General features: G+C 33.5%; 1 protein-coding gene across 1 annotated transcript; it reads right to left on the bottom strand.

Moving 5' to 3' along the window:
• Positions 1-25,940: 25,940 nt before the first annotated feature.
• LOC127720667 (transient receptor potential cation channel subfamily M member 2-like) lies at positions 25,941-68,367 on the bottom strand. Its single transcript, XM_052227379.1, has 28 exons — positions 68,282-68,367; positions 67,008-67,060; positions 65,897-65,941; positions 64,007-64,103; positions 61,899-61,951; positions 59,597-59,732; positions 56,281-56,387; positions 55,986-56,085; positions 55,034-55,125; positions 54,177-54,369; positions 53,380-53,414; positions 51,593-51,724; positions 50,662-50,740; positions 48,470-48,591; positions 45,446-45,549; positions 43,862-44,132; positions 43,093-43,184; positions 41,778-41,826; positions 40,901-41,032; positions 39,337-39,582; positions 38,318-38,492; positions 36,083-36,251; positions 34,916-35,148; positions 33,594-33,672; positions 32,455-32,479; positions 27,532-27,600; positions 26,553-26,615; positions 25,941-26,324 (listed from the first exon to the last, which is right to left on the bottom strand). The coding sequence occupies exons 1-28, from the start codon at positions 68,286-68,288 to the stop codon at positions 26,253-26,255; spliced, it is 3,030 nt and encodes a 1,009-aa protein (XP_052083339.1). The 5' UTR covers positions 68,289-68,367; the 3' UTR covers positions 25,941-26,252.
• Between the last annotated feature and the right edge of the window lie 3,722 nt (positions 68,368-72,089).

Here is a 72,089-nt window from a genome sequence, read left to right as displayed (position 1 = left end):
TGTGTATTGCCTCATGTTATCTGTCTACCTGTTTTTGTATAGTAGAAAAGTCGATTGCAGGATTAATATAAAATAAAACAAATAAAGAGATAACAGGGATATAGTTTACTAGTTTAAAAACTACGATACAATACAACAAACCATCAACTACTAACAACTACGATACAATACAACAAACCATCAGCTACTAACAACTTCGAAAAATCTGGGATACACACATAGGTAATCCCCAAGGGTGACTGTGGTCGCCCTTGGTCTTCTTCTGAACGGGGGTAAAATCTTGCCAAAGCTGGGACATTCGTTTGACTGTAAAAGATGTACAAGTACGCATCATAATTTCCCCGACATTCATTCCGGAAGGCCTCTATTACAGGGCCTACCTATTGTACTTATTATTTATTTGTTCTCGTCCTGAACATGAATATTTGTTACTGGACGTTGAGTAACCGACAATCGATCAATCAAACACACACAGATAACCAAGAAAGAACAGCACATATACAAGATAACCTGACTTGGTCACAAGATGTGGTAGGATATACCAATTTAACGTACAACACATAGTCCAGATAGCCTGACTTGGTGACAAGATGTGGTAGGTTTATACAAATTTAACGTAAAACACATGGTCCAGATAGCATGACGTGGTCACATGATGTGGTAGGTTTATACCATTTAAGGTACAACAAATGGTCCAGATAGTCTGACTTGGTCAAAAGATGTGGTAGGTTTGTACCAATTTAACGTACAACACATAGTCCAGATAACCTGACTTGGTCAATAGATGTTGTAGGTTTATACTAATTTAACGTACAACACATGATCCATATAGCTTGACTTGGTTACAAGATGTGGTAGGGTTATACCAATTTAACGTACAACACATAGTCCAGAAAGCCTGACTTGATTCAAGACATGGTGAGTTTATACCAATTTAACGTACAACACATAGTCCAGATAGCCTGACTTGGTGACAAAATGTGGTAGGTTTATACCAATTTAACGTACAACACATAGACCAGATAGCCTGACTTAGTCACAAGATGTGGTAGGTTTATACCAATTTAACGTACAACACATGGTCCAGATAGTCTGACTTGGTGACAAGATGTGGTAGGTTTATACCAATTTAACGTACACCACATAGTCCAGATAGCCTGACGCGGTCACAAGATTTGGTAGGTGTATACCATTTAAGGTACAACACATGGTCCAAATAGTCTGACTTGGTCCAAAGATGTGGTAGGTTTATACCAATTTAACGTACACCACATAGTCTAGATAGCCTGACGTGGTCACAACATTTGGTAGGTGTATACCATTTAAGGTACAACACATAGTCCAGATAGTCTGACTTGGTCAAAAGATGTGGTTGGTTTATACCAATTTAACATACAACAAATAGTCCAGATACCCCCAAGGGTGACTGGGGTATAGAAGTATGGTCACCATTGGTCTTCCTCCGACCGGCGGTAAAACCCTCGCTAAAGTGGGGCGTCCGTTTGGCTGTGCGGGATGTACAAATTTGCAGCCACGTCCGGTCAGAATGGGGACGTTAAATCCGATGCCTCGTGTAAAGAGAGTGCCACGCTCTTTGCACGTTAAGAACCCTTGCAACAACTCTTTGAGGGGTCCGTAGGTGACCTGTTGCAGGGCTAAATTTCTGTCCCTATCCAATATACCCTCATTTCCCGTGGCAGTCTAAATTTCTCCGACCTCAATCCCAGACGCCTCTATTACAGAACCTACCTATTGTATTATTTGTTAATTTGTTCTCGTCCTGAATATGCATGAAATATTTGCCACTGGACGTTAAGCAACCAACAATCAATCAATCATAGTCCAGATAGCCTGACTTGGTTCAAGACATGTTGGGTTCATACCCGTTTAACGTACAACACATGGTCCAGATAGCCTGACGTGGTCACAAGATTTGGTAGGTGTATACCATTTAAGGTACAACACATGGTCCAGATAGTCTGACTTTGTCAAAAGATGTAGTAGATTTTTACCAATTTAAAGTACAACACATAGTCCAGTTAGCCTGACTTGGTCATAAGATGTTGTAGGTTTATACCAATTTAACGTACAACACCTAGTCCTGATAGCTTGAATTGGTTCAAGACATAGTAGGTTTATACCAATTTGTCGTACACCACATAGTCCAGATAGCCTGACGCGGTCACAAGATTTGGTAGGTGTATACCATTTAAGGTATAACACATGGTCCAGATAGTCTGACTTGGTCCAAAGATGTGGTAGGTTTATACCAATTTAACGTACACCACATAGTCCAGATAGCCTGACGTGGTCACAACATTTGGTAGGTGTATACCATTTAAGGTACAACACATAGTCTAGATAGTCTGACTTGGTCAAAAGATGTGGTTGGTTTATACCAATTTAACGTACAACACATAGTCCAGATAGCGTGACTTGGTTCAAGACATGTTGGGTTCATACCCATTTAACGTACAACACATGGTCCAGATAGCCTGACGTGGTCACAAGATTTGGTAGGTGTATACCATTTAAGGTACAACACATGGTCCAGATAGTCTGACTTTGTCAAAAGATGTAGTAGATTTATACCAATTTAACGTACAACAAATAGTCCAGTTAGCTTGACTTGGTCATAAGATGTTGTAGGTTTATACCAATTTTAATGTACAACACATGGACCAGATAACCTGACCTGGTGACAACATGTGGTAGGTTTATACCAATTTAACGTACAACACCTAGTCCTGCTAGCTTGACTTGGTTCAAGACATAGTAGGTTTATACCAATTTAACGTACACCACATAGTCCAGATAGCCTGAAGCGGTCACAAGATTTGGTAGGTGTATACCATTTAAGGTACAACACATGGTCCAGATAGTCTGATTTTGTCAAAAGATGTAGTAGGTTTATACCATTTTAACGTACACCACATAGTCCAGATAGCCTGACGTGGTCACAACATTTGGTAGGTTCATACCATTTAAGGTACAACACATAGTCCAGATAGTCTGACTTGGTCAAAAGATGTGGTTGGTTTATACCAATTTAACGTACAACACATAGTCCAGATAGCGTGACTTGGTTCAAGACATGTTGGGTTCATATCCATTTAACGTACAACACATGGTCCAAATAGCCTGACGTGGTCACAAGATTTGGTAGATGTATATCATTTAAGGTACAACACATGGTCCAGATAGTCTGACTTTGTCAAAAGATGTAGTAGATTTATACCAATTTAACGTACAACAAATAGTCCAGTTAGCCTGACTTGGTCATAAGATGTTGTAGGTTTATACCAATTTTAATGTACAACACATGGATCAGATAACCTGACTTGGTGACAACATGTGGTAGGTTTATACCAATTTAACGTACAACACCTAGTCCTGATAGCTTGACTTGGTTCAAGACATAGTAGGTTTATACCAATTTAACGTACACCACATAGTCCAGATAGCCTGAAGCGGTCACAAGATTTGGTAGGTGTATACCATTTAAGGTACAACACATGGTCCAGATAGTCTGACTTTGTCAAAAGATGTAGTAGGTTTATACCAATTTAACGTACACCACATAGTCCAGATAGCCTGACGTGGTCACAACATTTGGTAGGTGTATACCATTTAAGGTACAACACATAGTCCAGATAGTCTGACTTGGTCAAAAGATGTGGTTGGTTTATACCAATTTAACGTACAACACATAGTCCAGATAGCGTGACTTGGTTCAAGACATGTTGCTTTCATACCCATTTAACGTACAACACATGGTCTAGATAGCCTGACGTGGTCACAAGATTTGGTAGGTGTATACCATTTAAGGTACAACACATGGTCCAGATAGTCTGACTTTGTCAAAAGATGTAGTAGATTTATACCATTTAAGGTACAACACATAGTCCAGATAGTCTGACTTGGTCAAAAGATGTTGTAGGTTTATACCAATTTTAATGTACAACACATGGACCAGATAACCTGACTTGGTGACAACATGTGGTAGGTTTATACCAATTTAACGTACAACACCTAGTCCTGATAGCTTGACTTGGTTCAAGACATAGTAGGTTAATACCAATTTAACGTACACCACATAGTCCAGATAGCCTGACGCGGTCACACGATTTGGTAGGTGTATACCATTTAAGGTACAACACATGGTCCAAATACTCTGACTTGGTCCAAAGATGTGGTAGGTTTATACCAATTTAACGTACACCACATAGACCAGATAGCCTAACGTGGTCTCAACATTTGGTAGGTGTATACCATTTAAGGTACAACACATAGTCCAGATAGTCTGACTTGGTCAAAAGATGTGGTTGGTTTATACCAATTTAACGTACAACACATAGTCCAGATAGCCTGACTTGGTTTAAGACATGTTGGGTTCATACCCATTTAACGTACAACACATGGTCCAGATAGCCTGACGTGGTCACAAGATTTGGTAGGTGTATACCATTTAAGGTACAACACATGGTCCAGATAGTCTGACTTTGTCAAAAGATGTAGTAGATTTATACCAATTTAACGTACAACACATAGTCCAGTTAGCCTGACTTGGTCATAAGATGTTGTAGGTTTATACCAATTTTAATGTACAACACATGGACCAGATAACCTGACCTGGTGACAACATGTGGTAGGTTTATACCAATTTAACGTACAACACCTAGTCCTGATAGCTTGACTTGGTTCAAGACATAGTAGGTTTATACCAATTTAACGTACACCACATAGTCCAGATAGCCTGAAGCGGTCACAAGATTTGGTAGGTGTATACCATTTAAGGTACAACACATGGTCCAGATAGTCTGATTTTGTCAAAAGATGTAGTAGGTTTATACCAATTTAACGTACACCACATAGTCCAGATAGCCTGACGTGGTCACAACATTTGGTAGGTTTATACCATTTAAGGTACAACACATAGTCCAGATAGTCTGACTTGGTCAAAAGATGTGGTTGGTTTATACCAATTTAACGTACAACACATAGTCCAGATAGCGTGACTTGGTTCAAGACATGTTGGGTTCATACCCATTTAACGTACACCACATGGTCCAGATAGCCTGACGTGGTCACAAGATTTGGTAGATGTATACCATTTAAGGTACAACACATGGTCCAGATAGTCTGACTTTGTCAAAAGATGTAGTAGATTTATACCAATTTAACGTACAACAAATAGTCCAGTTAGCCTGACTTGGTCATAAGATGTTGTAGGTTTATACCAATTTAACTTACAACACCTAGTCCTGATAGCTTGACTTGGTTCAAGACATAGTAGGTTTATACCATTTAACGTACACCACATAGTCCAGATAGCCTGAAGCGGTCACAAGATTTGGTAGGTGTATACCATTTAAGGTACAGCACATGGTCCAGATAGTCTGACTTTGTCAAAAGATATAGTAGGTTTATACCAATTTAACGTACACCACATAGTCCAGATAGCCTGACGTGGTCACAACATTTGGTAGATGTATACCATTTAAGGTACAACACATAGTCCAGAAAGTCTGACTTGGTCAAAAGATGTGGTTGGTTTATACCAATTTAACGTACAACACATAGTCCAGATAGCGTGACTTGGTTCAAGACATGTTGGGTTCATACCCATTTAACGTACAACACATGGTCCAGATAGCCTGACGTGGTCACAAGATTTGGTAGGTGTATACCATTTAAGGTACAACACATGGTCCAGATAGTCTGACTTTGTCAAAAGATGTAGTAGATTTATACCAATTTAACGTACAACAAATAGTCCAGTTAGCCTGACTTGGTCATAAGATGTGGTAGGTTTATACCAATTTTAATGTACAACACATGGACCAGATAACCTGACTTGGTGACAACATGTGGTAGGTTTATACCAATTTAACGTACAACACCTAGTCCTGATAGCTTGACTTGGTTCAAGACATAGTAGGTTTATACCAATTTAACGTACACCACATAGTCCAGATAGCCTGACGCGGTCACAAGATTTGGTAGGTGTATACCATTTAAGGTACAACACATGGTCCAAATAGTCTGACTTGGTCCAAAGATGTGGTAGGTTTATACCAATTTAACGTACACCACATAGTCCAGATAGCCTAACGTGGTCACAACATTTGGTAGGTGTATACCATTTAAGGTACAACACATAGTCCAGATAGTCTGACTTGGTCAAAAGATGTGGTTGGTTTATACCAATTTAACGTACAACACATAGTCCAGATAGCCTGACTTGGTTTAAGTCATGTTGGGTTCATACCCATTTAACGTACAACACATGGTCCAGATAGCCTGACGTGGTCACAAGATTTGGTAGGTGTATACCATTTAAGGTACAACACATGGTCCAGATAGTCTGACTTTGTCAAAAGATGTGGTAGATTTATACCAATTTAACGTACAACACATAGTCCAGTTAGCCTGACTTGGTCATAAGATGTTGTAGGTTTATACCAATTTTAATGTACAACACATGGACTAGATAACCTGACTTGGTGACAACATGTGGTAGGTTTAAACCAATTTTACGTACAACACCTAGTCGTGATAGCTTAACTTGGTTCAAGACATAGTGGGTGTATACCAATTTAACGTACAACACATTGTCCAGATAGCCTGACTTGGGCACAAGATGTGGTAGGTTTATACAAGTTTAACGTACAACACATAGTCCAGATAACCTGACTTAGTCAAAAGATGTAGTAGGTTTATACCAATTCAACGTACAACACATGGTCCATATAGCCTGATTAGTCACAAGATGTGGTAGGTTTATACCAATTTAACGTACAATACATAGTCCAGATAGCCTGACTTGGTCACAAGATGTTGTAGGTATATACCAATTTTAATGTACAACACATGGACCAGATAACCTGACTTTGTGGTGACAAGATGTGGTAGGGTTATACAAATTTAATGTACAGCACATGGTCCAGAAAGCCTGACTTGGTGACAAGATGTGGTAGGTGTAAACCAATTTAGCGTACACCACATGGTCCAGATAGCCTGACTTGGTGACAAGATGTGGTAGGTTTTTACCAATTTAGCGTACAACACATAGTCCAGATAGCCTGACTTGGTGACAAGATGTGGTAGGTTTTTACCAATTTAGCGTACAACACATAGTCCAGATAGCCTGACGTGGTCACAAGATGTGGTAGGTTTATAACAATTTGAATTCAAAGAAATCTTTGCTTATCTATACGATATGTCGTAAAACACGCAGCTTTTAGGATGATTACTTAATTGAATATAGGATAAACAAGAAAAGAAAAATGTGTATGAGGACACGAATGCCCCCAGCACAAGCTTGCTTGTTTTGGTTCTGAGAAATGTGTATGAGTTTCATAAAATATGCGAAAGGCAGACTTAGGAAACGAAAAAAATAGGAATTTTCCAAGTTAAAACGGGGATAACTCTAGAACGGTAAGTGACTTAGTGCCCAAATTCGAACTCTCTCTCTGCGAGTTTTGGTTCTTAGCATTGTGTATGAGTTTCATTAACTTTAAATGGAGCAAACTTAAGTAAAAGTGAGGAAACGAAACAATTTTCAATTTTCCAAGTTATAGAGAGGCATAACCCTAGAACAGTTAGTGACTCACTGCCCACATTCGAGCTCTGTATGCTAGTTTTAATTCCTAGCATTGTGTATGAGTTTCATAAAATATACATGAGGCAAATGTAATCGATTACATTATATAACTTTTATCTAAAATAACCATAATTACCTGGGATTACATAAGATGACATTGTATACTGAGATATTGACAAAATGTTCTGAAATATTTATCCTCACATAAAAAACCTTTTTTGAGTGGATACATGTGTTTTTCCTTTTTTTTTTGTATACTCAATATGAAATAAAACAAGAACAGTGTGCCATTGCACTGTTTGATAGCATTCCCTGTAAAAGCAATACCATTGTCTAATTGACAATAACATTATCTAATTAATCCTAAGCCTAGTGCATATTTTCAATTTCCAAACAAAAACTGAACATTACATCCACTTCATTTGAACTTTGCTGGATAGTAGTTCCATTGGCAATCATACCACATCTCCTTATGTTTATATATAATGACTAATTAATGACCCTGTAGCTTTTTATCTGTTTGAGTGAATACATGTGTTTTTCATTTTTTTTTAATATAAACATGTTATTAGGAAATAAAACAAGAACAGTGTGCCATTGCACTGTTTGATAGCATTCCCTGTAAAAGCAATACCATTGTCTAATTAACACTATCATTATCTAATTAATCCTAAGCCTAGTGCATATTTTCAATTTACAAACAAAAACTGAACATTACATCCACCTCATTTGCACTTTGGTTGTTTCATTGGCAATCATACTACATCTCTTTATGTTTATATATAGTGACTAATTAATGACCCTGTAGCTTTTTATCTGTTTACGTTTACTTTTATTTACATTTTATATATGTGTAAATTATCACTTACAATTTTATGAAAAACAATAGGTGACCATGGGAAATAAAAACAGATTATATTAATTGATCGAATCAATAAAGTTATTAGTTTATTTTCATACTTTACATCGATGAATTAAATATTTCAATATTGGTTATTTAAAAAACACATTAAAATTTGTATGGAAAGCAACATATATACAAATTATGAACACAAGAATTTAGTTTTAAATTCCAATATTGATTAGGTTTGCTAATTCATGTTAATAATGAAATTCAAAATTGGAACAGAACCCTCACATACATGTTATATGCTGTTGAATGTCCCTGTAATTATATTGTGTAAACCCCGAAATGAAAATATGGAAAGGTTATTCATTAAGTGAACTGTTTTTAAAATAAATGGCATGTTTACACTTAACATGGTTAAATTAAATCTAACATTGTTATATTATGAAAAGAATCAATCACATTGACCCATGGTCAATCACAGTGATCATAATTTTGATGATTTTCTTTATTCATGCTTGTACAAAATATGTTTAAAAAACCAGTTTCATATACAAATACAAATACGGCTATTGTTTGATTGAAATTTGCTGGTATTCTCCTCGGATTGTATAGTATTTTGCCTCGGACTTGGTACAACATATTAACTTGGACTTTGTAAAGAATCCTTCCCTGGCCTTGATGCAGTTTTATCCCTCGAACTTGGTACAGTATTCCCCCTTGGACGTGATATAGCAGTATCCCTCGAACATGGTACTATAGTTTTCCTCGGACTGGTTACAGCAATCTACCCTGGACTTGGTACAGCATATCAACTAGGACTTGGTACAGAATCCTACCCCTATTTCGATGCAGTATTATACGTCGAACTTGGTGCAATATTCTCCCTCGGTCTTGGTACTATAGTCTCCCTTGGACTTGGTACTATAGTCTCCCTCGGACTTTGTACAGTATTCTCCGTCGGACTTGATACAGTATTATCCCTCAAACTTGGTACTATAGACTCCCTCGAACTTGGTAGAGTAGTATCCCTCGAACTTGGTAGAGTATTCTACCTCAAACTTGGTAAACTATTCTCCTTCGAACGTGTTACAGTATTCATCCTTTGAACTAGGTATTGTAGTCTCCCTCGTACTCGTTACTGTATTCTGCCTTGGACTTGGTACAACATCTTAACTATGACTTGGTACAGAATCTTACCCCGGTTTTAATGCAGTACTATCCCTCGGACTTGGTACTGTATTCTTCCTCGGACTTGATACAGTATTATCCCTCGAACATGGTACCCTAGTCTCCATCGGACTTGATAAAACATCTTAACTCAGACTTGGTATAAAATTCTACCCCGGCCTTCATGCAGTATATCCCTTTACCATGGTACAATGTACTCCCTCGGACTTATAACAGTAGTATCCCTCAAACATGATAATTAAGTCGCCCTCAGAATTAGTACAGTATTCTGCATCGAACTTTGCACAGCATCATAACTCGGACTTGTAGTCAGCACTTCGGTGTTGACATGTATATCAATTATATGGTCGTTTTTATAAATTTCCTGTTACAAAACTTTGAATTTTTCGGAAAACTAAGGATTTTCTTATCCCAGGAATAGATTACCTTAGCCGTCTTTGGCACAACTTTTTGGAATTTTGGGTCCTCAATGCTCTTCAACTTTGTACTTGTTTGACTTTAGAACTATTTTGATCTGAGCGTCACTGATGAGTCTTATGTAGACGAAACGCGCGTCTGGCGTATTACATTTTAATCCTGGTACCTTTGATAACTATTGGCACAGAATCCTACTCCGGCCTTGATGCAGTTTTATATCTCGAACTTGGTACAGTATACTCCCTCCAACTTGTTACAGTATTCTCCATCGAACTTGGTAAAGTATTTTCCATCGGACTTGGTACTGTATTCCGCCCTCAGTATTGATACAGCATTATTTCGCGAACATGGTACTATAGTGTCCCTCTGACATGTTACAGTATAACCCTCGATCTGGGTACAATATACTCCCTCGCACTTGTTATAGTACTATCCTTTGAACTTGGTATTTAAGCCTCTCTCGGACTTTGGTACATTTATCTGCCTTGGACTTGGTACATCATCTTAACTCGGTACAGAATACTACTCCGGGCTTGATGCAGTATTATCCCTCGAACTTGGTACAGCATTATCCCTTTAACTTGGTACAATATTCTCCCTTGGACTTGATTCAGAAGTATTCCTGTAACTTGGTACTTTAGTCTACCTTGGACTTGGAACAGTATTCTTCCTCGGACTTGGTACAGCATCTCAACTCGGCATTGGTACATAATCCTACCCCGGTCTTGATGCAGTTTTATCCCTCGAACTTAATGAAGTATTTTCTCTTTGACTTTGTACAGTGCTATTTCTCGAACTTGGGACAGTATTTCCCCTCGAATTCGGTACAATATTCTCCCTTGGAATTGATACAGTAGTATCCCTCAACTTTGGTACTGTAGTCTCCTTCAGACTTGGACCAGTATACTCCAACCGCCTTGTTGCAGTATTATCTCTCGAATTTGGTACAGTTTTATCCCTCCATCGCGGTACAGTATTCTGCCTTGGACTTGGTACAGTTAAATCCATCGAACGTGGTACAGTGTTCTCCCTCGTACTTGGTACATCATCGTTACTCGGACTTGGTACAGAATCCTACCCATACCTTGATACAGAATTATCACATGAACTTGGTACATTGTTCTACCTCGGACGTATGACAATTATCTACCTCGTTTCAAAATATCAACAACGGATTTAGTACAGTGTCATATCTTTGACTTTGTACAGTCTCATGAGGGATAATATGTTGTCATTTGCGCGCCTTTGTAAGTAAATAAATCTGTGTAAATTGTTTATTCTGCTCAGCAAAGTAAGGATTAAATAAACTAGAAAATACATTGGTACGCATAGGACAAATGAAAGATAACTGGTTGATTTAAGATGACAAAATGAAGACATGTTCATGACCTTTTGTATATGCATTTATGTTTTATACAGGACGTGAACATGATTAATTACGTCAACTTGAATTAAGTTGGTTTTATATATAGCAAATGACGGCTTGTAATATTTGAAAGTGCACAAAACATCGAAATGAGATTACCACATTGTCATTTCACATTTCTTGTTATAGTTTTTGCATGTGGAGTTTTTAGGCCAAGTCTCTGTAACCATTTTCGGGGTAAATCAGGTATGTCTAAATAATTTCAATTCTAGAAGTCTGTGTAATTCTTTTATTTACTCTGGAAAAAATTATGTTATTCATTGAAAGAAAAGCAGATAAAAACACAATTAACAAGCAAAAAGATTATTTATCTTTAACTAAAGAATTACTAAAAAAGGCAGGATATACTAAGGAGACATCCAAAAGTCAAACGGAAACTAATAACACAATGATAAAAAACAAAAGATGACAAACAGACAAATAAGTACACAAACACAAAATAGAAAAAGTAAAGACTGAATAACATGAGTCAAATGAAAAACAGGGGGTAATCGCATATGGTTCTGACGGGGAAGCAGATCCGGTTTCAATAGGGGCACCCGTCACGTCATTACATAGTAAATCTTATAGGAGAATAGAATCGTGTGCGCCGGAAGGGTTGACAATTCCTTTCTCTTAATGTGGGGTTGTTGATTCTTTGTATCATTTAAATGTTTTACTTATAAGAACATCAATATAATCACTATTCCTATATTCAGGAACTGTTGAGGACTCAATTACCACGTAACAGAACGATGTTGTTTCACGTGCCTATGATATATCGTCACGGCTCGGTAAACTAAACGATGGTATAAACGTTGCTACATGCGTATGATATTGTCACGTCTCGATAAATAAAACGATGGTATAAACGTTGCTACATGCGTATGATATACCGTCACGGCTTGGTAAATAAAACGATGGTCTTAATGTTGCTACATGCGTATGATCGCAATGATAAGTTTTGGCATTTTGGTATCAGATATATATATCTGTATGCAGAGTTTCATAAAATGATGAATCATCCATTTTTGTGATTTTTTCACTTTAACTTATAATTATAATAGATTCACGGACATTTTTTTCTGAATTTTCAGTAATAACGGTTCAGTCGAAAGAAGAATAATGTTTGTAAACAAACATGGCATATTGTTACGATGTTTTGGGTTCAAGCATGTGATAATCTTTTACGGTTAAGTCAATTAAACAAAGTCGTTGGTACATAGAAATAAGAAGATGTGGTATGAGTGCCAATGAGACAACTCTCCATCCAAGTCACAATGTGTAAAAAGTTAACAATTATAGGTCAAAGTACGGCCTTCAACACGGAGCCTTGGCTCACACCGAACAGCAAGCTATAAAGGGCCCCAAATTGACTAGTGTTAAACAATTCAAACAGGAAAACCAACAGTCTAATCTATATAAAAAAACGAGAAACGAAAAACACTTAAGAACCACATCAACAAACGACAACCACAGAAACAGGTTCCTGACTAAGAACATGTGCAAACAAATGCAGCGGGTTTGAAAATTTTAAAATAATAAAATTCAAATGAAACTTGTTAACACAAATATCCTCTTTAATTGTTGGTAAAAGACTGGCGAAAAATATCAAAGGGACATTCAATCTCACAAGTCGAAATCAAACTGACAACGCCATGTCAAAAACAGAAGGACCACGAGATAACAATTAACATATTGATTTATTAGCTATTTGTGTCTGCTCTCTTATTAGTTTTGGAAAGAAACAATATGTAGACACCACCATTTCTATTTTGATGAAAAGACATTTATTACGACTTTTATAAAACAAAAAATCAGAGTATTATAATTAAACGATTAAAATAGTTCAATTTACTATTTGTGATTCATTTTCCAAATCTAAGATGTTGTAATTTAGTAACGAATCAATTTGTCTTCGTTTGAAAATTTCAAATATATTCTGCCAAAATCCGGTGACATGTGAACAAAAGAAAAAAAAACACGATTTGTTATTTTTCATTACAATAAAAGCTTTTTTCGCTGAACTAATATATCGTAATAGCATCCATCGAAATGTTCATAATTCATTTTAAGTTAGCTATTTAAATATGAATTGCTAAAATGATTCTTAGTTGGATTTGTTTTTGTTTTTATAGAATTCAAAGCCATATTTTATCCTTATTGCTAGCTTTGCTTCAACATACATACCAGTGAAACATACAACATTTTATTTGATAAATATGAAGTCTCAATATACGGGCCGTTTTTTCCCTAAAAATCTTTTTCAAAACATTTGTAAGACAAAATGAAATACGGAGTAAAACGGCATTAATCACCCGAATTTCCAAAGGTTGTGCCATATACAGCTTATTTGGTTAAGGCAAATAAATCTGCAATCATCTTTTTGAAAGGACGATTTAATCAATATGAAAACTTCATTTTGGTAAGATTGCTTGGCAGTATAGTGTTAAGTTTCGAAAAGTCATATCTGTTAAACTAATTAAAAGGACCAATAGCACGTAATTTTCCGACTTTCCTTTCTTTACCAACTTAAACCATTTGGAATTTAAACAATATAGTCCTCTTGCATTTCATTTAACCTTTCGACTGTTAGTTGAGTCTTAATGATGAGTCTTATGTAAACGAAACGCGCGTCCTGCGTACAGAATAAAAACAAAGTCTTGTAATCCCAACCCCTGTATATCTATTGACATTCCTCCTTGTGATGTTCTAAGAAACACTAAAGCTTTAGAAAGAATAAATAGAAGCTAGCATTATCATTAAACTTCACGTTCCGCTATATAGATGATGTCCTCTCACTAAATAATTCAAAGTTTGGTGGCTCTGTTGAACGCATCTATCCCATCGAACTTGCTGTTGTTTCGCCCATGCTATATGTTGTTTCAGCCTTAGTAGCCGTTGTTTCGACATTGTTATATATTGTTTTGGCCTTGTTAGCTGTTGTTTTGACCTTGCTATCTATTGTTTTGGCCTTACGATCTGTTGTTCGGCCTTGCTAACTGTTGCTTCGCCCTTGCTATCCGTTGTTTCGGCCGTGTTAGCTGTTGTTCGCCATTGTGAGCTGTTGTTTCACCCTTGCTATCTGCTGTTTCGGCCTTGTTAGCTGTTGTTTCGACCTTGCTATCTGTTGTTTCGGCCTTGCTATCTGTTGTTTCGATCTTGCCACCTGGTGTTTTGACCTTGCTTGCTGTTATTTCGCCCTTTCTTTATGTGGTTCGGCCTTGCTATCTGTTTTTTTGGCCTTGCTATCTATTGTTTCGGCCTTGCTCTCTGTTGTTCGCCCTTGCTAGCCATTGTATCGGCCTTGCTAGCTGCTTGCTAGCCGTTGTTTCGGCCTTGATAGCCGATGTTTTGGCCTTGATAGCTGTTGTTTCGTCTTGCTAGCTGCTGTTTGAGCCTTGCTAGGTCTTTCGCCCATGTTTGATGTTTTTTTGGCCTTGCTAGCTGCTGGTTGGGCCTTGCGAGGTGTTGTTCGCCCTTGTTAGATGTTGTTCTGGCCTTGCTAGCTGTTGTTTGGGCCGTGGTAGGTGTTGTTTGCTCTTGCTAGATGTTGTTTCGGCCTTGCTAGATGTTGTTTCGGCCTTGCTACTTGTTGACCAATGCTTACAATATGTATCGTAATCCGGGTGATTATTTATTTCTCTTTCAATAATTTTATAATATATAACGTTTCGACCATACGAATTCTGGAAGGGGAGGAGATTTGTTGATTTTTTTGCAAATTGAATTGTATTTTCATCTGTTGGTAGGCATGCTTGTTTTTTTACCGCGTAAACATTTATTTTTAATTTGTTTACAATTGTTTCCTGCGTTTTTTGTTGCAGCATATTTATTTTCATCCTATATTGTGTAAAACTATATGTTCAGCTCTTACCAGACCATGATATTTATTTTTAAGGTACCCCTGTTCCCCTCCCTTTTCATGAAAAAATCAAATGGTCGTTTCTTAACCAAAGTCCTTGAATTTAGAATTTTTTAATTATGTGTAATTTGTTGTGCTTGAAAACAAGGAACACCGTTTATTCTTCGTGTAAATACGGAACAGTGTGTTTGGTTGGACTTGAAGCTGAGGAATTTAACACTATCTGGTAGTTTAAATTAAAAATAATGCATGTTATCAGATAGGCGATAGATACCAAAAGGACATTCAAACTCATAAGTCGAAAAAAAACTGACAACGTCATGGCTAAAAAAGAAAAAAACAAACATACAAAAAAGAGTACACAAAACACAACATAGAAAACTAAAGACAGGTAATGGAATGTATATATCAGATGTGTACACTTAAAAAAGAAAAAAAAACCTAACTGTTATAAAAATATATACTATGGAAAACTGGTCAATACCTGACCATGTTTCAGCCGTGCAGGTAAATGGCTATACTTTACAAGCCTTATACTATTGACATGTTTAAATTATTAATTTTCAGGTATCCCAGTGAAAATTTGATATTAAGATAAAATATGTCTAATTGTGAATTTTGTAATGTGACAGTGGATATAGCGATACTGTTAACATGGACAGGTAAACCCATAATCTTTGTAAGTACCAAGTCAGGAATATGACAGTTGTTTTCCATTTAGAATTCGTTAGATGTGTTTGAGCTGTTAATTTTGCAATTTTATAAAGGACTTTCCGTTTTGAATTTCCCTTGCAGTTCGGTATTTTTGTTATATTTATTTTAGTAATATCACCGTTAAAGAGCCATTGTATATGGGAAGTCAATATATGTAACACTTTTATACGGCATATTATGTAACATAATATTTAAAAAAAAATCACTCTATAGGGGGGTTGTTTACTTTATTCATTTTTGCGATTGCGCTCAAAAACATTTACATCATATGAATACTTTGTTCCAAATATGTAGATACATTATTTTCCTTAAATATTATCAGATGTTTTATTACAATATTTTTGTTTTCAGATTGCTTCGAAGTCGGGTGTCTTGATTTAATATTTTCTATATTTTCCTCTTGGACCTCCTTGTATACATATTGTACATACCTAGGCATTGGTTCATTATAACGACTATGACCTGGTTTTAATATAGTGTAATTTTGAAGTGTAAATAGGTTACAATTGTTTTGTTGAGTGTATCGGTTACCGGTCACGTCATGATTTCCCTTGTATTAATAACGACAACCAGCCCCCACAGTAGTTATGTAAATACGCCACATTTGAAGGATTTTATGTAATCCCTTATGGAGTTACTTTGGCACCAATTCACTTTTTTTTACATTTATTAGCCATTGCGGTCGATGTGGTTTGAAAGAACCATGAATGTCTTTATCTTCTAAAAAATCAAATCCTTGGGTTAGTTTGTTCAACTTGTTTACAATAATAATTGTTTGGTTCATTTTATGCTTGGTCAGATTGCGTGTAATTTAGGCTTTTATCAATTTCTGAGACAACTTCGGGGATAGTAGCAATTTATTCATTGTTGACATCTTGACTGACCGTAGCTCTAATGTTTAATGTATATGTTTGAAATATTGACTAGTTCCAATGCTTAATGTATATGTTTGACATATTGACTGACGAGATCCAATGTTTTATGTATATGTTTGACATCTTGACTGACCGTAGCTCCAATGTTTAATGTATATGTTTGAAATATTGACTGACCGTAGCTCCAATGTTTGATGTATATTTTTGACATCTTGACTGACCGTAGCTTCAATCAATGTTTAACGTATATGTTTGGCATCTTGACTGACCGTAGCTTCAATGTTTAATGTATATATTTGACATCTTGACTGACCGTAGCTTCAATGTGTAATATGTTTGACATCTTGACTGACCGTAGCTCTAATGTTTAATGTATATGTTTGACATCTTGACTGACCGTAGCTCTAATGTTTAAGGTATATGTTTGACATCTTGACTGAACGTAGCTTCAATATTTAATGTATATGTTTTTGTTACCTTATACACCTTCTTAAAGGTGCTGAAGGCGTGTCGATGTCATTTTTTTACGACACTCTCCAATTCTTAATACAGTGTTGGTTATAACATCTAATTTAAAAGTGTATTACTTTTTTTTTACATCTAGGCATATCAGTGAACGTTACTCTCTTTATCAGACATGATACATTGTTATGGTAAAGATATAGTTTAGTTACAATGGTTATAATGACCTAAGTTTACCTTTGGTTATATAACCTCTCTACGTGTGCACCCATATGTGACTTCGATTTGAAAATATGGTCACTGCTGATCTTCCTTCGACCAAGCCCCCAAGGGTGACTGGGGAATAGAAGTATGGTCACCATTGGTCTTCCTCCGACCGGCAGTAAAACCCGTGCTAAAGTGGGGCGTCCGTTTGGCTGTGCGGGATGTACAAATTTGCAGCCACGTCCGGTCAGAATGGGGACGTTAAATCCGATGCCTCGTGTAAAGAGGGTGCCACGCTCTTTGCACGTTAAGAACCCTTGCAACAACTCTTTGAGGGGTCCGTAGGTGACCAGTTGCAAGGCAAAATTTCGGTCCCTATCCAATATACCCTCATTTCCCGTGGCAGTCTAAATTTCTCCGACCTTAATTCCTTAATCTATTACAGAACCTACCTATTGTATTTATTGTAAACTTGTTCTCGTCCTGAATATGCATGAAATATTTGCCACTGGACGTTAAGCAACTAACAATCAATCAATCCTTCGACCAACAGTGAAGCCCTTGCCAAAGTTGGACATCCGTGCGGTTGTGCGGAATGCAAACATACGTAGTCACGTACGGTCAAAATGTTGACATTAAATCCGATGCCTCGTGTAGAGAGAGTGCCACGTTCAGAAACCCTTGCAACAATCATTTCGAGGGGTCCGTAGGTGGTCTGATGAAAGACAAAATTTCTGTCCTTTTCCAATGTACCCTATCTGCTCATTGCATTTCAGGTTTCGCGTCCTTCGCTCATGTCAGCCCCCGTTGTTGGATCTAGCTATTGTGTTTGTTGTCAGAGGTTTTCGTCCTGAACATGAATAAAGTATTTGCCATTGGACATTACGCAAACATTAATCAATCAATCTCTACGGATGTTGCGCTCTACTGATGCAATCGTAAAATTAAAAAAAAAGAAACAACATGTCTTTGGTACTTGGTTTCGTTTGATTGCTGTTACATTGATCTATATTCCAGAGTCACATTAAATTATAACATCTGATGTATCTTTTCAGATAAAAAATGTATATATTTGTCAATTCAAAACTCAGGCTTAAAAAGGTGTAGGACAGATGCCCATTTGATCAACACGAGAAATAAACTTACTGTTTTTTAATTGGCGTGCGCAATCATTTGTTTATTGTTTATTGTTATGCTGAACTTTATAGCATGCATTCTAGATTAATCTTTTTCAATCTCGTCTTTCTGTTTGAATTTTTGGTATTTATTTCAGGATGCGGTTGCCCATCAGTAACCGTAAATGGAACTGTATCTGAAATTATAACAGCTTGCTGTGCTTATTGCCAGAAACATTGTTGTTGTAGCTGTATCATCACGACATGCGGAATTGAAGATTGCTGTGCTAATCCAGCATGCTGTACTGGACAGTCCAATCAAAATAATTTTGGAAAGCTGTACCAAAGTGTTCTAGGAAAATACTTTAAAGGTGTTTTTAGAATGTTCGATGAAGATGTTATAAAAAAAGGCGATGAAGGTGTTCAAGGAAAATTCTATGAAAAAAAGGATTCAAAGACACGCTGCAAATGATAATAGAATTAAAAACTATTTGCCTTAAATTAATAAATTGATGGAAAAACACGTTGATTGTACACTGCTTAATATTAAATGGTTGAGCGGCCAAATACGTTTAGTCTCAGAAAAGTAGAACATGAACGATATTCTAATAGACAACCATTCGGTCTAGCAACTGTTTTCGAGTAACTCTTGTCTTTTACTTTCTCCATCAAATGATAACTGATTGATAGTTTGGTCTGGGCAGCATGATTTATTTATTAGAGAGGCGAAAGATACCAAAGGGAAATTTTACGTCATAAATCGAAAACAAAATTGACAATGCCATGGCAAAAAACAAACAAACAAAAAAACGATCATAACAAATAGTATTCACAACCAGCATAGACTGAGCCATACGAAACCCATCAGAAAGCGATGGTAATCTCTGGTGCTCCGGAAGGGTAAGAATATCATGTGCAACATGTGAAACCCGTCGTGTTATTTGCTCTAAGCTAGCTTTTATTAACTGCGAGAACTCTTTGGGTTGGTTTTTAATCGTTTTTTGGGTTGATTGTTTATATCGATCTTATAATGAAGCCTTTTTCAACTGATTTGTACAGTTTGTTCTTATTGTGTGCTGTCCTGTCACTGTCACCGGTTGGAGAGGATTCACCACATAGAGTGCCACATTTTGTATATGTTTTTCTCAAGCAAGGAGTCTGAGAATCGGAGGTTGTAGTTGGTATTTGTCTATTATTTAAGGTAGCACAATACAAAAGCAACTAAATTTTATCAAAATTTCATTTTCAGCTGTTTTTGTTACTTCTTAATATTCAAAAACCACAGAATAAAAAAATATTTACATATCTTGCACTGTTAATGAGTTTTGATGATAATTAGTTTTATAAACAAATGCACGTGTCTGACTGGTACAAGATAAGAACATGTGGGCAGTACTATATGGTTAATCAATAGAATCATTTGATAGCTTTACGACCACTGACCAGCAATAAAAATAACAGTTATGAAAAAGAGGTGGATTAGGGATTTATGGAAAAATGAAGATAATGAATTCCAAATAAAAATACATTTCTGTATTGGAGCTACCAGGAGAAAAAACAAAACAACTATTTGGAGCTATAGAGGGAATCAAAATATAAATGTACAGATATTAAAAAAATATAATTGTACAACAATAAATGTAGCTGATGTTTATACTAGAATTTCTTGAGGAGAATGTTTAAATATGAATTCTTTTTAAAAGAAAATACAAATTAAATATTTCATTTTCAAACTGCAAAAAATGAAAAAAATCAACTTTGTGTAAAACACCATATTGTTATTGTATACAATTATAATTCTAGAAATCCCCATAAGGATCCTCTAGACAGACCAACTGATCATTTTGTGTACACATGCATAACTTACAATGCAAATAACAAAATATATCATTTTATATACTAAAAGAATAAAATCCATATTGAAAAAAGTAAATGCAATGTGTAATTAAACTTCTGAGATCATTAATAGTAAAGGTTTATCATGGTGGGCGGAGTTTTGACCATATCAGTAGCAACTGACTTAAGCAAGGTCAATATTGATGTAACATCTCCCGCCAGATCGGATTTTTGATGCATAGGGTGTGCATTCCCTTTATATATTTAGAATTGCTGAATTGGAATGCTTTCTTGCTGGTCAAAACCTAATTGATTTATGATTAAAGGCCAATCCTGAAGTATCCCCATGATACATGTGTGAATTATATTGAAGTTAATGGGGTACAAGTAGGAAAATCCTTATTGATTCAATTGTGACACATTCATTTTTGTCATGAAAATGTAGTTTTAAATGAAATTAGCTCCTAGATGGGTGCCCCTATATGTCTGATTTTCACACATGTTGTTCCTTGACCAGTTATCTTAAAAAGGGTGTCTCAGATTTCCAAAAACATCAATAGAACACATTTTATACCCAATTTAATTTAGTGATCTCTTATGAATTGAGGTTGCAAACTTCATTGAAGGTTTATGAGAGAATGAAATACAATAGGAAAAATCTGAGACACCCTTTTGGAGTCAAACTGTGTTGCACAAGAATCTATAAAATATATTTGGATGGTATGAATAACAAAGACGCTAATTTCATTCAAGTGTGGACATTACATTATAGCAACTAATTACATAATAATTAATTATGTAATAATCATGTCATAATGAAATGATCACCAGTTGAAAGATTAATCTTTCTTCTTTCTTTTGGTACCTCATTTATACAATTTAAAGCTGGATGAAAGAAATTACATCAATTTAAAGTTGTATGATTGGGGGTGAAAAAATCTTTGTATTGTGCTACCTTAATTTGTGTATCAGGCCGTTGGATTTCTCGTTCGAATTGAACTTTGTCATGTTTTATACCTTATTATCAGGTGTGAAATTCGCACATTTTGAAAGCTGTTCTGCTACCTACTGTTGATTCATCATTATTTCGTTGGATGTCAATTTTCGTGGAATTCGTGGGTACAGGTGAACCACGAAATTAAATGTTCAACGAATGACAAATTTTCTATAGGCTTGTATGAAGACTTCGGCAAAACCACAAAATTAAATATCCACAAACATGTAAGTTTTCCTTCATCCACGAAAATTGGTTCCCACGAAAAGAAATGAATCCACAGTATATACCTTACATTTACGTCATTTGATCTCTGGTGGATTGGTGTCTCATCGGTAATTTTACCACATTTCATTTATATCGATGACCTTAACCGTTTTTTTCGAATCTTTTGGGAAACTATGCTTGTCAATCCTCTTCAACTTGAACTAGATTTGACCTTCAAATTTGTTTTAATACTGCACGTGTGTATGGCTTACCAAATTATAAGCATAGTTCTTTTAAGCGTTTTATTCTTGTTTTGTTTACCCGAATCCTGAGCTATCCATTATCCCCATTTATACATGTGGTCCGTAAAGTCAATGAACATGTCTTTTTCTGATTTGTATGTATGCCTGATTAAATAAGCCATGATGGAATAATTTTAATGTTTATGTAAAACGTAACAATACAGTACACATTGTATTACGAATTATGCGTCTATATTAAAGTACTTCATATTTCACAACATAATTCTTTTTATACGTCATTATATAAGTTAGATAATTGATAAATATAAAAATAGGGAGATGAGGTAGGATTGTCAATGAGACAACTATCCACCAAAGTTCAGATGAAGTGGATGTAAGCAATTATAGGCAATGCTTCTGTAGCTTTAATCAAAATTCTCAGTTTAATCATTATATACTTTGTTTAAGATTCAGATAATATTTACTAATGAACAATGTTATTTCTTTATATTTTGTAATTATATTTAGTAGACTTGACCTGGTTTAAACAAAAACCCTTGTCCCACCAACATTCTTGTATTTGTCTTGTGTCATGTAAGTTTTTTTAAAAACAAAATAGCCAAATCCATCTATGGTCAACTTTGCCTGAGGGAGTTGAACCTTAGTTTTATTAATCATTTTCCAAACAAAAAGTCCATCATTGAAAACTATAATTTAAAAAAATATGTTTATATAGTTAAAAATAATACTTAAATTCAGTGAAAAACATATAAAGACTATGCATAGTCAAAATAATAAACATGAAATTATTTAGATAGGCATCTTAATTTCGTTATAAATTGAAATATTTTTTAAATGATATGCCGTTTTTACATTTTTGTTTTTATATTTGAATTAGAGTTTTTTTTTTCTTTAAGATACCAAGAAATCTTACATTCTTTGAATTACGTTCAAAAGTTTACTTACAATTTGAAGGATTTACTCGGGTTGCATAAGATTAAAAAAAAATCATACTGTGTAACAGTGACACCTAAAAATAAAACACTAATTTCTCTTATAATTTAATTTACTCAAAGTTTTCCCATTTTCGCATTTTTTTTAAATGTAATTCTTTATTAGAAAGTTAACTCAACCTATTATTTCACGTATGTTTAACACATTATCTAATGATAGGTCTAAAGTAAGTCTATTTTGTAGATTTCCTTTGTTTCCAAAGGAGCGACACTGGGTGGGTCGATAAGGTAAGATCTCCTACTATACATGTATCACCCGCCATGCGAATTTACACTCAGTCAAACGTCAACATCGGGAATAGAACAAAATCTATAGAATAACAGATCAAACGACTCTACTGGTATCTAAAGATCTAAAACTGAGAAAACATGTCGCTAGTCAATTGAGACAACGACAACTTGTATCTGTCAACCTTTTGGTAATGGTGACCATAAATCTAATGAAGTGGATTTTTGTTGTTCTTCTTTATGATTCTGTTGAATAGTTTTATTTGCGTACGAAACACACCCCTTTTAAGTTCATATAAAGTGAACATGCACAAGAGTAACGCATTGACTGAGATATATTGATACGACACGATGGAGCAGATGTAAGTACCTGCTGAAAAAAGGGAGGTTGACAATTGGAAAATTGAATATATTGAATATAAAACCACCTCTACTGGTACTTCATGATAGATTGCTTTATATATAAATTGGGTAAAATAATTCTACTTTTACCTTTAGATCAATACAGCATAAATCAAAAACGTATTTACAAAACAAAACTCCAAGGTATATTCAAAAAGGGGGAAGTCCACAGAACCTGAGAAAATCAAACGCTCGCGTATATCAACCATTGGAACGAATGGAAAACATCTGTCATATTCAAGAGTGTCAATTATAAGCTCATTTGGCCCAACAGGTCGGTATGAGCTATTTCTATAACTTGGCGTCCGTCTTCGTCGTTTATACAAAAATATTCTCCTTTGACGCAGGAGCACCTGAGATCCCCCGGTTTTAGGTGGGGTTCGTGTTGCTTAGTTTTTAGTTTTTAATTTGTGTTTTGTAAACTGTTGGTTTTTCGGGGTTTTTTTTGAAATGGCATTTTTAGTTTGGGAAATAAGTATTTATGGAACCTCAACATTTATGTATAAAAACTAGAAGACGTGGAATACATGACCTAGACTGCAACCCAGGAACAAAAATAACCATAAGATATCTAAAAGGCATCAGTCTTTAACAATTGACACGTGTCTATACAATATTTTAGCTCAAAATGGTTTGGAGTCGATGAAAATTGTGTTTAAATAAAACACAAAGTTGTCCTCATAACTTTTAAAAACATTAACATATGAAACAAGACAACGTAATAAGATTTTTCTGACTAAAGACCGGTTCACGAATATTAGGCGGCGTTAAACAAGATATTTAAAATCTGAGCCCTCCCCATAATTATTCTCGATCAATGGCCAACCTATACGCACATCAAATAGTACACTTTAGAGATCAGGACATCACTGAACTCCTAAATACAGGTAAAATAGAAGACGAAAAAACGAAAAATAATCATACATGATGTTATATTAAAGACTGATCGTATTCAGTGACCACAAGCTTAAAGTTCTTGACCTGTTGATGTGGAATTATGCCGTCCTATCAATTCTACCAAAAAGCTGTGCCAACCATGTCTTACACCTTTTTTTCATAGCGAGTACTTTAACAACTGAAAATGAACAAGTCAGAACAATCGAAACAAGTGAACACTTATTGAATCCAGATATCAATACTACTAAAGGAAGGAACCGATTTCATTGAGCCACAACTCCTCTGAAACCATACAAAGTCGGAAATATTTGTGATATGACGTATAAATGTAGTGTTTTGTACTTCCTAAATTTGTCTTTGAAACAATCTTTTTTCCACAGAAAATGCCAATTTTTGAGAAAATATCCAAATTCGGAGACCGTTATCGATCCATGTCTTATACGCTTTCGCGAAGGCTCAGTCGACGTACTGCCCGCGAAATTTAAAAACTCTGTTTTTAACACTTGCCCAATTGTACCGCGATTCGCGGGCATCTTCTAGTAAAACAAAAATCATAAAAGGGGCTCGTGTAGTTTAGGAAGCAAATATATATGGGAACTTTGAGATGTTCAGTAGCAGCTTTTAATTCAGTCGTTGTTGAAGTACTTCGGTAAGATATTTACGTTAATCGACGAAAACATTGTTTACACAACACGTTTTCCTAAAGTTTGTTCTATAGCCTCGGCATCTTTCAGAAGAAATCTTGTATTAGGTCATTTTAGAAATATTTAAAACAAAATATCTTCAAAAATTGATGATTTTTTAAAACAAGGAATCAAAACTTTATAATCAACATTCTCTCGTCTTTAGAATGATTTGCAGAAAGGGGAAAGGGAGGCGTTAATGAGTTTACAAAACACCTCTTCCAGTTAATTTTAAAAGGTGGATGGAATTTTGGGCCTTTCTTAGAAACACAACACCTCACGGTATTTGACAAAGTGTCCGGTAACAACATGGCCACACGGATCATATAATAACCTATGATTATCAAAGCTTTCTAGAGCAGTAAAATTGGTACCGTCAATATTATAATTACCACTTGGCTGATACCTTTGCTGGTGGACTATTTGTTCCCGATAGTATCACTAGCTTAGTAGCCAGTTCTCCTACCATGCCTTTTTTTAAATTTGTTGTTATAAAATTTCGAAATCTTTTTGAATAAAGGAATTTTTCTCCCTCGTGGAAAGCTCTGATTCCTGGTCCAGTTTTGAATTTACTTTTGTTCTATTTGTGGTTTTATCAGCTCTTAAACGTTTGTATTATGTTTTGGGCTTTCAAATATTTTTGCCAAGAGATAATAATAGTCACATTTCGCACATTTGGTTCAATACAATGGGTACCGTCAATGTTATTTCAATAACCAGTCAGGAGTGGTGTATCCAATGTCTACGTCGGCAGCAAACGATGTACAGTTAAAACTAACATTTGATCTTTTTTAGGTGTAAGATAGAATAAGTAAAGCGGTATCATAAATAACGGAGAAAAACATTTCTGAACATTACAATCATTTACTTAACATGCTATTTTGATTAAAGAAAAACAATTCTCTATCAACATATTCATGTTTCAAATTGGGTTATTTAAAATTCTAGAAAAAAAGCACAATTCTCTCTCATTATAAATCCCTATATTGTACTCAGGATGTATTGTTACTACGATTATATCATTCAGATCGACTACAGAAGACATTAGACTAAGATCCATTCATATCATTTCTAGGATCGTGTTTTAAACTTTCTTCCATACTTTGCAATTTGTCCATCATCTGAAAAAGTAAAAGAGCAAAGATGTAGACGTAACAAGTGTTTTGATCGAATTTTAAATCAATTAAAATGTCTTTTGAGAAGTTATGAAAGTGTTTCTTTATTGGACAGATATGTGCTTTAAGTTGCACTAATTTATCAACTGTTAAAATACAATGAAATAAAACAGTCATGAGTTTGCAAATAATTAAACAAATATCAGAAAAAAATCAATTATTTAAACTACAAACCATTTTCTTTGTATCCTTTAATTCTGTTAAGCTACCTTCCAGATTTTTAAGTCTGTTGATTATCTGAAAAAAGATAATAGATAATCAAACATATTCCGAGTAAATGTAGTCTTCTTTATTTTAGTAACATATTCCGAGGAAATGTAGTCTTCTTTCTTGTAATAACATATTCCGAGTAAATGTAGTCTTCTTTATTGTAATAACATATTCCGAGTAAATGTAGTCTTCTTTATTGTAGTAACATATTCCGAGTAAATGTAGTCTTCTTTATTGTAATAACATTGAGATTAAGCTTTTACAGTGACAAACTCGTATTTATACATTATGTTTGCACAGAAATAAAAAATAAACAAATAATAAAAAAAATAATTATGATTTTATTAATCAACGAATAAATATATGCATAATAGTTAACATAAAAAAGGCACATAACTACGCTGAACAGTGATAACAAAACCTATACTGTTGACACGAGGACTTTGCACAAATGTTTGTAGAAACAATGTGATGACAGACATTTACACAGTTATGTTTTGCACACAGATTTATGTACAACAATTTTGATAATAAGAGGATTTTTTTACTGGAAAATCGTTTACATCTAACATAATTGTATCAAACAAGGATATGCAATTGCACAAACAACATGACGAATGCAAAAAAGTAAAACAAAAAATACCGAACTTCAAGGCAAGTTCAAAAGGGGAAAGTCCAAAAATCAAAAGCAAACGCTATCAATCAACGGAACAAGTGCAAAACAACTGCCATATCCCTGATTTGGTACAGGCAACACATGGAACAAGTTCTGCTTACCTTGCCGTAGCACCTAAACTTACCCCCAGTCTTTTTGTGGGGTTCGTGTTGCTCAATCTTTAGTTTGCTATGTAGTATTTTGTGGAGTCGTCCGTCTTTTTGTTTTACTTGGTGTTACCAGTTTATCTTCAGCCTGTTTTTTTAAAGAATATGTTTGTTTACATACCTCTTGAGTTATCCTGTTATTACTCTCCTTTTGTATTTCTTGCTTTGTGCTATTAGAGTCAGGTTCTCTCTGAAGCATTTATAAAAACATGTTTTTATAGAAATAACGTTGACTGATTCTAATATATTTTTCTTAGTTGTTTAAAACCAGTTGTTGGCATGATACGGGTTATGTTCTTCTCATATATATTTTATGATGGTATGATACTAAACCCCTAACGGGAGGGATTATACTTGATTTTCATATGATGAAGACATAATCTTTCAATCATTTTAATTGAGATCTGGAGCTGGCATGTCAGTAACTGCTAGTAGTCCTTTGTTCATTTATGTATCATTGTCATTTTGCTTGGTTTCTTTTGTTACCTATTCGGACATCGGACTCGGACTTCTTTTGAACTGAGTTTTACTGTGCGTATTACTATGTGTTTCTTTATTATACATTGGCTAGAGGTATAGGGGGATGGTTGAGATCTCACAAAGCATGTTTAACCCCGCCGCATTTTTGCGCCTGTCCCAAGTCAGGAGCCTCTGGCCTTTGTTAGTCTTGTATGTTTTTTAATTTTAGTTCATTTATATGTTTTGGAGTTTAGTGTGACGTCCATTTTCACTGAACTAGTACACTATTTTATTTAGGGGCTAGCTGAGGACCACCTCCAGGTGCGGGATTTTCTCGCTGCGTTGAAGACCCAGTCTGTTCTTTGGTCGAGTTGTTGTCTCTTTGACATATTCCCCATTTCCATTCTCAATTTTAGAGATACATGAATGCACAACTGTTTAAATTAAACACATTTAATGATATTGATAAATGCATGATCCGTCATTGTATCTGATAGGACACCGTAAATTCTGAAAACAACACTTTATAAATTGCATGCGTCCGAAGCGCTTTTTATGATTTTTGTTCGTCAGGAACACTCAATGACGACTAACTGAAAACTAAGGATGCATAAGAACCGAACCAGTTGAAGAGCTACATGACCCCCCCCCCCAAAAAAAAAAAAACAAACAAACAAAAAAAAACCTAAAATTAATAGCCAAATTGATCTAATTCAGCATTGTCGGAGGGAATTGAAACCTTAGTTTCTAAATAATTTATAAATTTATAAACAGACAATTTTTCAAAAGTTTGTTAAAAATCATTTCAGTACCGAAATACTGACTACTGAGCTGATGATACTCTCGTGCATAAATAGTATACTAGTCGCGGTATCGACCCAGTGCTGTTAAAAATGAAAACAACACTTTATAATGTTCATGCGTTCGAGGAGCTTTTCTGGATAAACCTTTATCAGAAATTTCCGATGTCGAATATTTGAAAGCCAACGATGTATAAGAATCGATACAATTGGAGAGCTACATGTTCAAGATACAATTTACATTTAAAATTCCCCAAATCTATACGTTTCACATATAGCTGTTTTAACATAGAATTAAAACCAAAACATGTTAAATTACCTTGATAATTTCCGTATGCTACACTAATTTGGAGTTGGGTAACACCCCTACGATAACTACACCGATTATCTCAGTTTTTGTTCATTGCCTAAAACCCATATGACTTCTACACCGATTATCTCAGTTTTTGTTCATTGCTTAACGACATACCGATTATCTCAGATTTTTGATTGCTTAACGACACACCAATTACTACACCGATTATCTCAGTTTTGTTCATTGATTAACGACACACCGATAATCTCAGTTTTTGGTCATTGCTTAACGACACACCGATTATCTCAGATTTTTCATTGCTTAACGACACACCAATTACTACACCGATTATCTCAATTTTTGTTCATTGCTTAACGACACACCAATTATCTCAGTTTTTATGTATGACTAAAAGGCACACCGATTACTACATCGATTATCTCAGTTTTTGTTCATTGGTTAACGACACATGGATTACTACACCGAATATCCCAGTTTTTATTTATGGCTTAACGACACACCGATAACTATATCGATTATGTCAAGTTTTTGTTCAATGCTTAACACCCAACCGATTACTACATCGATTATGTCAGTTGTTGTCATTGCTTAACGACACCCCAATTACTACACCGATTATCTCAATTTTTATTCGTTGATTAAGGACACACCGATTATCTCAGTTTTGTTCATTGTTTAACGACACACCGATTACAATACCGATTATCTCAGTTTTTATAAACGGGTAAAAGGCACACCGATTACTACATCGATCATCTCAGTTTTTGTTCATTGCTTAACGACACACGGATTACTACACCGAATATCCCAGTTTTTTTAAGGCTTAACGACACACCGATAAATATATCGATTAAGTCAAGTTTTTGTTGAATGCTTAACGCCCCACCGATTAATACGTCGATTATGTCAGTTGTTGTTCATTGCTTAACGACACCCAAATTACTACACCGATTATCTCAATTTTTGTTCGTTGCTTAACGACACACCGATTACTAAACCGATTATCTCAGTTTTATTGATGGCTTAACGACACATCGATTACTACTTCGAATATCACAGATTTATTCATTGTTTAACGACACGCGGATTACTACACCGAATATCCCAGTTTTTATTTATGGCTTAAGGACACACCGATAACTACTTCGATTATGTCAGTTTTTTGTTCAATGCTTAACACCCCACCGATTACTACACTGATTATGTCAGTTGTTGTACATTGTTTAACGACGCCCCAATTACTACACCGATTGTCTCAGTTTTTGTTCATTGCTTAACGATGCACCGATTACTACACCGATTATCTCAGTTTTTGTTTATTGCTTATTGACACACTGATTACTACATCGATTATGTCAGTTTTTATTCATGGCTTAACGACACACCGATTACTACATCGATTATCTCAGTATTTGTTCATTGTTTAACGACTCACGGATTACTATACCGAATGTTCCAGTTTTTATTTATGGCTTAACGACACACCGATAACTTGATCGATTATGTCAGTTTTTTTGTTCAATGCTTAACACCCCACCGATCACTACACCGATTATGTCAGTTGCTGTTCATTGCTTAACGACACCCAAATTACTACACCGATTATCTCTGTTTTATTTATGGCGTAACGACACACCGATTACTACATCGATTATCTCAGATTTGTTCATTGTTTTACGACACACGGATTAATACACCGAAAATCCTAGTTTTTATTTATGGCTTAAGGACACATCGATAACTACATCGATTATATCAGTTTTTTTAATGCTTAACACCCCACCGATTACTACACCAATTATGTCAGTTATTGTTCATTGCTTAACGACAACCCAATTACTACACAGATTATCTCAATTTTTGTTCGTTGCTTAACGACACACCGATTATCTCAGTTTTTTTGTTCATTGCTTAACGACACAGAGATTACTACACCGATTATCTCAGTTTTATTTATGGCTTAATGACGCACCGAGTACTACATCGTTTATCTCAGATTTGTTCATTGTTTAACGACACACGGATTACTACACCAAATATCCCAGTTTTTATTTATTGCTTAAGGACACACCAATAATTACATCGATTATGTCAGTTTTTTGTTCAATGTTTAACACCCCACCGATTACTTCACCGATTATGTCAGTTGTTGTTCATTGTTTAACGACAACCCAATTACTACACCGATTGTCTCAGTTTTTTGTTCGATGTTTAACACCCCACCGATTACTACACCGATTATCTCAGTTTTTGTTTATTGCTTATTGACACACTGATTACTACATCGATTATGTCAGTTTTTTGTTCAACGCTTAAAACCCCACCGATTACTACACCGATTATGTCAGTTGTAGTTCATTGCTTAACGACAACCCAATTACTACACCGATGATCTCAGTTTTTGTTCATGGCTTAACAACACACCGATTACTGCATCGATTATCTCAGTTTTTATTCATTGCTTAACGACACACCGATTATCTCAGTTTTTGTTCGTTGCCTAACGACACACTGATTACTACATCGATTATCTCAGTTTTTATTCACTTCTTAACACAGCATCCGATTACATCAGTTTTTGTTCATTGTTTAACACAATACCCTTTTACCCCCGTTTTTTATCATTGCTTAACGCAATATGTAATTATCTCAGTTTTTGTTAATTGCTTAACACAAGTGTTTCTTTCACATCGATTTATGAAATTTATCATCGGTAAACTACTGCAGTTATTGCATTAACTTCATGACACATTGAAACATTCTCTTTTTTCGTAATACAATTTGCCAATTACAAATTTTATGAATAAAGTCGAGCAATCGATTGAACCGTCTTGACAGCCAACTCCCGACTTTCTGTATTAGAAACTTGTAACGGCGGCTTCGATGGTGAAAGCACGTAGATTCACGTTGGTTAGATCAAAACAAACTGAAATATTCCATATTCAGAAAAAAAATATCATAGCTTAATGACATTTTTTTATTTGTAGAAAATGAAACAACACGTTATAAATGTCATGCGTCCGAAGCGCTTTTCTAAATTTACCTTCATCATGAACGCTCAAAGAAAAATATTTGAAAGCCAAGAATGTACAAGAACCGAAACAGTTGAAGAGCTATATAACCAAAAAGGAGCTAAAAAAATAGCAACATCTATCTCAGGTCAGCTTTACATGAGGGAGTTGACACCTTGGTTTCTTTATAATTTCAAAATTTATAAACGGACAATTTAAAGAAGGTTTTTAATAAATAAATATTATACAATATGATTTAATTTTCAGTCATCTTTTGGTTGCATGAACATACTAATAGTGCCAACGTTGCCCAAAACACAATGCTTTCTGTATAAAAACATATGTATAACGAATTGATGTATATGACATGTATGATTTAATTATATATTTACATCTAAATCGATCACTCGTATTCGACAATCAAAATTAATTACTGTTAAACAAAAGAAAAGGTTTACCGTAACTGTGTTAACATCTATTTTCCTGCAAAAAAAAAATAATCGTCATCCGTAATAAAAAGAAAATGCACATTATAGCAAATGTTTTTTTTTTTCTTTATTTCAAATGAATTCTTGACAGCTGATCTGTCACATAAAGATCATCTTAAATCATCAAACCAATTATTACATGATTTCAGAAAACGAACGGCTCGAGTAGGAACAACTAATTTGAAATATACGTGGTGACCTTAACAATGTTAGATCTGAAATATTCTCCCCTCAGCGGAGACATGGCCAACACTTTGGCCATAACCCTACGCCACTCGGACAACTAGACTTTATCTATATTTATGGAAAATATTAAGAAGGAAATTTATGATCATCATTGTCATTATACCTTAAAAACATACACATTATATATGCAAACTTAATGTTTTCTCTTTTTTTCCGATCCTTTAATTGCACACATTATAACTTGATGTTTCAAGTTTAAGGATGTAGTCATTTCAGGTTAAGGAATTTTTTTCAGATGTTCGGACTCCTTGGGTTTTTCCAACGACATAAGGTAAAATATTTTGCCCCATATCACCCACTTTTCTTTTCCTAGAAGACTTAAATAGCTCATAAAAGGTCGTTACTAAAATTTAAGCAGATTCTAGATTTCCTTTCTTACGATTTGAGATCCAAATAATGTCAATGCTAAATATAAGGCTAAAGTCCGAGTCAAACTTATCCCGCCATTTTTTAAAAATCAAATATCTCGAAAAGGAGTGCCAAAACCTATCATTATTTTGAGATTATTTTGTTTCTTAACCAATGCTCTTCTGAATTATAATATGAATTTTAAATTCCAATTTTTTTAAAATTTCACCTGAAAACATCCTTAAGTGTGACACCGTCCTTACTTCTTTGTAATATTGGCCACTTGACGACGAAAACACATAGCAACAAGAGTTTAAACATTAATCAAGCTCTATTAATTTTTTCTTCACATAGACAACATGGAAAACATGTATTTTAAAGGAAAATATAATTCTTATTTGGGAAGATTAGATTTCAAATAAAGAAAAAGAAGAACACACTGTCTCTAAAATTCATTACACACCATTCAAATATACACTACAAATAGACAATAATGCATTGGATAGTATATTTACCCTTGGTCTCTTTGAGCCTTTGTCTCCTCTGCTTCTGTCGATTTAAGTTTCAAATCATAATTAGAATCAAAGAGAAAAACTGAAAGTAAAGCATCAAATACTTTTACGATAACTATCAATAGTTAATTTAATTTTTTCATATATTTTTCATTTAAGACTTCATGTAATATAGGGACACTGGTTTAATGTCTTTTTAAACAATGAATGAATATTCTGTAATTGGAACTTCACTTAAATACACGAATAAAGTGAACAACACCTATTTCTATCAAAATAAATATTTTTGAGAAGAGTCAACACTAGATAACTAAAATCATAATATAGATATAAGATGTGGTATGAGTGCTAATGAGACAACTCTCCATCCAAGTCACAATTTGTAAAAGTAAACCATTACAGGTCATAAGTACTTTTACATTAAAATGCCTTCTTAAGGATATCACCAAAACAAGGACTACTAAGCATCTTCAATTTTCCAATTTGACACAGATCGACAACTTCAAGGTAAAATAGCAGACTTGATCAAATTACCATTTCTCTGCAGCAACTTACCCTCTTTGTCATAGCGTTTACATATTTTAAACAATGCTTTACGCACGTGTATCGTCACACTATACATGCTTCATGATTAAAAAATGCTTCAACACAGTTACACCCCCCCCCCCCCCCCCAGGGTGACTAGCGAATAGAAATATGGTCACCACTGTTCTTCCACCGACCCCAGTAAAACCCTCGCAAATTTTTACCGACCTTCATCCCGGACCGTCTCTATTACAGGACTTACCTATTGTATTAATTGTTAATTTGTTCTCGTCCTGAATATGCATGACATATTTGCCACTGTACGTTAAGCAACCAACAATCAATCAATCAATCAACGCAATTAAGTGGAAAACGACTGATATCAACATACACAGGTTTAACGGAATGAAATGGTTGACCGATACGCTATGTTGTGTACAAACTCAATAGCGACATGTTTTTGCTGTCATAGACTTTCGGATAACAGAATAGTCGTGCGATATGTGACATTACAGACAAGGTACTATTCATAGTTGTGACATTTGTTGTGAGTAAGTGTGGATACGCATTGCGATTGATGGCATACTAACAGACGCTTACCCTTTCGAAGCAACCGTTTAGTGTTCATTTGATTCCCCCAGTTTTTAATTATTTACCTTGATTGATTCTTCGCATTTGTATTTGCACTTGAGGTTATAACTGTAAAAGTTTAAGTGTACATCTTTCTTTGAAATGTCTGCAAATTGACTTATCTAAACAAACTTTTCGAAAACCTTCTATTTTTTAAAAGTGCACTATACCTCTGACAAATGGTGGGTGATGATTAAGCTCTTTAGTACGATCAGTTTCGTCAGAATTCTGTTGTCGTAGATTTGCGCAGAGAAGCCACACAATTGCAACTACGGTTCCCGGTAAGGTAAGTAACTGGAGGTGTATTGGAAATATTGTTTGAATACTATATTCCTCAAGAAAAGATGTCTGTAGCTCCGACCAATAAATCATCGATTTTGTATGGACGTCCTCAAAAATGTTACTGAAATTCATTTGAGCAAAGGTGTCAAAATTCGTTTTACAAACAATATGTGTTTATCTTTGGAAAATATGTCTGTTTGGGTTGCTCAGCAACATTTTGTCAATATAACGGACATATAAGCAACTGTCATACAAGTAGGAGGTTTATTTTGTTATAAAACCAGATAAAACCACCATTTTCGGAAAATGCTTGTTCCAAGTCAGGAATATGAAAGTTGTTTTCCACTCGTTCATTTGGTTGCAAACGTTTGATTTTGTCAGTTTTTATGGACTTCCACTTTTTGAATATATCATGGAGTTCAGTATTTTTGTCATACTTTTTTCAAATGCAATGTTGAAGAGTATTAAAAACCAAAAATTCCGATAAGTTGTGCGATACGGATAATACGATCTATTCCTGGGGATAGACAAATATTAGTGTTCCAAATAATTTAACATTTAAAAACATTACATTTACAAAAAAATGAATTCAGTACATGTATCAATACCAAAGTGCTGACTACAGGATTTGTAAAAAAAGGCAACAGTAGTATACCGCTGTACAAAAGTCATAAATCGATTGAGAGAAAACAGATCCGGGTAACAAACTAAAACCGAGGGAAACCCTTGTTGACGAAATGTGTTAATCCGTTGTCACAGATAATATTTGTTTAACGAAGCAGACAGGACTACAAACAAAATAACTACATTTGTAAGTGTTTTCTGTGATTAGAAGCATATTTATTAGTTCAATATTTCCTTAGTTTAGTTTTTTATGTTTTGTTTTGTTTTGTATATAATTGGTTGTCGTTTGGTCGTTTTTCGTTTTTTCCATTGGCAATGACTTCTGAGTTTGAATTTTCCTCTGGTATTTTTAGCCTCTCTTTTGTATAGATCTGAGCACATTCAATATCATGTTTTTTTGCATTGTTCAGCGTATACCATTTACTTTATACCTGTACATAGCTATCAAAAGATTCAGCATTATGACCACTGCTATCAATGCGTAAAGGGCTTTTAAGTAAGGTGTAATGTATAAACCAAGTTTCGTTGGACATCGCGGTAAAACTCCACTCACATCACTTTCATATATTGTCTTGTTGAAGGTGCAGTTCGGTTCAGTCACTAAGATTGAATGAGACACAAAATTAGAAACAGAGAAGCAATAATAAACTAATTTTACCAAACAATTTTGTACATTTCACTTGAGAAAGAGTTGTTCTTATTATTATAATTTACAAATCTAATAATTTATGCTCTTTCAAAACATGTCAAGTTTAATATACAATTTGGTGTCTCAATTTTATTGCGGGAAAAGAAAGTATATCTTATTTATGAAGATAGATAGTATAATAATTTTAACCATGTCACAATTGTTATAAAAAAAACCGATTAGCATAGTTTCACAAAATAGAAAACAGATAAAAATAAAGTGTATGAATCATGTATATTTATATAATAACAAAATCAATTCCACAAAAATGATTTTAAGACTGTCACAGTAAAATGTGTTCGTAAATAAACAGGTTTTACGTAAGATGAACTACCAAAAACATCTTGCAAATTTTATTTCACATCTGCTCTCAAATGTTTACTTGCGTTAACCAAAATATATATACACAGATATAAAATCTTTATGCATTTATTAGATTAAAGTTGATTAAAGCCGCGCTAGATTTCTTGACGGTGTATCTATTAAGTTATGTAAATTAAAGTTTGATCTATCTAGTCTTTTTCCTTGAAACAAATCAAACAGCAAGAGCACACGCTTTTTAAATGCTGCAAATAATAAACCAGTAGGAGTACCGTATTCGGAAAGTAAAAGATTTATATATTTTAAAAGATGCTAAATTGATATTTAAACTCATGAGTCGAAAACGAACTGAAAAGCAGATAAATAGTATACAAAACACAACATAGAAAACTGAGCAACACGAACCCCACCTTAAATTGAGAGGGATCTCAGGTGCTCAAGAACGGTAAGCAGTTCCTGCTCAATATGTGGCACCCGTTGTGTTTCTCTTGTAGGTACAAACACGATAATAAGTCTTATTCGGTAGGTCAAATCGATGACAAGAGGACGGGAATGAATGTGGTTATAACAATTGGTACATATCCGTCGTCATATGTGAAAAAAATATTGCATATCGGTCAACCAACTCATGATGGCGTCCGTAAAGTGTTCTATTGATTAATTGATTGGTGTTTAAGGCCACTTTCAACACTATTTTGCTATTTCGTGCCGGTAAGTTTTTATGGATGGAGGAAGCCGGAGTCCCCGCAGGAAACCAACGACCTTCTGAAACCCGTCTTTCCCTTTTGTTTATGTACAAAATGACATGTTTCTTAAAATCAGTATTATTGCTGTATTTATATTATTTCGTTTTAAAGATTTCGTTATACACTGGCTCACACAATGAAATTTCAGTTCAAACGAGTTAATTCGCGAAACTCACCTGAACTGAAAATCACACGAATTTGTTTACGTTAATTTTCAAAAAAGGTATTTAAACACCATTAAAATCATGAAAAATACATATTTTCTTTATAAAGTTCAAGTAAAATTCACGTGAAAAATTTCACTTGAAATTAATGTGAATCTTAATTCACATGAAATTAACGTAAATTTTTTCATGTGAGTTACACGTATAATCTCGTTTGAGTTGAATTTCACATGAGTATTTTCACGTGAATGTCACGTGAACTTTACACAATAAATTAGCATTTTAGTTAAATTTAAAATTAGAATACAGTAAAAAAGTAAAATAGCAAAAATGCCGAACTCCAAGGAAAATTCAAAACGGAAAGTGTGTTTATCAAAAGGCAAAATCACAAGCTCAAACAGATCAAACGAAAGTTTACTTGCACCTTGTTCTTGCTAACAAAACGATCCTTAATACCAAAACCTTCCTGACTCAAAAATATATATGACGGTACCTTTAACATTTAGGAAAGTGATAATAGTTGCATCATTCTATACGAAATCGAAATTATAAACCATATTGTTAAAGTAATAAGCAGTAGCGTAACAAAATAGGTACACATATCAATTTAAAAAATTAGATAATGATAGATGTTATATCTTCCCTAGTTCCGGTTGTAATTCCTCATTGCATGGAATTGTCTTGCATATCATTTCTCATTTTGACAAAATAGTACTTAAGGTAATGAAATATTTATTTGACTCTTACATGTATCAGCTTCTAAGTTCACTTCTCCAAATAATATCCAATATCCATTCGATAAAATTTTTTCGATCTCTGTCCAGCTAGCCTCAGAATTCGGATATAGAAGCGCATAAAAAGACACGCTGTACCAAAACATTATGACAAACATAATTGTCATGAATGCAATAGTATGGTTAATCTGAAATTAGAATATACCAAACATGACCCGTACATAAATAAAAAAAACCAATAATATCACTAAGTAGGAAAACTTGTTCTTCTCTGATTTGAAAAGCAAATTCAGATTTTCATGTTGTAAATTTTAGCCTCGGCAGCTCGAAAAGTATCACTTTTATTGTGATAATGATGTTGATCATTTGATTTTAATATTTTTATTTACTACAATAGTTTTGGTAAAACGTTCAGTAGAAAAATGCTAACACAAATTGAAGAAATGGAGTAAAAAGTTAGGTTAACAACTTAGTGTCTTGATACCTTGCAATAGCAAGTAAGTGGATGAGAGGCAACAGTTCCGACTGTCCGTAATATTGAATTATTGAGATTATATTAAACCTTACGATTCGAAAATAACAAAGAAACTTATTATTTCCATAACCTCAAAGGGTGACTCGGGAATAGAAATATGGTCACTACAGGTCTTCTTTAGACCAGCAGTAAAACCCTTACCGAGGTGGGGCGTCCGTTTAGCTAAGCGGGATGTACAAGTACGCAGCCACATCCGGTCAGAATGGGGATGTTAAATCCGATGCCTCTTGTAGAGAGAATGTCACGCTCTCTGCACGTTTAGAACCCTTGCAACAACACTTTGAGGGGTCCGTAGGTGGCCTGTTACAAGACTTGAATTGTTTTATACTAGTCATGTTGGGGTCCTTTATAGCTTGCTGTTCGATGTGAGCCAAGGCTCCGTTTAGAAGACCGTACTTTTACCTATTATTGTTAACTTTTTATAAATTGTGACTTGGATGGAGAGTTGTCTCATGTGCACTCATACCACATCTTCGGATTTATATAGTCTTACATACCATCATTCGAATTATGATTAACTTTGGTCCGAGAAACTCATTTATGTAGTACAAACTGAGTAATCTTATGCAAATAAGCATAAATATTGCAACTAATAAACATTTTGACGTAGTTCGGAAAAAAGATCCTTCAACAGCTCTCAGTAGCATTCCAGACGTATATCCTATAATCAAAATGCAATCTGCTATGTTCCACCAATCACGAAAATATGGTTTGATTCTTTTTCTTACTAAAGCAACAATAACCTAAAACAAAATAGACATGTACGTTAAACGGAACCAATTTAAGCTTATATATTACACACCTTTTATAAACTATTACACACCTCCTATTATATATTACACACAGTCTATAAACTATTACTAACCTCCTATAAACTATTACACACCTTCTATAAACTATTACTCACCTTCTTCAAACTTTTACTCATATTCTATAAACTATAACACTACTATTATTCCGATAAGGTATCATTCATAAATAGCACACTTATAATTACAGCCAGTCATTAGTGATATTGTCCATTACACTTCTACAAAACTGAGAGTGACTTGATAAAAGAAAGGCGAAAGATACCAAAAGGGACATTCAAACTCCTAAGTCGAAAATAAACTGACAACGCCATGACTAAAAAAGAAAAAGACAAACAGACAAACAATAGGACACAAAACACAACATAGAAAACTAAAAACTGAGCAACACGAACCCCACCAAAAACGGTTGGTGATCTCAATTGCTCCGGAAGGGTAAGTAGATCTTGCTCCACATGTGGCACCCGTCGTTATAATCTAGACACCATGTATCAGGAGCTAACTTGTAAACAACAACACGCTTTTCAGAAAATCATACAGGGGAAGACAAAGTAAAAAATAACCAAAATATACAAATGTATATAAACTCCATATTAAGTTCTTTTGAAACCTTTTAACATGAGCATAGAATGTTCATAATGGTAGATTGAAGTCATCTCCTTTGTCGCAGTTTTCAATTGACCCTGTCCGTCAAATATTAAGCGTAAGATAAAACTTTCATGAAACCTGTTTTGCTTCTCTGCAAAAGAATTATTTTATATTTGGTCTGCAGCTTGATAATGTTGAGTTGTAGCATGTGAGATATTTTTACATCTGCCGTACAGCAAATTCTTGTCTGCCGATAGTTCGATTTTACCACACTCGTTTAACAATGAAATATTTCGTTAAAATGACTGTTCTTCTATGAGAGGGCATGATCAGTTATGATTCAGTATGCATGTTACCTTATTTATTTGCGTACAGCGATGCAAGTCCAGACACGGTTTTGTCTTAATTGAAAGAGTTATATATATATATAATGTATAGCATTTTGTCATTCATTTCTACTCTGCCATCAGTGATACAATATTTCTATTAGTTTGTAATAAGGAATGCGTCTAAAGGGCGGAAAGGTTCAACAATTGATATTATGATTATTAAGTATAAGTAAAATTATCATAAATATGAATAAGATTCAAGTGTTTAATCAAGGAAACAGTTGAGAAAAAGCATGAGATTTTGGACATATTTTACTGTCGACATAAGAGGTCACCTGTTTTGTTTCATTTACAAAGAAACTAGCCATCCACGCTATTATAATAAAGTCAATATAGGTGATTCCATCTTCTCTGTAGTCAAACAGCAACATGTATGCATATGCAAGAAGGAGAAAAGTGAATTCCAGCTGTAACATTAATAAACAAAACAAATGTTATTACAAAAATATATTGCCATAGCGTCATTATTTAGAAAATATTTGTTACACACTCTTAGCTTTGCAATGTTTTGTAGTCTAAATTGAAATTACAACTGTTGATATTATGCTGACGTGATTTTTTTTTGGGGGTTAATGTGTTATTCGTTGACGGACTTTAGTAGCGTACCATGCAGAAACATAGAAACTTTTTGATGCTGTATGAATACGACATATTTATGTAACTTTTAATACGTTGATTGTTGATAAAACGAAATTGACTGGTTTGAAACGTTAAAAGAAATTTTAAACAAGTCAAGTGTGTATCGATTAACCAGTTGAATACTTAAACAAAACATTGAGTAATCTTGTGACAAAAGACAAGACACAATGAACACAATTAAGTGAATGCATTTCTTAGAAACAAAAAGATTTACAAGTATTATGTACTAATGATAAATAGAAAATTCCTGAATAATAGCCAACGATAAATCTTACGAGGCGATGGATCATATAAATATGATACAGTACACTACAAAATATAATAAGCAAGTCTATAAGGGTACAACATCACCAAAAAAATAGTAAAATCATGAATAATGATATGATGTGGTATGATTGCCAATGAGACAACTATCCACCAAAGTTCAAGTGAAGTGGATGTTAGCAATTATAGGCAACTGTAATGTTTACATTGTTTAGGTTTGCAAATTGTTTAAATTATGAACTTTCATACCGAATGTATAAATATTTTCATGAATGGCAGCTTGTACTTTTTGTAAAACCTGAAATAAATTGAAAAGTTAACGATTATTTTAGAATGGTTACCGGAATAAAAAATAGTTACTCTCATGATACCTGTATAGCTAGTTACTATGCATGTCATTAGGAAAGAACAAACCCGAACCCTTGAATCCCAAGGATGTGAAAACTTCAATATCCGAGAATCTGTAAGATAAGGCTCTCAAATCAACCAAAGGTCAATGTTAGGGTTTATCAGCAAAAACATAGTCCGATTTATATATGCTAAACTTCTCTTACAGTGCACACAAAATTACAATTTTCGTTGAAATATCGATCGACAAAATTCAACACTTATATATTGTCGATCAAAATGTCCAGCATTTTTATGATATAATCTTTGGTGACTATAGTCTTGCGTGTGATTATAAGTAAGTTAGATTTATCATGACCGAAACCAAGGTATTCATATTTACCATTCCCATTTTTGCATGATGTGATGGAAGAATTTTGGAGTGAAACTGCATAGCGAAATAAAGGTCTCGACACAAAAATATTGCTTTTGGGTTCCTGGGTTGGACTCTTACATATTCTATGTGATAGGTTGGTCGCTGTTTTTTCAACAACTAGTTGAATACATATAACGCAAATTAAGGATTTGACACATTAAGCATTAGCAATAAATTCTGCTTAGTAGGACGAGGCGATGAATTTACAGATGAACACCTGCCACAGACAACAATGGATAGGGACAACTATTAAGAGTTATTTAAATGGGTTTTTAACGTGCATAGATCATAGCACTCTCCCTTCAAGTGGCATCGGATATCACGCGCGAAAGCTGAGTATGACAAGGATATAATAAGATACGTAAAGAGTAACATGAACGATAGTAATTATCTTATTGGAAAGCAAAAACGATATCAAGTCAGGTGTGATTAGGGTTGATAGAACTCATTAAACGGTTTGATATAGTTGAATGAAATACATATTTTAACAGATACATAATTATAGATTATTGATGATTTTTCGAAAGGGCGACAGCCCTGAGATGAGATGTGGCTGATAAACATCCTCGAGTTTGAAAGACCATTGATTATTTGTTTATCGCTATTTTGCCAATGAGGTCGTTCATGTTTACATTGACAACGTCACGTGCGCCCTTAGTTTCTGACGATAATATTCCATCTCCAGCGAGTAGCATGATATGAAAAATTATCACCAAAAAGATCAAAGGAAAAATGCACAAAATAGCGATAATTGCATTTATTGTAATAAAGAAGAATGTTGAGTTGCAAAATTTATCTTACCAAAGTAATAGACGATTATCCATCTCCATGTTAATCATTAATAAAGGCATCACAAATAGATGGACTGAGAACAGAACAATATACCAAAAAGTCTGAAAACAAAACATTTATTACATATTTAATGTAGCTTTAGGTTCTAGTCTTGTTTACCAATTGTAACACCAATGATCTTATATTTTCATAACCTCATCATAGATACCATTCAGACGCGCGTTTCATCTACAAAAGTCTTAGCAGTGACATCGAAATATTTAAAGGCCAAATAAAGTACGAAGTTGAAGAGCATTGAGGACCTAAAATTCCGAAAGGTTTTGCCAAATACAGCTAGGTATCAATTCCTGCAGTAGAAAATCCTACGTTTTTCGAAAACTTGATGGCATATATATATATCGTTCTATCGTTTCGTTATGATTAAAATGTCTTTTTGTATTTTCACGTTGGTATTCTCTTGTTTTTGGATGTTCTACATTGTTTAGATATTTGCCCTAGTATTCAAATTATTCTGCTCATTTTGAAAATTATCGAAACATTTGATGAAGTTGTTTTGCGTATTTCTTTTTGTCTATTGTTTTCTCCTTTTTTGGGGGGATGTGTGGGTAAGGTAGCATTTTTTTGATTGTCAATTAGTTCGTTCCTACATATTTGAGATTCTCCTTGTCTTGCATTCGCTTCCTTACTTTCCTCATCTCTCCCCGTAACGGAACGATTTTAGATATAAACAAGCCAACGGATTAATCATATCAATGAAATGTTAGTTTTGTTTACTTACCGTATGACCATCTATATTCTCTGTACCATACCACATCTTTTTTAAGATTTTCTTTACTGTGTCGTTTTCAACGAAATTTTGGTTTTTACTGTTGATAGCATCCATTAGATATCCATGATTCAACAAAAGCCTTCCTGCATGATTGATGGCATCACCCAGCTCTCTTTCTTCTGTTTTGTTCTCTTTAATTGTCATTTGTTTCTTTCGTTCCTTTGTAACATCAGCATCATAGATATGCCGAATTATGCAGATAACTCTTTCAGTGAAGACACTTGAACAATATATTAACAAAATGAAAAGACTTATATATATATATATATATACCTCCCACATCTCCTTCACTTATAACTATTGTTAACAATTGAAGTTACATTACAGCATAGGGGAAGGTTTACAAACACATTGTTTATGTGACTTTTCCAAGCCAGTCACATGTTATCCGTTGTTTGTCGTTGTTTATGTGACTTTTCCAAGCCAGCCACATGTTATCCGTTGTTTGTCGTTAGTTTCTGTCTGCCTTATCATTAACCATTCATTTTTATAGTATAAATCAGGTAATTTGATTTTTTCTTCTGAAATGTGTCACATTTTGTATTTTAAAACTTACTATATGGTGTTTGGTTCACGCATTTAAAGAGGCCCATAAGATGACATGTAATTGTTAATATCTTTGTTCTATAGAAAGTTGTCTTATTGGCAATCGTATCTCATTTCCTTCTTTTGAATTAACTAGATACACATAAAATCAAGCAATAAACACTCATGCAGAAAAGAAATTGCTAAGTAGATTTACAAAACAAGCAAGTCATTTCTATGTGGAATATTGTTTATTAAGATTTAAATTTCTAGTCATTTCATTTGAAGATATTCACAAATCATCTAATCTCTGAGCAATTTAAAATTGCTATTTTGAATGAGGGCTTGTCATTTAATCATATGTTTTTATATTTTTTTAAATGCATGACCAAATCAGTGACGTCAACTGTACCTTTAGGTCGTAATAAGCTGTTGATGTTAAAATACAAACGTAAACGCTACTTTTAAATTAGTCTTTTAATATCAGATTTATTAAATAAAATTGAGAATGAAAAAGGGGAATGTGTCAAAGAGACAACAACCCGACCATAGAGCAGACAAGAGCCGAAGGCCACCAGTGGGTCTTCAATGCAGCGAGAAACTCCCGCACCCGGAGGCATCCTTCAGCTGGCTCCTAAACAAATATGTGTACTAGTTCAGTGAAAATGGACGTCATACTAAACTCCAAATTATACACAGGAAACTAAAATTAAAATTGATACAAGACTAACAAAGGCCGGAGGCTCCTGACTTGGGACAGGCGCAAAAATACGGCGGGGTTAAACATGTTTTTTTGAGACCTATGCTACAATGCACATCTCATCGCAAAATTGACATTTGATTGCCAACATTAATGCTTTGGCTACACAAGAAGCATACACTACGTCGAGGTATTTAAAGCATTCGTCCTTTAAACGCATGAAATAATTGCAACTGGACGTTAAGTCAGCAGTCAATCAATCAGTAATAAACACGTTGTAATATGTTTTATTTTATTTGCATCATTACTTTTTTAAACGTTGTAGTTTTTCCTTCAAGTGTGTCGCTGTTTTCCAATTTCTGATTTCATCTTCTAATATAGCACACCCAACAAGAAGATGATGATTCCCAATCTGAATGAAGAAATGTTAATTTGGTCATCTTTTATAAGGTATTATATCTGAACCTATATTGTTTTCTGTTTGGTATTAAATTAAGAATTAAGATTCATTTTGTTACATCTGGTGATCCGTTTATTTGGCAATCGCCATGGCAGTCAGCAGAGTTTAAGAACATCCGTTGTTCGACCTGCTAGTCAAATGCGTTTTGTTAAAATATACTTTTTCACCTTTTGGGTATTTTGGAAAATGTTGTTTGTGCTGTATTTAGACCCCTCTACCATGAAATTTGTTTTGCATGCACACGTATAAAAATTGCGGTTTTTATCCAACGCAACCATAGGTTTGAACGTTGTTTTCAATTTAGACTTGTTTATATATATAGATATATATATTTTATATATTTTGTTTGTTCTCATTTTTTAAAATAAACTTCATCGAATAAACTGATATTTTGTGGTTTAATTCTTCGCTTCTTAACACAATTTGCAATACGAGTTTTTCAGATATAAATTAACGTAAGAGTAAATATATTTTTTTCAGTCGGGCATCGTTCTTTCAACATTCTTGGATCGTCCTTATAGCGTTTGAGCATTGTTAGTACAATATTCGTGTATTTCCATACATCATTCGTTCATTATATAGATAATCATCTAGTTAACTACAGCTTCTCGTTATTTAATATTATATTGTATCATTTAGCGCATGGTATAAATTAGCCTTTCGTTCGTCGTAATATATCGTGCAGCGTTTCTTTCGTCATATGATGTATGGTATCGTTAGCGTTTCTGTAAGGGTATACTATATGATAATTTCCTTGATATAAACTCATCACATCTACAAGGCTTGTAATCTAGTGCGTCAGACGGGCGTTTAACAAATAAAATTGTATCGTTCTAAAATTGGTATTTTAATTTGAGTTGTATTTCGTCTTCATACGAATTTTCAGTAGCGCTTAAATTAACAAAGTTGGAAGGCGAACATTCAGTATGAAGTTAAAGAGCATTCAAACCCCTATTTTTAAAGTCGTAACAAATACGGATTATGTCAGCTATATACATCCTCGGATTTCAAATGTTTGGCTTTGAGCGTTTCTGATGAAGGTAAATCCAGAAAAGCGCTTCGGACGCATGAAATTATTAAACGTGTTGTTTTCAATTTTTTACATCACTGGGTCGATACCTCTGCTGGTGGACTACCAGTCCCCGAGGGTATCATCAGCTCAGTAGTCAGTACTTCGGTACTGACATGATTTATAACAAACCTTTCTAAAATTGTCTGTTTATAAGTTTTGAAATTATAAAGAAACTAAGGTTTCAACTCCCTCAGACAAAGTTGACCTTAGATGAATTTGGCTATTTATTTTAGGTTTTTTTGTCATATAGCTCTTCAACTGTTTCGGTACTTATACATCCCTCGGATATCAAATGTTTGGCTTTGAGCGTTCCTGATGAAGGTAAATCCAGAAAAGCGCTTCGGACGCATGAAATTATTAAACGTGTTGTTTTCAATTTGTTATTCTATACATGAGAGTAGAAACTATTTCAACAGTTAATAATAAAAGGATTGTATGATGAACTACAATTCCAGAAGTATCTGGATGTATCGGAATTAGAACAAAGATTAAACATGTATACCAGCAGCGGTAATGGTCCAATGCAAGTAAAATGTAAATAAAGCCAAACATTTGAAAATCGAATGTTTAAATACCGACTACCATATGTTCAATTCTTTTTGCAGTAAAAGATGACCTTTGAATATATTATGATGAGGTATGTACAACCAGCGGCGTAGGTCATATGTGGATTCTTAAGAATTCTAAAGATCTACTACAAAATCTTTAATCAGAATATTTATTGTTTTGCAGTTATATCAAATGTTTTTAATTTTCTACGAATGGCACTACTATTACCTATGCACAAATGACAGATCGCCTACATCGTCTCATGAAACAGAGAGTTTTTTTTACAAAAATGGGGATCGTAGATACAAATTCCTTTTTATGGCCGTGATTAATCTTATTTTGTAAAAAAAAAAAATTACACCGATTTAAACAAAAAAAATACAATAAAAAAGACATAATGAATGTGCTTGACTTTTTAAACGACACTGTGGTTGAGTTTGGTGGATTGATAGTTCAACAGTCGGTATTCTAAGGGGAACTACTTATCAGAGACGGATTTAGGGAGGGCAGGGTGCCCCCCCCCCCTTTGTCGGAAAAATGTGTTTGATTATTTAGGGAATCACTGAAGCATGACTAAGTGTGCCCCCTCTTGTGGCAGTCTGTGCCCCCCCTCCTTTATGAAAATTGCTGGATCCGCCACTACTTATACTAACTTGCTTACTTCTTTTTGTACCAGTATAAAGCAGAATTCATACAGAACTTTGTCAAAGACAAAACAAAATGCACCTTGCAAAGTTCTTTAGTTTCACTTTCAGACATACTGATGATATCCCTTCACTCAATAACCCACATGGGTGTTACCCTTACACATCAACCGCGTCAACAGAAATTTGAGGAAAGTTGACTATAATCGTTTTCGCGATATGATAACCTCGGTAAACTAATGTTTCCCATATTTACAGAACCTGTTGGATTTTTAGTATTCTTATATGTTATTGTTTTTTTTTAAATTATTGTACTTAATTCTTTCAGTTCCACATAACAAATCTACACATAGACGGATTGGAAATATTAGCTATCACACATTAAGACATCGGAAACCAGTTCATTTTGTTCTGTTTAGAGATGCATTGAATACTCGTAGGAAATAATGTTCTTTCCATATATTGCCGCCTTTGATCTGAATTAGAAATGAGTATTCAAATGTCGTGAAATATTACTGCATACTAAGTGCTATTAGTCAACGATTTACTGGTCGGTTCTATATTTATTCTTTTTCTTTTTATGAAAAATCTTTTCATTTGAACTTACATATTCCAAGTCTACAAGCTGTTGGGCACCAATCCAGTACTGTTTATGCAGCAAAGCCAAAAATACAAGACCGTAACATTCAGAATCCCTATTGATAAGCTTTGCTTCTGGTCCATTAAAACCTTTAAAACAAACAGCATCATTTGATATCATTTACTAATAAAATGTAAATAAGGTAATATATAAGACACAGATTTTTATAATATTACTTTCGACATACGGTTAGAAATAAAATCAATAAATGAAGTATTAAACGGATACACGTACTAAATAAAATTGAGAATGGAAACGGGGAATATGTCAAAGAGACAGCAATCCGATCAAAGAGCAGACAATAGCCCACCAATGGGTTTTCAATACAGAGAGAAAGTTCCGCACCAGGAGACCGACTTCAACTGGCCCCTAAACAAAAATGTGTACTAGTTCAGAGAAAATGGACGTCACACTAAATTCCGAAACATATGAACGAACCAAAATCTAAAACAAAACATACAAGACTAACAAAGACAAGAAGTTCCTGACTTGTGACAGGCGCAAAAATGCGGCGGGGTTAAAACATGTTTTGTGAGATCTCAACCCCCGGTATGCCAATGCTTCTTATTTTGCACCCATACTGGTATACATGGTTTTGTTACTCATATCAAGCAGAATTGAAGAAAAATAGAAAAAAAAAATCTTGCAAAGATCTTCAATTTCAATTTCAGATATATTGAGGGTTCCAGTCAATCAATACCTTCATTTCAGTGAGTGCTTGCATCTCATATATCGTAGTAAACTTGTGATTCAGGATAATCCCGTAATCAGAAAGTGCTTCAGTCCTTCATCTTTTCCTAGATTTTGACAAAAATTAAGGACGTCTAGCTATAATCTATCACAAACATAATGATTACAACTTTTTGTCAACGTCCTATTTTCTAGCAGGAACATCGTAAAGCGTTTACAAAATGTACATATCTTAGCTAATACAACTCTCGTACATGTTCACACTTTAACGACTTTATCATTTCCTTTTAAGTTATCATAATTCTTCTAATTGTAAATCTGTTATACAAATTATAAATGAAACCATTCCAAATGGTGCTATGAATCAGTTTCCGGACTTGTAAATGGCTCCGGTAAACTTATACTATAAATGACCAATTTAATAATATAACTCTATTCTATTAGATTAATATCTGAAGTCATTTTACTACACAAGGTCATGTTTTTTTCTGACTGTTAATGACGTTTTAACACTTAATCCATTGGATGTTGGACGTGTATTGATTAATATTTTAGTCTTAGACATTTTTTATTAGTTGTTATTGACCTTTAACTAGCTTTCAGTAACTGCGAGGACTCTCAGATCTGTACTTTCTTTTGTTTTTTTGTTATGTTTTTGTTATGTTCTTCGTATCGAACTGGTGAGTTAAGCCTTTTTCAACTGATTTTGATAGTTTGTACTTTTACACAAATGTTCCCGGTTATATATTATATAAGCCTTTTATAGCTTATTATGCGGTGTGGGTTTTGCTCATTGTTGAAGGCTGTATATAATTGTTAACTTTTGTCAGTTGGTCCCTGGTGAAGAGTTGCCTAGTAAGCAATCATACCACATCTTTTTTATATTTATATATGCCATGCTCAACTAAATTGAAGTAAGTACTACAAAACAAAACAAACAAAACAAAACAAAACAAAACAAAGCAAAGCAAAACGAAACAAAACTAGCCTGAACAAAAACAGAAGATACAATCAAATCAAATATTGTTAAATGAAATCAACTACAAAGCTATAGATATATGAATTTAAAAGGCTTTCGAAATATTTGACACGCCAAAATGTTGTCTGAATTCTCGCATCGCAAAGCACAACTTCTGGATTTATTTGTATCGGGGTTATATTGGATGAAGTTGTCTCAAATTTAATAAATGTATCAGGCACTTGACTAATACAGGAAGTCCTAATGTACATTAGAATATTTACCTAATTGCATACTTCCAAATCTTTAACAAGAAAGTCACAACTCAGTATGGAGACAAACAATTGTATGTCACAAAGACATCTATGAAATAACCATGGTTTCATTTTTTAGTTTTTGTTAGGCTGAAGATTAATCAGAGTAATACTTTAAATATTCGAATAATAATATTGGTATCAAGGTTTAATTTTAATCAATTTAAGTATTCGCTATATTACTATTTGATACAAACCTTTGTGATCAGGCAGTTTGTAATCCATGTCGGTAAAACATTTCTGGTTTGACCATAATTCCTTTATATATTCATACTCCTTTTTAAAATAAACACTAAATATGTAAAGATTGATTAGGCCAATTCATTATAAAGCAAAGCAGTACAGTATCAAGTTAAATATGTAAAGATTGGTTAGGCCAATTCATTATAAAGCAAAGCAGTACAGTATCAAGTTAAATATGTAAAGATTGGTTAGGCCAATTCATTATAAAGTAAAGCAGTACAGTATCAAGTTAAATATGTAAAGATTGGTTAGGCCAATTCATTATAAAGTAAAGCAGTACAGTATCAAGTTAAATATGTAAAGATTGGTTAGGCCAATTCATTATAAAGCAAAGCAGTACAGTATCAAGTTAAATATGTAAAGATTGGTTAGGCCAATTCATTATAAAGTAAAGCAGTACAGTATCAAGTTAAATATGTAAAGATTGGTTAGGCCAATTCATTATAAAGTAAAGCAGTACAGTATCAAGTTAAATATGTAAAGATTGGTTAGGTCAATTCATTATAAAGTAAAGCAGTACAGTATCAAGTTAAATATGTAAAGATTGGTTAGGTCAATTCATTATAAAGTAAAGCAGTACAGTATCAAGTTAAATATATGAGTCAATTCATTATAAAGTAAAGCAGTACAGTATCAAGTTAAATATATGAGTCAATTTATTATATGCATATTTGTCTCAGTTCTTTTATTTATTTGTTCAGTGTTCGGTGCATATTTGTCTCAGTTCTTTTTACCCACAGCTGATTTATTTGAAAGCCTGTTGTGTGATTCATATGGGGAACACCGGATGTAGGTGTTAATGAAGATGTTTTTTATTCACGCATATAACTAATTGATAATTATTTCATTCTTTTTGTACACTGTTAACAACATTAGAACCTTCACCTCCTCATATATGTATTCTAGAGCACTCTTCAGATCGATTGGCCATTTTATGTACTTTTTTGGAATATTCCACTCCCCTTTCTTCAAAAGGTACATGAACAATGCAGTATGATTGTATGCATGTATTTCTTTCTGAAACATAAAATTCATGCCATGTTATTGAAACATAAGTAAAATATAAAATAACAATCATTAAAAATCGAATTTTTTGTGAGTTTTCTTTCCAACTAACTAAATGAAAAAAAAATAACCAGTGCTGACATAGAAAATAAAACATATACAAGAATGAACCCTTTGACGTGCAGAGCATGTCCTACTCGTAATTCGAAGTATCGGATAACATGAAGTAACTGTTTGACAGATCCGCAAAATGCTCATACGTTACAACTCATCACTGCAAAGCTCCTGACCAAATATAAAGTCATAATGTTTAGTAGTCCCACCGCAAAAAATGTGGCATTAAATTCAATCGACAATTCGTTTGCAGTCAATTTATTATTGTTCAGTAGCGTTTCAGACATTCAGCATGATGTTGATGGGTACAGGTAAGGAACAACTACTAAACAATCTGAACATGGACTGAACAGATCTTAATTGACTGCAAGCAATTTGTCTAACATCACTGAATTTGCTGCGTTGGATAAGTTTGAAAATTATATTAAAGAATGAAAATGTCTTTACGATTTATTGTTCGGTCTTCCAATTATAAAAAAAAAGAAGATGTGCTATGATTGCCAATGAGACAACCTTCCACCAGAGATAAGATGACGTAGAAGTTAAAAACTATTGGTCACCATACATTCCTCAACAATGAGCAAAACCCATACCGCATTGAGCTGTTCAGATCAAAATTGTATTACAATTCTACCAAAAAACATTCCTCAGATGTTCATCAGACGAAAGTCGGACATCGGTATTAGCATATATTTTAATTTTTTTATTTTGTCTAATACGTCTAAATTAGTGTTCAAACGTCGAAAAAGTAAAACCAACAAAAATACCGCTCAAAGATAAATTTGAAACGGAACGTCCTTTATCAAATAGCAAAAATAACAGTTCAAGCACACCAAACGAATGGAAAACAACTGTCGTATTCCTAACTTGGTACAGGCATTTCCTTATGTAAAAAATGATGGATTAAACCTGGTTTTATAGCTAGCTAGACCTCTTAATTGTATGACAGTCGCATAAAATTCCATTATATTGACAAAAATGTGTGAACAAAACAAAGAGACATCATAGGCAAAAATGTAAAACATTGGGATACAACATTCAACACCGTGTTATAATCGTAAACACTATAAAAACAAACAATCATTTCAACAAAGAAAAACAAAATGGCAAATAGACAAAGCACATAAGCAAAAATTAAAGACAAGAATACATTGTGTGCAAAATAGCAAAATCTTAACCAAAATAGCAATATTTTAGGATCTTTTAACTACAATTTACACAATGTTTTTGTTTACAATATGTTAATATTTTTAAAAAAATAGCATTTAGGGGTACAGCTCATATATCACTTGACTAAAAATATGCGTAAAATGAACATTATACGTCAGTATATGAACGGCAACAGGTTTATGTCGTGAAAGTGAAATCACAGATAACCTTTCTGTACTAAAGAGACAACTTGATATCAAGATGTTTCTGAATCAAAATGATAAACATAATTTTGTTATGCGTGACTAAGATAACTATTTTTGCAACTAATTAATAATGGTTTATATCATACCTCCACCTTTTTAGAGGATATTTATATTATTTCTCTGAGAAATACAACTTACAAATGTTTGCTCTGCTAAATCCTCGTCCATATAAACTAGAAATATAAGATAACACAATTTATACATAGATATACATTGTTATTGACCACTTAAATTTTGTAAGTTATATTTGAGGTATATTCCAAAAGACTTTGAAAGATACGGTGGGCAGTAAACACAAATACCAATTCATTTACAAACATTTTAGACTAAAATAAACATTTCTTCCAAACAGGCAATGAGTAGCTTGGATCAATTTCAGGAGGAACCTATCTCTTAGTTCGTATCTATTTGACACAGAAAATAAGCCAACAGATGTACAATTTATAATGAGCATTTTTTTTTTTTTTTAACTTCCATTAATCTTTAATGACAATTTGGTATTAATGATATGTAAATTTATGGTTGAATGAATACTTTTACTTGTTCATAGTTTGAATTGTATCAAGAAATTGACAATACATTCTTGAAAACGGGTTGCTGCAAACAGAGAAGCTGTTGAACAAAGGGTTCCATGTGTTAAGTGGTAGTCATCCCTGTGAATATTTTACTTGCACTTTACGAAGATGTCTGACCGTTACGAAACAAGTTGTTGCAAATGAAAACGGACATGTTACAACGATCGTGGCCTTCCATGTTTTTGCTATGGCGTTGTCTGTTTCTCTTTAAATTATTTGTTTCGACTGTCTGATGTGTACCAACGCCTCTTTTTTTTTTTTTTATTTCATGTGAAATAAGTCTGTAAACCTAAATTAATTCCTTAAACTGGAGTCATTCAAATCCAAATTGTGTATTAATACCTTATTGTGGAAATATACCTCTAATAAGCATCTGACAAACGATAATATCAAAGTCACACCAGTTTTCCGAAATAACACTATCAGACGGAAAATCATCCGTCACTGATTTTGTTTTCTTTAAACGCCATTCACTTTCAGTATCTGTTGTGTATTCTGTAAAACTCTGATCAACGTCTTCCGGCCATAAAACACTAACATCGGACATGTCGTTCTGGTATACATAAAATGGTAAATGTAGGAGTTAAACTAAAACATAATCATGACGAGAACCCAATGTTTTGTTCTTTCTTCTGAGTTCCATAGTTTGTTTTGTTTTTTTCGTTTTTTGACATTCGTTGATAAAGCCGTACTACATTCCATGATTTGATTTCATAACTTTGTTTTGGGAAACATTCCGAAATGTGTCAAATTTGTTTCAAAACATAAAAATTGAGATTCAACAACATAAAAAAAAAGAAAAAGTTGGTTGCCAATATGGTGTATTGACAGAAATTATCCATCTGACAGTGAGAACTTAGTTTACACCAATTTAACCACTGACTAGTTGTTTTACTTCTATCGATAATTTGTAAAATATTCTGATTTTAATTTATTAGTATCTAAAACTAATTATTTTAACGTAAACTCAAACAAAAACATCATAAATTTATTGTTAAAAATATTGAGAGAATTACTTTTTTTAACATGAATATAAAATTTAAGTATATTCACGTATCGGAATAAATATCTTTTGTATGATTTGTTCAATTCAGTGAAATTTAAACACATTCAAATATATTTGTGAAATTTAAATTTCTTATGTATTTATGCATTCTTTGCGAAATGCAAACTAAGATAATTTTTTAAATGTTGTTCTTAGCAATACAATATTTTACCTTTAATCGAATAATAGGTATCTGCATCTTTTGGCTCTTCCAATTGTTTCCAATGGGTATAATGACAGGTACAACGTACAATCCAAAGAAATCTTTTATCAGCCAAAGAAAGAATTGAAACAAATTTTATAATAAAAAAAACCATAAGAATAGATAAATAGATTATCATAGATATATTCATAATGAGAATAGTAATAATACAAGCTTAAATCAAAGTAACCGCATCGTACAAACGTGGTATGTGACTATTCGTAGATTATGTGCCTTTACTGTAAGTCTAAACAGCATCATAATACCATGTTAATGTCTAATATTAAAATGCGTTTACCTTCTGTCACACTAGACAAAACTTAAAAACAAAAATAAAAAAATAAAACAAAGTCCCAGTCATTTAACCTCTCACTGAAATTCAAGATAACTCCTATATGTCATAGAAGTGAGAGGTCACGAACATGACAGTTGTGTTCCATTCGTTTGATGTGTTTGAGCTTTTGATTTTGTTATTTTATAAAGAACTTTCTGTTTTGAATTTCTTTAGAATTCGGTATTTTTTGTTATTTAACTTTTTCCTAACAATGGTTGAATTTTATTAGTTGCGTTTTTAAGTATCACGTATACGTTGACTAATTTATTTGATGTCACTGCGGTTGTAATTTTATTTACACTAAGCATTCAATATATCATAACTATATCTTGGAGGTATACGCAATATCTATCTTTTAAACATTCTTTATTAAATAGTAATCAATGTATCACTCATTAAGGATATCAGGCTTATAATTTAGTACGCAATACGACTTCGCCTACCAAACCCCCAAAAATGTTTATTTAGATTTAGCCACGCCCCTTTTACTGAAAAAACATTAATGTTTTGATAAATAAACATGTCATACAACTGTTAATATTTAAGTCATATTTAGAAAAAAGGGTAGTTATTTGTTAGATAACATACATTCTGCAATTTCATTAAAGTAATCCATTTCGTTTCCTGGTTTCCATGATCCATTGATGTCCACTCTTTCGAATCTACGAAATCCTTGTTTTACAAGTTCCTAAGAAAATATTGAAATCCATATATTATGTATCATTGGTATCATTCAACGAGATTGAGACCCAACATTTACAAACTCTTATGTGGTTACATACATTATGATTAACAATGTATAATGAATTAAAATAATAATCATACAAAATACATATTCAACGATTGCACATTTTTTTTATTGAACATAAGTACCTCAACGTACCATAATTATTGCTTTATCTGTCTTGTAGTGGATGAAAGCAATATCGGTAGAATCACAGATCAGTAAAACTCTTGTTCCTACAAAATGACAAGGCAATTTGGTCTGTCCTGAAAGAACGTGAAAAGAAAACAATTTATACATTTGTGGCGACCAAAGCGCTTCTCCTAATTGGCGTTAATCAGGATCGCACATACCCCAAAAATGTTTAACTACCGGAACACGTGATCAACTAGCTGACGAACCGATGCAATTCAAAACAAAGAAATCTAAGGTCAACCTCGACTGGGGGTTAAGAACCTTACTTTGTTAATAATTTTTCAATTGATAATTTAAAAACAAAAGTGTGTTATGAATCATGTCAGCACCTAAGCAGCGACTACATCGACGTAATATCTAAAACACTACAAATATTCCTACTCTTATTCCCCTCTCAAACCGTTGCTAAGGGACGTCTCAAGTTTTGTCATGAATTGATACTTCATATACTCTCTTTTCAATATGTTTCTCCGTGCTTGAGGTGTATGCTTCTATGTTTTTTAACATTTTTACCTATTATGTTTGTTTGTTTTCCTCACACATTGCTGTCAACATAATAGAAATCTATGCGACTGTCATACAAGTGAGAGGTTTAGGTAATTATAAAACCAGGTTTATTCTACCATTTTCTAAATAAGGAAATGTCTTTACCAAATCAGCAATATGACAGTTGTTTTCAATTCGTTTGATGTGTTTGAGCTTTTAATTTTGCCATTTGATAAAGGACTTTCCGTTTTGAATTTTTCTGACGATGACTTCTCTCATATATGTGCTCGTTAGTATTCCCGCTATCGGCCATTTTGTTGATGGAATTGGTATACAGTTCGCAATATACATGTACATACGTCATTTTTTCCAAACTTCTAAAATATATCTCGTGTGCTTCGTTGTTGAATAAATGTTTGTATAGGATCTGCAGGCTAAGAGCAATTGTTGGAAATTTATGTATATACTATATACAAAAAAAGAAGATGTGGTATGTTTGTCAATGAGACAACTCTCCATATGAGACCAAATGACACAGAAATGTCTGGTTTCTTGGCCAGATATATATATTATTGATCATTTGTTTATGTTTCTCCATGTCTATATTCACCAATGCACAGTAGTTGTGTCTTGCAATGAATTCTGATCAAATCGGTGCTAGGAACCGTCTTAAACTTTAGGGAAGCGATAGTATATTGGAGATTATATCCAAATAGTATGCACATTTTCCAAAAAATGATCACCTCCGCTTTCAACCAGAGTTGCCGAGGATGACGAACTTAGAGCAGCAAAGATGAAATATCTTGCCTCTCGGGTGACTATTATCCAAGCGTTTCTTTAAGCAAATTCCTTCGAAAGAAAAAAATGTATAATCGATGGCAAGGTATTGGTGCTTAATATAAAATCATAAGATCCAAAATAAGAGAACTTAAAAATATTTTTTTCCCAGGAAATCCGGTATCTTTTATTTTGTTTCTTTTTTCTTTGAATTTTTCGATATTCTATCCCACAGATGGGTTTCTGCTGGCGATTGCTATTTTCGCACTTTGAGAAAAAATAAAAACTGTTGCGATTAAAATTCATTATTGGCGAAAGATTTTGCGAATAAATAATAACCGTTTGACTACGTCTATATTGTTAATTGTTGTCAGTTTTTTCGGACTTCTTCCCTGATCAGACGATACTGGGATTTCACCTTGAACTTGTCGCGCGTTACGATTGTGAAAGAAAATCAATAATCAGCTGATTGCACTTTTTAGCTATCGGTAACAATGGACTATTTAAAAAAAAAAGGTGTTGATTGTGGATTCAATGAAATTGTGTGGTTAAATGGCGTTATATGTCACCTTAAGGATAGTTTTAAAACTTTGATAGAAATAATTATTTTGAAGTGGGTACTTAGCAATCGTTATAGGGATGCACGTGTTTTATTTGAATCATAGTTTTACATCTCAACTTTTTCTTTAAACGATGGCCCAGAACAGGAAACTGTTTAAATGAAGAAAAATGTTCAAAAGTTAGAAAATCTTTGACCTTATAGTCTTTTTCCTTGAACTTTGATAGAAGTAATTGTTTTGTAGTAGGTACTTCACATTCCTTTTTGCAACGCACGTGTTTGAAGCATAGTTTTACGTCTCAACTTTTTCTTTTAACGATGGTCCGGAAAAGAAATCTGTTGTTATGAAGAAAAATCTCTGACTTCAGTCTTTGTCCTTCAACTAGACGGAAAGTATCCGATAGACTTATTGAAAATGAATCCAGTGTTCCCAGAAGTCAAAAATGATGATTTTATGATTTATATTGCAATTTCATAGTATCTTTAAAAAAAGTAAATATTTGTAATTGTGGAGTGTTTATTTGTTACAACGTAGACAGATTAAACAAAATATATGTAGAATCAGAGATTGTATTACATGTCTCCGCTAGAATTATAATAGATTAGACAACAATGCTGTAAAATGATTTTTTGTGTAACAAAGAAGAAAAAAATTTAAACGATAAAATATGTTTATGAAAGTGGCGAAAAATATATTATTTTGGCGAAAGAGGTGGACAAACTGAAAATTGAATCAGGTGAAACCCTGCCTAACAGTGTCATAAAATACCATTATATATTTGATATGAGCATCTTATCTTAAGGCAGTGTACTTGGTGGTAATGTTGACATCATATTAAATAATTGTATCTAATATTAGAGAAATCGAAAATAATTTCAAGAACTCCGGATTTTTCATGAATTTTTAGACCTTTATTCCTAAAAAGCTATAAAATACCGTTATATTTTTATCTGACTTAATATATCAAGACACAGTACTTGGTGGTTACATTGAATTTTCACTTAATAAGCAAATTTTTAGATGCAATATCAGAGAAAATGTAAAAAAATACAGAAATCTGTTGTCTTTAATAATTCTTTTAATTTGTTTCCTCGAAATGCACGTGTATTGATTTGAATAGGTTATCTTCATGTGTTTTTGTATCAAAGATATCACATATACTAGTTAATGAAGTACTCTTTTATAAAAGTGTTATTTTCATTCGCGAAGAAGGTGACTACATCCCCCCAACCCTACCCCCCAAAAAAACTCCAAAAAACCGGAAAGGACTACCAATATGACTAAGGAACATGTAGTTCCCTGTGCACCTGTACACTTAGTGTGGTTGGAGACATTTAAACACTAATAGATGACTCCCTACAAAACATTTTAAAATCATTGCCTTTGATTCACATGACATTGTTTTTTTTCAATTTGTAATTTGTTCTAATAATTTAGAAAGATTTGCATATACTTACTTGCAAAAGATATGACTTCTTCCATTAGTTTCAATCTGTCATCTTCTTCTCGATTAGCAAATATGAGACACGTCAACGGTTTGTGTAACTTTCGTTTGTCTCCAAACCGCAACGATTCCCAACAGATCACCTCAATCTATAAATAAAAGTTCTATGATGCAATAAATTGGAAGAGAAAATTGATTATTAAAAACATATGCTGAAGATTATGATGACGATGAATATATTGCAATATGATCGTATCGGATATACATTGTTTGGAAAGCGCTAGTAGTAAAAAGTAAAACATTAGTTACTAGGCAGTCAATTACCAATGCTTAATCTGCATTGTAGACTGTTTTCTAAGAACTATTTTTTCTATCTTTGATGATTACATTTTATCAAAAATACCAAACTCCAAGCTTAATGTCCATATAACTTGACAAAACCAAACGCTCGACTATATTAAACAACGGAACGAAAGGAAAACAACAGTCATATTCCTGCCTTGAAACAAGCATTTTCGGATGAAAATAGTGGGTTTAACCTGGTTGAGTAGCTAGCTAAACCTTCCACTTTATCAACAAAATTGGATTAGCAACCCAAACAGACATAATTTGTTATCGTGACAACAAACGGGATCCAGCAGCCAAGTCACGTATTCCTATATATATATAAGTTTTAGGATTTGTGCAACGATATTGATAAAAGATAAAGATATAAAAAAGATGGAATGAAATCGTATTGACAGATATTTCGGACCAACAAATAGCCTTCATCAGTGTCAGTCCCTTCTCAAAATGTGATATAACAATGAGGTCTGTGTGTGTTAATAGAGCTCACACATTCATACAGGTGATCTTGTACTATGTCAAATTAAGTAGACGTGAACGGGTATCTTTGACATTACTGGATGTGTATTTTGTTAACCTACAATGTTTTACCATTAAGAACGTATGGGTCTAAAACGTGCGTGAAGAATTTCAACGAATCGTTTATGCTATATGAATTTGTTGCATTAGTTTAAAATGATTTTAAGTTTTTATCATGTTATCTAGTTGATGAATTTTTATTTGTAAATAAGTATTTTCGCTTTAAACTAAAGTTTTAGTAAATTGAAGGACTTCATGTCTGATCAAAAACAATTATATATATATATATTATAATATTTGAATAGCCGTTTTGTGCTGATGAGGCGTAAAGCAATCATCAATCAATCAATCAATTTAACCAGACAGACTCTACAAGAACATGGTATATTGAACTAAGTTTTTGGTTTTATAGCAATACAATTTTTATTTCATGTTTTTCATTACATATTTTACGTAACGATGATTTTGTGAATTTTTCTTTCATTTTCTATGTTACATTTTCATTTTAAAACTATAAATTCATGACCCGCGGAACGGATGGTGCTCATTTTTGCCTCATTGTCTTCTCTGTAAGGTTGTACTTTGTGTCATATTACTTTTATGTATATTGTCTTACATATACCGCGTCGGCCTTTTTTTCATGATATGATGACAAAATGGGCAGGTTAAATTTACACTGTGTATAATTTTTGCTGAATGAGAAATACACGCGAAAAAATAACTATATCGTATTGATAAAGATGTAAACAACATAAACTTGTGTAACTGACAAGAAATCGAATACAAATAAATATGACTTATACAAACAAAAATACACATAATTCAGAGAACTTTTATGGAACGTAAATTATGTGCATTGGAGCATGCTAAAACTTGAAGGTTTTGATCATTACAGATATACAAAAATCCATGTAAATGTGAATTATTTTCATTTTATTTTTACATTACATGCAAAATGTTCGGATTATGACACAAATCAATAGATTAACATTCTCCATTTCCATTCTCATTCCCCATTTCCATTCTCAATTTTATTTAACATGTCACTGATTGCTGCGTTGTCAAAAGGTGTGGAATGTATGATTAATCGATATAATTATTATGAAAACAGAGATCTTAATTAAGTATGCCCATTCTTTAGATCCGTCGAAGAACACAAAAGACTCGGTAATTTACAGTATAATGTATGAAACTGTCGAACAACGATAAATCTTTCAATTTGCAGTGAAATTTACGCGGGTCAAATTTTCGCGTTTTTTAGTAGCTGCGAATAAAGCGAAAATTAATCACACGCGAAAAAAACCCGATATACGGTACATCCAGTTGTCATTTTTATTCTCAGGACTATCATTTAAGATTACCAACAGACTTTAAAATTGTATTTTAATCAAATGCAGGATTTATAACATTCGTTTTCGGTGAACATTATTAAGAAACAACAAAACCTCTACCTTTTTCTGTGCGAATCCATCTCCGAACTCAACTATACACATACCACAATCGCCTAGAAATATAAAGATTAATCAACTAAAACACGTGTATATTATCTAAATATTCTTGAGGACTCTTTGTAGGTGGTAAAGTGAATCCAAACAGTTAAGAAAATGACTTCAATGTACTTTATAATATTTCATTATAAAAAATAACAAAAACAAATTACAACTAGTATGAATAGCTTGAATTTTCATAAAAAGTAAAATAACAAAAATACCGAACTCCAATAAAATTTCAAAACGGAAAGTCCCTTATCAAATGGCAAAATTAAAAGCTCAAACACATCAAACGAATGGAAAACAACTGATATATTCCTGAATTAGTACAGGCATTTCCTTGTGTAGAATGGTGGATTAAACCTGGTAATATTGCTAGCTAAACCTCTTACTTATATGACAGTCGCATAGAACTCAATGGAATTGCCAACAAAATGTGTGAGCAAAACAACCAGACAAAATAGATATACATGTCAAAAATTGGGGTACAGCAGTCAATATTGTGGTCTAATCGCAATCACTTTAAAAAAAAACAAATCTGTCAACAAAGAAAAACAAAATGGACTATAGATACTCTATAGACAAAGTACATAAGCAAAAATGAAAGACAAGAATACAAATATGACCATACCACAATAATACAATGTAGGGATGTATAAATACCGAGGTGGGAGAAATTTATAGTTTCGAAATTGAAATCGTCTCGTTTGTCATAGACTTTCCACAAATGTAAGAAGTATGTAAGTCAAAATATAACAGGCAGTCTACTGTTCCTAGTGTTGTAATTTACTAAGTTTGTACGGAAACTTCAACTTTTGATGATAATTAAAAATTGCAAATGTTTCTTCAGTATTGTAATTATATAAACTGTCCACAGTGGCTTTCATCCTAATCTTGAATTATAAATATCCTTTCATATTTTTTATAATCCATTTTGAATTTTCGTAAAATGCAGTTTGGTTTGCTTATATACTACAATACATTTGCCCAATCAATTATGCTTTATTTACAATTGGAAATGTTCCTCTAGAACATATATCATTGTTAAGTTACTCTTTTTAAATAAAATAACACTGTTTGAACCCTTCAGTACAAATAAGTCAAAGACTTTTGTAATGTATCAAATCACTTTGTCCAATCTCTTGGACAATTAACAAAGCACATTATATTCCATTTTTTAATATAATACCGATTTAAAAGAGAGGCGAAAGATAACAAAAAAACATTCAAACTCACAAGTTGAAAATAAACCGAACACGCCATGGCAAAAAAAAAGAAAAAGCCACACAGACAAAAAACAGTACACAAATCACAACTTAGAAAACTAAAGACTGAGCAACACAAACCCCACCAAAAACTGGGGGTGATCTCATGTGATCCGGAATTATAAGCAGATCCTGCTCCACATGTGGTACCCTTCGTGTTGCTAATGTCAGTACAAAACAAGTGATACGTCTAATTCGGTATGTCATATTCGGGGAAAAGGGGCCGAGATTGTAGTTACGACAATTGGAACATATCTGTAGGGCAGTCTTGGTTTAAAAGCTTCCTTGTGAGCAGCAACCCTCTACCAAGGAAATCATGATAGGAAATACAACCCTGGAATATCGTATCAACTGGGAGATATATACTCCGTATGCAGTTGCTGCTGGAATGTTGCTGCATAAAATTGGAAAGTTCACAATTGGGAAGCTGAAATCATCTCTTGTGTCGCAGAAAATCCCGCTGACGGAAGGACAAGAACTTGCAAGCGCAATCTAAATATATTGTTGCTGTTTATTTTCATATGCTAGTAGTGTAATATAACCATGTATAGCTATTGTCTTCTCAGCTCAATTAAAAATCTCATGTAAAAGTGAAAAACATTTTCATCATGTAAGGTCAATAAAAAAGATGAAATGCCGAGATGTATCATTGCCATGTCATTTATAGCATCTACTGTGTTTCAGAATAGTCGGACAAAGAAAGATGTCAATCTAAATGGTTGAAAGCTCAGAGAAATAGAGCAAGTATATAATTGCAATTCAAACCCACCATATATTTATAATATATATAAGTATATCCAATACCTTCAATATACTGTCTTTTTAAATCTGTAATTTTGTAACCATAGAAGGTTTTACAATGTAACATCCTCCCACCAACACTTTTATGGCCTTGAATTTCCTGTTAAAAATAAATAAGCTTAAACATTACAAAAAGCTGTTAAAACAATTTCAATACTTTTTTTCTGAGAGCACACTTGTATGGCCTTGAATTTCCTGTTTAAAATATATAAGCTTAAACATTACAACATAAGGCTATTAAAACAACATAAATACTTATTTTTTTATCAGAGACATTCAGAAGGGTCAACAATCTCCATAGTTTATGAGAACATATTATTAAAAAGGTCAAGGTTTTATCTATATCTACTGAATTCTGTTGATGAAAATTTTCTACAAATTATGAAAATTCAAATGGGCAACGTTGTGTTGCATTTATTTATTACAGCACATCTAAGGACACACTTCTATCTGTTACCAAATTAGGAATATTCTCCTTTACTGAATTTCTCTCTGAATCGTAAATCCAACTTATTTTAAATTTAAGCTTAAAAGTACGAACAAGGGTCACAATATACTAGTATAACGTTTGTTATGGCTTTTGTGTAACACCAAAGTTACAACATAAAATTACACCAAAAGTTAAGCAATAATTGAATTTATTGAAAAAAATTTGGTCTTGATTATATTTTGTTGAGAGAATTTCTACATCATATATGACAAGAAATTAAAAGAAGTTTTTTTCAATATAAAGTTGGTAAAACCAATCAATGTATGTCTTTGTACACTTGGTTTATTTATAAGTTGAAGGTTTTAAATACCAAGTCCTCTTATATATTGTAATTTTATGGTTTATTTTTTAGTGATTGTGGTAATGATTAGTTAAATAAGTCCTATCCAACTGATTGTAACAGGTTGTTATTATGTTGTGCAATTACAACGGTCTTGCAGGTAAGTAAGAGTGGAGCCCTCACATACAATTTACACTCGGCTAAACAATGTATGTGCCTGACCTAGGAGACTGTTAATCTGTGGTTGACGTCCTATTTATTTTCTGTCCCATGATACTGTTATTTTGCGGTTAACGTCCTATTTATGTGTCTGTCTTAAGATATTGTTATTTTATGGTTGACGTGTGTAGCTGTATGCAATCTTCTATTTTGTTTATACCTTTTGTATTAATGAACCATATTTTTCTTTTGAATTGTTTCATTCCGTCATATCTTTAATTCAGGCAGCAAAAATGATTTAACAAATACCATTTAACAACACGTTATTCTACTATGTTAATATTATTAGCTCATGGACTGACGCAGCCAAAGAAACATAACAATACAATGCTCAGGTCTATACATGAATGAATAGTTTGGTAATGTGGTTCATCTATGAGTTCAGTCGTCCATTTGTAGTCAGTCCTGTACTTAATAAAAATTAAAGAGATGTGGTATGATTGCAAAAGAGACTACTCTCCACCAGGGATTAAAAAACAAAGAAGCTAACAATTATAGATCATCGTAAGGCCTTCAACAATGAGCAAGATCCATACAGCCTTGTAAGCTATAAAAAGCACTGAAATGACAAATATAAAACAAATCAAACGAGAAAACTAATGGCCTGATAACCGATTAGAATAGTCAATCCGTCAGACGCTAGATAGAAATAAGTGGTAAAGTCTTTCCGTTAGACGATAGAAAAAAATGAATACCAGGAATGGTTCTTTCATTGCTGAAAGTCAATCCGTCAGACGATAGAATAAATGATGGCCAGGAATGGTTGAAATGTTTTAAAGTATTTAGTATTACCCAGGTTGGGAAAAAAGTGCCTGAACATCATTTGTATTTAAATTGACTAAATAACTATTGTCTTATTTAAAGTTTTGATATTTCAAAGATATTTAGGGTGGGATGTACTTACCAAGTTCTTTGTTTTTCGACGACCCTCATCTTCAGATTCCGATTCCTGGAAAAGACATACATGCATCTCTATCAAGACGGTGCGTGAAAACTTTGGAAATAAATGATATGAAATAACCCCATATCTATTGATCATCTGTAATATCTTTAACGGTACAAATCTTATTGCACCAGATGTGCATTTTGAAAAATAATGTCCCTTTGGTGAGGTTTGAGCCAAAAATATTCGGTAATCGAAAATCTGTTACGAACGTTTAAGAGATAACTTGATGCAGTTTAATGAAATAGTTTATTTTAAGGCAAACAGTAGACAATATAGTTTTACTTCAAAGAAATTCCCGATAGAGATGGTTTTTCTTTACTTATATTAAAAGGATATCTCTCTCCTGTTAACATTAAACAATATAGTAAAATTTCTATTAAATATTGCAAATCTATTTTGGTTTAAAACAATACGAAGGAGATAAATCACAAAACCCCTACAAATGAACTTTAAAGCTATATGTTTTATGACTTATCATTATATTAGTATGCAGAAGTTTGGTCACTTGTTCAATAATTTTTCGCTCAATTTGTTTATTTAAAGAACTATTTTTTTTAAATTATAATAACGATTTCATTTCTGTTTTTCTAAGAGACAAATCAATGTTGAATGTTAAATGCACGTGGTGCGTCACTAAATTGTACAGATAAACATGTGATAACTAAGGAAAGAGGCGTTATTTTTATTGTGCATTTATTTGTATATTTTAAGATAATGACAACATGTTAGGTCGTCGCTATGGAACTGAGTGTGCATATTATTATAGAGGACTTGACATCATCCCCGTTTTTTTTGTAGGACTCGTGTTACTCAATCGTTACATTTGTATGCGGTGGTTGTCTTTTCGCCATAGTTAAAGTCGTATGTTTGTCTTCTGCTTGTAAGTTTGAATGTCCCTTTAGTATCGTCTGCTTCTCTGTTTAAACTACCATGGACATGAAGTATTCAGTTGTTGAACCAGCACGTACTTTTATACATTTTATTTCTGCTGTAACATTTAATTCGTTAGCTTCCTTGGAGTTTACAATAAAACATAAAAAAATGAATTTGAATAAAATGTTCACCATACCGATTTGGTAATCCATTCTGTATCCGTCGAACCAGGCATTAATTCTATAACTTCTGAAACAAATCAAACCAAGACCTTAAAATGTTGTTTTTCATTTTAGCCATGCGATGTTTTCTCTTCGACTTATACGAATTTTGACTGACACTTTAAAATTTCTTTTGTATTTTTCTGCGCACCATTGGTGGTAATGCCTTATTTTAAACACTCGTCGGTAAATTCAATATTTAAGTAACTTACAATGAAGAAATATTAACTATTATTTCAATGATTGATCCACTTTAATTGCATTTTTTTAATATTTCATTCCGAAGACTGGTTGAGCAGCCATACACCGTATATAAGCAAAGGTTTTATATTAGAATAGAGAATGGAAACGCGGAATGTGTCAAAAAGACAACAACCCGACCAAATAGCATAAAACAGTCCAGGGCCCCAATGGGTCATCAACGTAGCGCGAAAATTCCCAACCCGAGAGCATGCTTCAGCTGATCCCTAAATTAACTTACTTATGTAATGGTCGACGCTTTTATATTTCTGAAAGTTAACAAGTGCGCATTAAAGTAATGTCCGAACAAAAATTAATGTTACCTGACATCGTTATTGTTATGACTCAATGTAATCGTTGGATTAATTTACAATTAACAATTAACATCAACATCAACATCATTGAATATGACGTCCATTTGATGTATACTGATATATATATATATATATGTTATCTGGCATATATATGTTGTCTTAAACATATATGTTGTCTTGGATATGCATGTTGTCTTGGATACATATATTTCTTGGATATATATGTTGTCTTGGATATACATGTTGTCTAGGATATATATGTTGTCTAGGATGTATGATTTTATTAGTTTTTGGCTATGAACTAGCTTTCAGTAACTGAATACTCTTAGATTGGTACTTTGTTTCTTTATAAAAATATTAAAATGAGGGAAGTATAACCGCAAATCCAATAAGAAACTAATCAGAAAATAATGAAGTAGACGTTAGTAAGGGAATATAAGGAGATGAGGTATGATTGCCAATGAGACAACTATCTACAGGAGTTCAAATGAAGTTGATGTAAGCAATTGTAGGCAATCATACGGCCCTCTACACAAAGTGTTTTTTTTTTAAAGTTTTTCTAAACTGTGTATCGATATGAGTCTGGTCTTTTATAAAAGATATTTTTTAGGGGGCGGGGCTTTTATTATTTTATCGATAGTTGCTTTATTGACATTCATCCCATTAACTTTTATTTCAGTTTATATACAACTTACCAGCCATCACGCTGAAACTTCTTAGTCCAATTTTGCTTCAACCAGATGTTATGATGATGCTGACCACAAATATGATAGTTATTGTTAAATCTCATATGAAAAGATACATGTATACAATTAAGAATGCATGACAATTAAAACTACCAATTGTGAATCTTAATATTCAATACTTTTAGTACAATCTCAACAAATTAAAGCATATTTCGTAATAAGTAAGTAATAAAAAAAGCATTCTATACACATTTGATCATGCGTCCGTATATTTAAACATGCATTGGGATAGTAAACAGGATATGCGAAAAAGGTAAAATAACAAAAATCACGAACTCCATGGCAAACTCCAAACGGAAATGACAAATATAAAAGCTCAAACACATCAAACGAATTAAAAACAATTGTTATATTCCTGACTTGGTACTACCATTTCCTTATGTAGAAAATGGTGGATTAAACCTGTTTTTATAGCTAGCTAAACCTCTCACGTTCATGCAAGTCGCATAGAATTCCACTATCTTGACAACAATGTGTATCACTATAAGAACAAATAACTAGTTCCACAAAGAAAAACAGAATGGCATATGAACATTCTACAGATCAAGTACATAAGGAAAAATGAAAGACAAGAATACAAACCAAAGCACAATAACACAATGTGGCGGGATGTATAAATAACGAGCCATGTCAAAAGTATATTACCAAACCTGGACTAAACAGTAAAGTTTAATAATATACAATGGCAAATAAAAAGAACACTATAACACGTAATGAAGATTATAGTACCGAGAATCTATACTTTAAGACCATCATGTATCATTTGTAAAGTTAATATATATTTATCAACTAGGTCTTGGTATCTTTCAATGACCTGTTTCAGAAAAAGGACGAGACATTATTGGACATAATCCTGGTTCATCAACTTTTATTTAGTCTGAGTAGCAGCCGCAAGCTGCTGAATACCGAATGAGTTGGGAAATGTATATCCCATATGCAGATGATGTTGGCATATTGCTGTTAAGGTGGGGGAAATTTATAATTTCAAATTTAAAATCGTCTTCTTTGTCATATATTCTGGTACTAACATGACCGCTAATGTCAAATTCAAAGTATAAGTCTAAACATGAGGCGGAGGAAGCCGTGTCTGTTGTTTATTTAATTTCTAGTTCTGAAGGAAATATTAATGGAACCCAATCAGAAAAGTTTTGATTGTTAATGGGAAGAAAATCATCAATATATCTTAACGTGAAATTAAATGACCTGTTATTAACAAGGTTTTTTTCAGGGTATGCAATACAGGATAATTTTATATATAAAGGTTTAATTGAAGCATCTATATCAGAATTTTGGAACAACTTAAAATATGATTTATCTGAATAGTACATGGTAAAAATAAAAGGTTATGTCTACCTGTCATATCGATGAGTGAAGGTAATGATTCATCATACAAAACTCGATATATTAAATTAACTATTATGACTTTGATCACACTTTCTGATCATTCTTTATTAAAATTTTAATGTACACGGTGTTTATAGTGTTCATAAGAAAACTGGCACATGCGTTACTCTGTCCCATAGACTTGCACTTAGCAAAAGAAAAAAAGATTTTGTAGAATTATAGCCTCCGCATAAAATGTGCGGTCATTTATTGGTGCTGGAGAGTAACTCAACAAGAAAACGACAATATGTACTCGACCAGTATGGTTAACAGACTGTGTTAAAACACGCAATCCTTGATGTCGGGAACATTATTTTTTGGGCAACAGTAGTTTACCGATGTTCAGATCCTTTCCAACAATATACAAAACGAGCATAAACAAAAAATGAGGAGCGAGACGGGATGCAACGCCAGTGTGAGCGTCTCCTGCTATATATTCATCGCCCGTTATACCAATCCACACCCAGTAAACATGTCAAAATTTGGATTGAAGGATTGTTTGTTGTTCCACGTCCAGTGGCAAAATTTGTTCACGAAATCTTTAAAACACATGGCTCGAACAAAATTTGACTTTTCCTTTTTTATGCGGTTGCTGTATGAACCATACTCTAAAATAAAGCTACCTATATGACAAGTCGTTGTTATATTCATATTTGTTTCTTATCTATACATTATTCTCCTATTGGAGACCGTATGTTAAAATGCAAGTCGAGTTTTTTATTGTGTTTTTTTATCTAGAAATAAGAAGATGTGATATGAGTGTCAATGAGACAACTCTTCATCCAAGTCACAATGTGTAAAAAGAAAACAATTATAGGTCGAAATACGGCCTTTAACACGGAGCCTCGGCTCACACCGAACAGCAAGCTATAAAGGGCCCAAAAATGACTAGTGTGTTTGAAACAATTCAAACAGGAAAACCAACTGTCTAATCTATATGAAAAACGAGAAACGAGAAACACTTATGAACCACATCAACAAACAACAACCACTGAACAACAGGTTCCTGACTTATCTGTTGTTTTTTGTGTGAAGAATAATTTTTACTCAAAATTTAATACATATAACACGCTATACTGCTCCCAGTAGTATTTAGAAAACACTCTGATCGTTTTTTTCCTGTTGGTTGTTGTGTCGTACAAATATGCACTGGATCACTTACTATTCTTACTAGATTAACGGGTACAGAACAAAATCAAACGCGAGCACTTGATCGTTGGATAATTTCTTTCCTCTAAGTAAATAAGGAAGATATCCTGAAACACAATTGTTTGAACACCTTAACTAAACAGTTGTTAGTATCAGGGGTAAATAATCGTGAAACTAAACCAACCAAGGTTCAATTGAAAATTCAAAACCTAATAAAAACTTTTAGTATAATTTAACCCTAAAGCATCACCAAATCCGGATAAAGAATTAGATATTTGGTGGATTGATTGTTGGTTGATTAACGTCCAGTGGAAAATATTGTCTGCATGTTCAGGACAAGAACATATTTACAGTTCATACAATAGGAAGGTCTTGTAATCGAGGCCGACAGGGATGAAGGTCGGGGAAATTTAGACTGCAACGGGAAAAAGAGGCTATATTGGATAGGGACATATATTTTGCCTTCTAACAGCCCACATATGACCTATCTAGGATTAATACCAAGGGTTCTCAACGTATACAGAGCATGGCACTTTCTCTACACAAGACATCGGATTTAACGTCCCTATTATGACCGAAAAATATTTCTGAAAACTTTACGCCAGAATATTTCGAGAGAAAGCTAATTAGCCAGGAAGAGGTCGCCTCCATTAATTGAAAATATATACATGGGCAACGATCTATTGTAATGAAATATTAAAGCAAAAATGGCAAAGCCAAAATAAAGGTCTTCAAAGCCTTCTCTTCTAGCATGTAGATGCATTTTGACTCAACGGTAGGAAATATTAAATTGCTTTCAGTTGTCTTCTTTAGAAATCTCGTCATAACTCACTCTGTTTGTAAACATGTATATACATCGCATGTATTTATCTATTATAAGATTATTTTTTTTTCGGTAATGACAAGTTATATTGGTCTCTTTGTTGGTAATGAATTAAACAAATATTAAGAATACAAAAAATCATAAAAAACATCAAATTAGCATTAATGCGTGCAGAAAGTATAATTTCTGAGATCTTTTAATATATACATACAATGAAAGCTTCCATATAATATCCTCAAACTATACAATGAAAAAAACATCAAGATATCATGCCATCATCATTAATATGTTTTGCGTATAAGACAGTATGAGGAAATCTACTATATTTACAAATTATTTATTATACATGATAGAAAATAGACGCTATACAAATGTTTCCCTTGAACCAACAACATCTGATTG

Source organism: Mytilus californianus, unplaced genomic scaffold (assembly GCF_021869535.1).
Source record: "Mytilus californianus isolate M0D057914Y unplaced genomic scaffold, xbMytCali1.0.p SCAF_11, whole genome shotgun sequence".
Taxonomy (NCBI): domain Eukaryota; kingdom Metazoa; phylum Mollusca; class Bivalvia; order Mytilida; family Mytilidae; genus Mytilus; species Mytilus californianus.
This window is presented reverse-complemented; position numbering and strand designations above follow the sequence as displayed.

Excerpts from the sequence above, each read along its gene's own strand:
- LOC127720667 (XM_052227379.1), bottom strand. Across the intron at positions 64,104-65,896 it reads GTCGAAAAACAAAGAACTTG|GAAATTCAAGGCCATAAAAG; the intron begins GTAAGTACATCC and ends TATTTTTAACAG. Across the intron at positions 39,583-40,900 it reads TTGTAAATGAAACAAAACAG|GTTATTGTTGCTTTAGTAAG; the intron begins GTGACCTCTTAT and ends ATTTTGTTTTAG.